At 33.1% G+C, this 54,895-nt stretch overlaps 2 protein-coding genes and 1 non-coding gene across 7 annotated transcripts; 1 reads left to right on the top strand and 2 right to left on the bottom strand.

The window, feature by feature from the left end:
• Positions 1-30,938: 30,938 nt before the first annotated feature.
• On the bottom strand, positions 30,939-31,044 carry LOC128035128 (small nucleolar RNA R71). Its single transcript, XR_008191530.1, has one exon. It is a non-coding gene; the product is annotated as a small nucleolar RNA R71 (small nucleolar RNA).
• Positions 31,045-33,210: 2,166 nt separating this feature from the next.
• LOC128034942 (uncharacterized) lies at positions 33,211-35,878 on the bottom strand. 5 transcript variants are annotated; one of them, XR_008191291.1, is made up of 4 exons: positions 35,820-35,878; positions 34,123-34,186; positions 33,947-33,990; positions 33,211-33,490 (listed from the first exon to the last, which is right to left on the bottom strand). XR_008191291.1 is itself a non-coding variant. In XM_052624465.1 (4 exons), exons 1-4 carry the CDS (start codon positions 34,778-34,780, stop codon positions 33,379-33,381), a joined length of 330 nt encoding a protein of 109 aa, XP_052480425.1. In that variant the 5' UTR covers positions 34,781-34,888; the 3' UTR covers positions 33,211-33,378. The 5 variants fall into 5 exon arrangements, 1 of the variants encoding a protein (XP_052480425.1); XR_008191292.1 differs by lacking the exon at positions 35,820-35,878 and adding an exon at positions 34,301-34,659 and having other exon boundaries at positions 34,123-34,179; XR_008191289.1 differs by lacking the exon at positions 35,820-35,878 and adding an exon at positions 34,301-34,655.
• A 775-nt stretch (positions 35,879-36,653) lies between these two features.
• Positions 36,654-38,070, top strand: LOC105804195 (uncharacterized). Its single transcript, XM_012636696.2, has 3 exons — positions 36,654-37,253; positions 37,371-37,433; positions 37,516-38,070. Exons 1-3 carry the CDS (start codon positions 37,063-37,065, stop codon positions 37,610-37,612), a joined length of 351 nt encoding a protein of 116 aa, XP_012492150.1. The 5' UTR covers positions 36,654-37,062; the 3' UTR covers positions 37,613-38,070.
• The last annotated feature ends 16,825 nt before the right edge of the window (positions 38,071-54,895 follow it).

The raw sequence follows: 54,895 nt of genomic DNA, 5'->3' as shown, positions 1-54,895 counted from the left end.
TGCAGCATTAAGATCAATATCGATCCCGTGTATAGTTGATTAACTATCAACATACGATACCGGAACCACCATACACGGCGCTTGAACTCCATCTTCTTCACCTGATGGAGTGGGATCTTCAGTTGCCTCCACACCGGCTAACTCAGCAAATAACTGAATCTGTATATTTTGGTTGCTCCAAGTCCCACAATAAAGAGCGATCATTGTCTCTACGTCTTCATCGTCTACAAGTTCCACTTCGGAAAATTTTATTGGATCTGTCGAAACTGGAAACTTGTAGAAAAGTTCTGATATCCTTCTCCCACAACGTCTATAAATTTTTTCACTAATTTTTTCCTTCATATCATCAAACGAGATATTTCCATTAAATCTCATTGCTACTTGTTTGCGACATTCAAATATACATCCCACGGTTGTTGTCAAAATTTCTCCATCGAAATAAACGCATACAAAAAACTGATTCTCCATCTTCAATACTAGATCTGTTAAAAAATTTCAAAATTCTTAAAACAGTTTCGAAATGCAAAAAAATTACATAAAATTTTTAATGCAAAATTTTTATTCGAAGCTAACAAAATTAATAACCTAACAAAATAACTTTCAAATAATAAAATTACTAACAAGACTCTACATTCTATTTAAAAAGAAATAAACCAAAATACCTTATCCTTCTTCTTGTTTTCCTTTCTTTTTTTGTTTTCCCTATCTTCTTATTTCCGTTCCTCTACTAAAATTTATGTCTGTCTTTCGGGGGTATATATAGGGAAAAAATAAGCAGCTGTGGGTCCTACCATTGGCGCCTCTCAACATGGCACAACTAGTGGCACCTCTCAGATAGGCTCCACCATTGGTGATTCTGGGATAGGCGTCACTACTCTCGTATCTATACCCGGGTCATATATTGACCCAGGAAAAAAATTAATGATATTTTATTTAAAAAAATTTAATATAAAAAATTTATTTGTGCCTATCAGATAGGCGCCATTAAAAAAATTAATATAAAATATTCATTGGCGTCTTTTAGGCTTAGGAAAAAAACCCAAAAACCACTCAATCTGTTCATTGTCTTAGCAAGTGTAGACAACACTTGAGGTGGACATTTTTGTACAAGATGATTGATATGATTAATGACAGGAAAGTTCACTTGAGGTTTCATAACAGGGAGATAAGAAAGTTCACTTGAGGTTTCATAAAAGGGAGACATTCATGTGTTCAAGACCTTAAGGCGTCAATATCAACGGAAAAGTTGACGTTATCGAGCATTATGATGTTGATAAAAAAAATTTATTGGATCGTATTGGAAATGGTTTACCTAGGGGTGAGCAAAATTCGATTCGACTCGAAAAAATCGAAAAAAAATTCGAATTTCGAGTTAAACGAATCGAGTTATTCGAATCAACTCGAATTTTTTTTTCGAATTTCGAGTTCGAATCGAGTTGAGTTTTCAATTGAATAACTCAATAATTCAATAATTCAATATCAAACTATAATATTTTACGCTTTTACCCTAAACTCCCAAACTTTTTACTTTTCCTCAAAACTTTTACTCCTTCCCACTTTTCCCCAAAACTTTTACTCCTCCTCCCAACCCCCAATCTACCCAAAATCCATTTCCCACCAAAATTTTACTCTTCCATTCATTTTTTTTCAAAATTTTACTCTCAAAACCCTCAAAACTTTTATTTTCCCCAAAATTTTTACTCCTCCCACTTTTCCCTAAAACTTTTATTCTCTTCCCATCCCACCTCCCATCTACCCCAAACCCTCCCCTCCAATTTTTTTTTATATTTTCCTCCAAAATTTTACTCCCCTATTTACTTTCCTCAAACTTTTATTCCCCAAAACTTTTTATTTTCCCCTAAACTTTTACTTCTCACCCTTTACTCTCAAATAAAAATCAAAATTATCCAAAAATCACTAAACATAAATAGTAATAATTTTATTTATATCTACTATTTATATTATTAAATTAAATTTCACATTTTATATTATTTATATTATTGAATTGTTTAGTCATATTGAATATTTATATTAAAATTGAATTCTTAATTATGCCATAAAATATTCGTGTTAAAATTTTATATTGGTATCAATTTCAAATTTTATTTTTAAAATAAATTTTTAAAAATCATATTTTTATATTTAATATATTTTTAATTCCAAAATACATAGTGACAAGAGTCCAAGATAATTGAAACAACTAAGCAAACAAATAAGCTAACCAAGATATAAAAATTAATAAATAAATTATGAGGTGATGAAAGTTAATAAAAATTTGATTAAGGTGGACAAATTTTATTACGATGGGTGACAATAGTTACAAGGACCCAAAATTATTTTTAAAATTTAACTCGAACAAATATATTCGATTCGATTCGATTCGAATTCCATCTCACTCGACTCGATTCGAGAAAACTTCAAATAAAGTTAGGATGATAAAATGAGATTCGAAAACTCGATTAACTCGAAAATTTTCGATTCGATTCGATTCGATTCGATCGAATGCTCACCCCTAGGTTTACCGATCAGATTGTAGATTGAATGAGGTCAAAAGTTTGTACTATGGTGGGTTACTTTCATAATTATATTACATATAAAATGCATTCAAAATTAAGTGAAAAAAAGTATCCCTACAATAAAATTAAATTATTTTGTAGCATTCAAAATTAAGTTAGAGAAGCCTGTGAACTAAGCTTAAGTTTGGTTCAGCTGAATGGGATTCCATTCGGCCTCTACTCAACAGTGCCACAATGCTTTAGAATTTTGGTTCACCAAATAAGTGATTCAATAGAAATAGAATTCAGCACCTATTACTTCCTGTAATAGAGATTCAGCGGTGGTGGTGGGTCTGAGTGGTCCTTCAAGACTAATGACAAAAAAACAACTATTTTAAATATTTTAAACTTCAAATAAATATATTAACAGAAATGACTGGAATGAAGCTTTGGGTGATTTTTACCCCAAAAAAAACACCCAACTAGAAATACAAATAGAAGAAACAGGGATGAAGCTTTTGGTGAAAAATTGGGATTTTCTGGGTTTTGCGATCTGCAACAGTAGCAGTAGATGCCAAACAGAAACTGGGTTTTGTGATTTTTTTTTATGTTAATGTAAAGGGGTGGAGTCAAGGGGTCAGGGTCTTAAAATGAATATTTTCACTTTTACATTTTAAAATTTCAAAAAAAAATAAATTAATATATAGTAAAATTACACTTTAGTCCCTTAAGAATAAGAAAAAAATTAATATTTTAAAAATTATAAAGATATAAACTATTAAAATGATAAAATTTTATAATTATAAAATATATAATTTTATTCCGCCCCTCAAACAATTTTCTGACTCTCTCTCGAGTATAGTAAGAGAGTAAAAGAGTAATAGAAAGAGAGAGAAACAAAAGTAGCATATATATAAAGGAAAAGTCTTATAATATTTATTTTAAAATATAAATTTATACTTTAAACTATTTGTTAAATAAATATTTATAATATTTAGTATAAAATATTACTTTAATCATTATATTTAATTATAATATGTATCAAATAAAATATTTTAAATTTATTAAAATTGTTATAAAATAAAGAGAGATGGGAAAAAAGAACAAATAAAATATTAAAGCAATAGATAATGTACTTTATTAATCAAATGGATGATTACAATGTTTCATTAGAGTTTCTATTTATAGGCATAAGAAATATAAAAAAAAAGTATAGATCTAATTCTAATAACTATTAGAATTTAAAGTACATCAAATCTTTATCTTGATCATGATGGACATCCACTTAATAAGATATTCATAACACTCCCCCTTGGATGTCCATTTGTAGGTAATGTGCCTCGTTAAACCTTATTAGAAAAAACCCTGTGGGATAAAAACCTAATGAAAAAAAAAGAGTACACAATCTTCTATTACAAGCTGCCTCATTAAAAACCTTTACTAGGAAAACCCAATGGGACAAAACATTGGTTAAAGGAAAAGAGTACAACTTATTTTAAACTCCCCCTAATGACAACATTACATTATATTTTTGAGTTGACGCATTCCAATTTTATATAGTAGTCTTTCAAATGTTGAAGTTGGCAATGCCTTAGTAAAAAGATCTGCAAAATTATCAATAGAACTAATTTGTTGAACATTTATATCACCTCTTTTCTCAAGATCATGGGTGAAGAACAATTTTGGTGAAATATGTTTCGTTCTATCACATTTGATGTAACCACCCTTCAATTAAGCTATACATGTTGCATTATCTTCATATAAGATAGTTGACATCTTTTCCTGTAAAGGCAAATTACATATCCTCTGGATATGTTGGGTCAATAACCTTAGCCAAACACACTCTCGACTTGCCTCATGCATTGCAATTATTTCTGCATGATTGAAGAAGCGACAAGTAATGTTTGCATTGTTGAACGCAATGATATGGCAGTACCCCCACATGTAAATAAATATTCTGTTTGAGATCGACCTTTATGTGGATCTAATAAGTATCCAACATCAGCATAGCCAACTAATAGGAATTTTGAATCATTTGAATAAAATAACCCCATAATCAATGGTTCATTTGAAATATCTAAATATATGTTTAATTCCATTCCAATGTCTACATGTTTGGAGAAGAACTAAATCTTACTAACAAGTTTACAGCAAAAGCTATATCAAGTCTTGTGTTGTTTGGAATATACATTAATGCCCCTATGGCACTTAGATTTGGTACTTCAGAACCAAGAAACTCTTCATCATTCTCGCAAGGACAAAATTTATCTTTATTTACACCTAACTATCATACAACCATCGGAGTACTTAATGGGTGTGCTTTATCCAAGAAATATCTTTTCCATATAAGTTGATTAATGAACATGAATTTCATCTTTTAAATGCTAGATTTGTAATTCAAGATAAAATTTTGTTTTTCCAAGATCTTTCATCTCAAATTCTTTCTTTAAAAAATTTATTGTATTTTGAAGCTTTTCAGGAGTTCCAATAATATTTAGATCATCGACATAAATAACAATTATTACAAAATCGACCCAAACCTTTTTATAAAGACACATGGACAAATTAGATCATTTTGTAACCTTCTTTTAACAAGTATTCACTAAGACGATTGTACCACATACGTCTAGATTGTTTTAATCCATATAAACTTTTCTTTAATCTAATTGAGTAATTTTCTCAAGAAACTCTATATCTTTTTGGGATTTTAAATCCTTCAGGGATTTTCATATAAAGTTCACTATCAAGTGGACCATATAAATAGGATGTAACACCATCCATTAGATGCATGTCAAGTTTTTCATGTACTGCTAGACTAATAAGATATCTAAACGTGATTGCATCAATATGTCCCTTCATAATCAATGTCGGGCCTTTGCAAAAATCCTTGTGCTACAAGGTGAGTTTTATATCTTACGACTTCATCAATTTCATTTCATTTTCGCACAAATACCCATTTATATCCTACCGACTTTACACCTTTAGGTGTTTGGACTACAAGTCCAGAAACTTCACGTTTAAAAAGTGAATTCAATTCTGCTTGAATTGCATCTTTCTTTTTTGGCAAATCTTTTCTATTTTTACATTCCTTAGTAGATTTAGGCTTAGAATCCTCATTTTCCTTTGTTATTCAATAGCAACATTATAACCAAAATTGTTGTTGACAACTACTTTTTTTTCGGTTCCATCTTTTTCTTGTCATAACTTATCGAGATTTATTTATTTTCATCATTTTCATTTTCACTTTTAGGTACCTAAATCTCTTCTTAAGTTTTATAATTAGTTATGTCATGGGTCTTTTCAGGAACCCCCGTCTCCACTATATGACAGTCTTGAATCTTTGCTCCTTTACTTTTACAAGGATTTTTATTTTTGGAATTGATCGGTCTTCCATGCTTCATGCATGGATTACTTTATTTTGCATTAACAATTTTCATTATTAGGACATCAATTTGTATTGGAGCATTTTTAGTTGGTATATGAGATTTAATGAATCTGGCAGTTGATTTGTAAAATGAATTATATGTTGAACTTCTGGTTCACATTACTTTGTACGAGAATCTTAGACATTGATAATTCATTTCAAGTACTTTATTAATCCAAATTTTTATTCTCTCCCACTAATGTTGGGAAAACTGACAACTCATGTCATAACTAAATTTCGAATTAATAGCTCAAAAATATTATAAGGAGACTCATATAAATATACATTTTACAATTTCTTATTATGACCTATCTTTGTACGTTGTTGTGGAGCAGTTGGAACTTATATTGCACATCCAAAAATTGTAAGATGGGAAATATTTGGCTCTTGACCAAAAATTAATTGTTATGGGGAGTATTTATAATTTATTGGCTTAATGCATACAGCATGTAAATCAATATAATGACATGCTGAAATAGAAAGTTTTGTTCTCATAAGTAATGATTTAGCTATTAGTTTGAGGCATTTGATAAACAATTCAGCTAAATCATTTTGTGTGTAAACATGAGCTACAGGATGTTCAACTTTTATCCCAATTGACATGCAATAATCATTGAAAACTTGAGATGTAAACTCACCAACATTAGCAAGATGAATTGTTTTAATTACATAATCTGAAATTAATCATTTAAACAAGCAATCTCGCAAACGACAAGTTGCGAGTTGATAACGCATATGATTATTTTGTAGATGCATCTACCAAAATCATATAATATCAAAACCATGCACATGGTGGGTGAATGACCCAATATTCATTTCAGAAATGCAAGACATTAAATCTTAGCTTTAGCTAGTGAGTTTCTAAGAATCAATTTTCATTGAGAACAAGCAACAAATGTGAATTTTTTAAATTAAGGAATCTTTTGGTTCTTTAATGAATGTCCATATGAATTCTCAATTAATTTCCGCATCATATATAATCCAGGATGGTCTAACTGGTCACACCAAGTAGTAAATGCATTTGTATTAGTAAACTTCTAGTTTACTTGAACATGTGTTTCAATTGTACTAAATTGTAACAAATTGATAATTTTATTATCATTCATTTTAATTTGTATCCACATATAAGTGCTATTATGACATTTACTACTGGAAATGTCTAAATCAATGTGAAGTCTATAATGTCACTAAGTCAATAAATATAATTTCCAAATAATTATATGCAGTATTCGCTTCAGGGAATATGTCAAAATTGTAACAGCTTGATTTTAGTTAAATCGGAATAGTTGTTTCAGAACCACAAATTCAATGTCAAAAAATTATTTTAATATTATTTTTTGTATATATAGAATGTGATTATATATGTGTGAAAGTTTCGTAAAAAAAATTTACTGTTTGAATGCTTAATTCGGTAAAAAGGACTGAATCGCGTAAAGCGTAAAAGTTGTGTTCTATAAGCTAAAGGTGTCTAATAGCTATAGAACATTAAAGTAAAGGTCCTTAAGTGGTAAATATACCATAAATGAGATAGCGGAAGATGTTGGCTTGACAATTGTGTAATTATTAAAGTTTATAAAGGTTAATTAAGTAAAATAGTAATTAATGTTAAAAAAAACAAAACAAAATTATCATCATCTTCCATTACCATCTTCCACCGATTTTTAGAAGGGAAAGAAGCAATTTTTGTGCTAAACATTTATCCAAGCTTGTAAGCTCAATTAGGTATGCGTTTTTGTCCAATTTTTATGATTTCTATGTTTTTGAGATCGATACTTCGTGTTCTAGCTAGCCCATGCCCTAATTTTTGAATTGGTGGATGAATTTGTGAGTTGCCATTGATGATAGCTTGATGTTTTTGAATGTTGATGATGGGAAATGAATGATTGTTGATAGATTAATATGTTTTGTAAAATGATTTTTGACAAAAATGTCAAATAGGGATTAAATTGTGAAATATGCAAATTGAGAGGTTGAAATGTGAAATAAATGAAAGTTTTGGGCTGATAGGGGCACTATAGTAATTTAGCTAAGCTTGGGTTAATTGAATTGTGTGAATTTTGTGCATTTGTGAAATAGGGACTAAATTGAATAAACGTGAAACTTTAGGGGCTAAAGTGCAAAATTTCAAAATAGGTATTTTTGGATGAAATTGAACGAATAGGTGATTAAATGAGTTAAATTTGAATTCATATAGATCAAGAAGGAAAAAAATCAGATTTAGATCGGGGGAAATCGAAAGTTGACGAGTAGTTAATCCAATCCGTTCGTTTACGTACGAGGTAAGTTCATAAGTAAATAAATGTTTTTGAATTAAAATGCATATGTTTTATATATTGTCGAATTCTGTACAATGAGATAATTGATTTTTAGTGAAGAGGGGTCAGAACTGTCGAACAGTGAAACATGGGAGACTTTAATGAATAAACTGTACTATTTGACTAAACCAAAAATTCTAGAAATTTTATAGTAAGAAGATATATGAGTCTAGTTTCAGGGAAAATTTACGGATCTAAATTTTGAGTTTCGTAACTCGAGTTATAATTAAATTAGTGACTGCTACGCGAGTGGACAGTTTTATTGTGAACAATAAAATAAATTATTTTGATTTGTTTAAGTATTCGGAAAATTTTTAATGTTCCCGGTTTGGACCCGAACCATTTTTGTTGCATGTTTTAGGGCCTCGAGGGTTCTTTTTAGGGACGTATTGAATGAACGTGAGTGAATTAATTTTAAAAGAAAATTTTTATGCTCCGAACTAGTAAGATAAGTCAGATAACACCTCGTGCTCGACTTCGGCAACGATCTCGGGTAAGGGGTGTTACACAACATGGCCCATTACGACCTAAGCCCATGAAAATGCTCATAGAGGCCTCAGTCTATCGCCCATGATTCATGGGTTTGGCTTACCACACGAGTGATCACACGCTCGTGTGGTCTCAAACGCCGTATTTCTGGCTTTTCGACTTTTGTCGTTCTACAGTTACAGTAGGTGTTTACACACCTGATGCGATTTGCAAATTCCCTTCGTTTCGAACATTCTTATTCCTAAAATCAATGATCATCGAACTCTTGGTTCCCAGGCAATGTGCCAATCAACCTCGACCACCTTTATATTAGACTCATACTTGACAAACCATCTCAATTGCACCCCACTTACCACTCAATATTGTTTCTCAAAAAGTAACAAATGACTCCTTATCATACCATAACCACTTACCAACAACAATAAAATAGATTGCAGATCAGAGATGTAGTATACAAAGAACCGAGAATCGAGATTAATCTATCAGTATTCGGCCAATGGAGAGCACTTGAGGAAGAGGAAGAGAAAAATCGTGCGCTCTTAATTGATCAACGAACCCTTGATAAAGCCGAAAGCTATTCGGCAGAGCTTAAAAAAAGAAGGGAGAATCGACTAGGAGAGAAAACCGAAAAGAAAAATCGTGAGGGAGGAGAGAAGCTGTATTTGGCCAAGGTTGAAAGAAAATGAATGAAATCCGAATTCTAACTCTCACCAAATCGGCAACAACCCCAAATCCCAAAAATCCCTCCTCCAATTCGGCTACACACTCTCCATCCACTTCCTATCCATTAATTTTTTACTATTACCTCTCCACAACAACAACCTCTCCCCAAATCTCTCCAAATATCCCTCCTCAATTCTCTCTATGACTAGTTCAAACTCCATTTAGTAGTATTTCAATCCAACTTTACCACCCACACAAATTAGGCAGCAAAATAAATACTCCCTTTTTGATGCACCACCATCGAACCTTAAACCCCATATACACTCCACATGTCCCTTGCCACTAGACCAACAACTCCTTTGTATCATATTTTGACCACAATAATTTAAGAACCTACTATCTAGATCTAAGGATTTTATTCATTTAAAATAAAAATGTTGCATAAGCCAAGGCTTGAACCCTTGACTTCTCAGACACTTCCAAACACTCCTAAATCACTTAACCACTGAAGCAGACATTCATTTATGTCACTTCCTTGCACAACTAAATATTTATGTGAAGTCTCCTAACTGTTCCCTTGTTCAAAACCTATTTCTTCTAGGCCCAAAATTCGAGGTGTTACATAAATATTTTCTATCTGTAATGATAAAATTCATTACTACATTTTCATATCCTTCCTCAAAGAATATTAACAGAAACAAAATATTTGGGCATACGCCATATTTGTGGCCAATGATCTTTCATATCATATTGATAACATAAGTTATCTTTACCCTTTGAAAAGTTATCTTGAGAACTCTCATTGTTCTCTTATTTATTACTATGTTCCAACTTTTAGTGGTCCGTGAGTATATCTTTTATTTTCTTTATGTTTACATTCACTTCGAGGAATGTAACAAATTTGGTAGGATAGACTTCTAAATGCTCTATTGATTTTTTTATTTCATAATTACCATCATAAACATGCGTGGATTTTAAATCGAATCTATCCATTCATGTTGTCATGCTTATTCTCCAATTATAATAAACATGATATAATAAATAAAATATAGAAAAATATACCTAAAGATCTTTAACATCATCATCATCACCATGACTATTATCACGAACACTATTACAAGTAGTAAAACAACTTTATTTTCGTAATAAAATTTATAATCTAATAGTAAAAATCATTTAATAAATAATCAAAATTTTCATGTACGATGCTTGAAAATTATCCGATACACATTGTACCAAATTTCAATACCACATATATATTATAAAATCTTATTTTGCTCTAATAAAATATTTATAAGTTCAATTTAAAAGATATTATACAATCATTCAACATTAGCAAGTTAATAAGACTCAATAGATCCTATCAAATTTCCTTTAATCAACAATGGTAGGTTAATAACACTTTCCACCATAATTTTAATAAAATTTCAAAAATATTTAATAACAAGAATTTAATAATCAAATTTTAAACATCTAAATATTATGCATAATATAGCTTAATTCAAAAACTTCAAAAGAATGATTTACCAAAAAATAGAGAAAACATACCATATCAATAGCAAACATATCTAATCAACAATTATGTCTTTTACATAAAAAAATTAACATAGAAAGGCAAAATCAAATACCATCGAATGTGAAATTTATGTCAAATAAAAATTAATAGTAGTCATACCTTAATTGAAAAAGAAAATATGGTCGACATATAAAAGTTTCTTACCAAATCTATTCTTTACCCATGCTTGTATAATTATAAATCAAAGATCGGGAATAAGAACCACAATTTATTCTGAGATTGAATCTTTTAACATCTAGAAGATGAAGTTGTAAGGGAGAAAGTTTACGGTGAAAATGAAATTGATTTGTGGGACAACTTCGAAAGATTTTGAAAAAATAGAGAATCATTGTGCTGATAACGTGTTATAAAAATAAAGAGAGATGGAGAGAATAAAGAACAAAGAAAATATGAAAGCAATAGAGAATGTACTTTATTAATCAAAGGGAAGATTACAATGCTTCATTAGAGTCTCTATTTATAGACGCAATAAGTATAAAAGAAGTAGAAATCTAATTCTAATAATTATTAGAATTTAAAGTATATCAATACTTTATCTTGATTATGATGGACATCAACTTAATAAGATATTCATAACAAAAATTATATTGTTACTTAATATTGATAAATGGTTTAAATTAGTATATTAGAATTTATTTTAAAATGTTTTAAATTATAATATATTGAATAATATATAATATATATTTTATGATATTTAATATTATCTTATAAAATAAAAATAATTTTAAATAAAATTATCATTTTAGATAATATTTTTAATATTATTAAAAAATCTTCTAATATTTTATTATAAATATTTTATAATTCGAGGTGAAATGGATTTTTTTTGTTTATTCTTACATATTCTTTAATATCATTTCAATTAACGAAAGGATAAACTACACCAATAGTCACTGAACTTTGGGGTAGCTGACAAAGCAATCACTCAGGTTTCAATTTAGTCACTCAACTTTCGAAAAATAACAAAACAGTCACCACTAACCATTTTCCGTTGCAGACGTAACGGATCTACCATTTTTTGTTACAGACTTAACAGAGCTACCATTTTCCATCCCCTATCACTGCTCTCCCATCCCTCTCCCTCTTCCCCACCATCCCTCCCCCTACTCCGATTCTCTCCCCCTCTTCCTCTCCATTGCTTTAATCAAACAAGCCTCTTTACTTTTTTGCAGACCTCCCCACCCTTGCCCTTTCCTCCTCTTCCCCTTATTCCTTCTTCACCATCATCCCCACCACCATTCCCACTGTCGGTGCTGTTACTGCTCTGTTCCTTACATCAACTTTTGAAGTCAGAGGGTTGGCATGGTCTTATAGGAACAGCGTGCTTATGTCACGGGGCTAGACCTTTCGTCTCGCAATCCGTGCGGCCTTAGGCGATCCGTTAGCTCCAAACTCGCCCAAGTCAGCCTTAACTCCCAAAAGAGAGGATTCTTTAGAACTCCTCCAAGGCACCAATTTGTATAAGCGAAGCGATTGTGCCAAAAGAAGCCACAAGAGAACAATAGAAAGCTAAAGAAAGAAAGCACACAAAGTGTTTGAGTAAATGCTCAAGAATTCTATTACTCTTAAGAATTCAAGCTACAATGGATGATTTACAAATGAGGGGGAGGCTCTCTATTTATAGTTGAGCTCCCCCAAAACCGACGGTCAAGATACATGTACATCGACGGACGAGATTCACTATATCCCTTGATTTTAGGGATTTACAAGATTTACCATATCAAATCTAATCTAATCTTACAAGATATGATTCTATTCTATCTTCTAAGATTAGTTACCAAAATTGCCTAAGCTGCCATGTCTTCATCATTGGGCCAACCAGGCTTCAATCTGATAGGCTTCTTTAGTAGCTCTCTGAATCGGGCCAGTTCTTGTGGGCTAAATGTCCCCCATCTAATCGATAGACCTCCATGGGGCACTTCTTGCGGCATGGTCACGGGCTTTGCACTTTGGCCCGTGACATTCTCCCCCACCCAATCTCGCAACGCCTCGCTATGCTTTTCGATGACACCGACTTGATTCATCGTGAAACATTCTCGTTGCCTCGGCTTCTTCCCGACTCGTCTTGCGATCAGGTTGTCCCTTCCTTCGGAACTTATGCCTCGACTTCCGTCGCCTCTTATCTTGAACCGTTCCACTCGTTGGTACATTTTGCTGGCAAGAAGTCTCCGCTATAACTTGCCCCAATTTTGACTTGTTTCTGTTGGAATCCCCTCGATTCTCATACCTCGGCCAGACGCCTACGCCTTGGCCTCCTTGCTTATGAACTTTGAAAGGGCCCCTACGACCTTGCCAAGCCAACAAGTCAGAATTCAAAACACTATCAGAGTGTTTACAATGTACCTTACTCGTAGCATTTACTCGTCTCGACTGTCCTTGCATTGCTCCTTTTCCCTTGGAGCCCGATGCACCACCCACCTTTCCCAAAGGTGTTGGCTCCACAGTCGGTCCCGCAGGCTTCATATCGGTCCCTTGCGCCACTAACACTTCCGAAGGGGCTTTCGTAGCATTCCATTTCGACGATTTAATGTTTCTCCCATACGAAACATCTTCGACTGGTTGGATTGACGATAACACCTTAGTCCCAACTTTCACATCCCGATGCACCGGCACAATATTCTTTGTTGATGAACCGGTGGCAATATGGATTTGATCGGCCCATGGTTGCAGAGTTGCCTGAATCCTGACAAGGAAGTTTAAGCCAAGCACAAAATCGTAATCATCTAATTGGATTACCTCGAATTCTTCCTTGCTCTTCCATTCGCCGATTTGTAGTTCCACATCACGAACTACTCCTACAGTTGGGGCTTTCTCAGAAGTTGCTACCTTGATCTTCTTATTCGATTTCCTAATCGACAGACCAAGCTTCTTCGCAGCCTTTTCCGACATGAACAAGTCCGATGCTCCTGTATCAATAAGAGCACTCCGCTTCTGACCCGCAATGTTGATGTCCACAAACATCAACCAATTTTCATTCCTCTTCCCAGGAATGAGCACCATCGAATTGACTTTCGATGTGTTTCCCTCGGTAGGCTTCGCCTCCTCCTTCGGCTCATCCTCCTTTGCCGAAATCATCACTTTATTTGGACATTTACGCGCCACGTGTGGTCCTTGACAAATGAAGCATTTCATCTTCTTCCTCTTGTCCCTTGGGTTGTCTAATCCCCGCTTCGCATCTCGTGGTTTCCCATTGCCACTTGTGCTATCAGTACTGTTGCCCCCATCGCTATGTCCCCTTTCATCTTCTTCATGGTTTCTCTCACCATTGCCCCTTCCATTGGGCTTAGATGCCTCAAGCTTGTCTCCCGCCGGATCAAGCTCAACAAAGGACTCTGCTTCGGCCATGGCTACAGTAAGTTCGGTGATTCCTTGCCTTCGCAACTCCTGCTTTGCCCACGGCTTTAACCCATCCTCGAACCAATAGAATGCTTCTTTCTCGCCAAGTCGAGATTTGAAGCATCAACTCGCTAAATGCCCGCACATACTCCCGAACAAAGGCATTGTTGCGTGAGACGACGCAACTTAGCTCGAGCCTCCTTCTCGGCATATTGAGGGTAAACGCTTCTTTAACTCTCCTTGAATTCCTCCCAAGTTCCAATAGCCGTTCCTCCACGCTTTCTCATCCGTGGACCTACGCCGCCACCACAAGAGAGCAACATCAGTAAAGTAAATTGAAGCAGTGTTTACCTTAATGCCATCATCCTCGATGCCCATCGCTCGGAAGTATTGCTCCATTTCCCACAAGAAGTTGTCCACATCCCTCGCGAATCGTGCACCCTTAAACTTCTCTGGTTTGGGAACATCCATTGCATGTTGCTTCGGCCTTGAAGACAACATCCCATTACTCAAAGCGGCTTTGTAAATCGTGAGCTCCCCTTTGAGCTCCTCCATTTCTTTCTTCATGGCTAGCACCATATCCTCGAGAGCTTCATCCCTCTCTGCCAGCTTTACCTCAGTGGACTCGAGTAATTCCGTTATCTTTTCCCTATTTGCACCGAGAGAATCCAACACAAAATCTCTGAGTTGCTCCTCCATGGAGTCAAACCCATCCGTGCGTCCCTCGACCAATTCAAGCGTCTCTTTCACGTTCCCAACGGATTCTTCAAGATTGACCACTCGATTTTCCAAAGCTGTCAGCATTTCCCTCGAGCGACTAGCTTTTCTGGCCCTACCACGGGTCTCCATTTGTTCACTCTGACCGACGACTTCTTTCGACATCCCAACAGTGCCTTCGAACCACTCAAATATAACTTGGTTCAAACTTGGCTCGGATACCACTTGTCACGGGGCTAGACCTTTCGTCTCGCAATCCGTGCGGCCTTAGGCAATCCGTTAGCTCCAAACTCGCCCAAGTCAGCCTTAACTCCCAAAAGAGAGGATTCTTTTAGAACTCCTCCAAGGCACCAATTTGTATAGCGGAAGCGATTGTGCCAAAAGAAGCCACAAGAGAACAACAGAAAGCTAAAGAAAGAAAGCACACAAAGTGTTTGAGTAAATGCTCAAGAATTCTATTACTCTTAAGAATTCAAGCTACAATGGATGATTTACAAATGAGGGGGAGGCTCTCTATTTATAGTTGAGCTCCCCCAAAACCGACGGTCAAGATACATGTACATCGACAGACAAGATTCACTATATCCCTTGATTTTAGGGATTTACAAGATTTACCATATCAAATCTAATCTAATCTTACAAGATATGATTCTATTCTATCTTCTAAGATTAGTTACCAAAATTGCCTAAGCTGCCATGTCTTCATCATTGGGCCAACCAGGCTTCAATCTGATAGGCTTCTTTAGTAGCTCTCTGAATCGGGCCAGTTCTTGTGGGCTAAATGTCCCCCATCTAATCGATAGACCTCCATGGGGCACTTCTTGCGGCATGGTCACGGGCTTTGCACTTTGGCCCGTGACACTTATAGGAACTTGTTGCTAAAGTCCAAACGATCCTGCAATTCATATCCCTTCCCCCAGAGGACAACACTAAATCGAAAAAACACTAATAGAGATCACTACTGACTTTCATTTCTTTCGAAACTGCAAATTTAGGTTTTTTATTGAATAAAGTGTCGGTTCATTTCAAGAGAAATTTTTGAAGTTTTATCATTTGACAAAGTGGTTTATATTGTTCTGCATGTAGAGAGGAACAATTTAAAATGGGTTTTGATGTTCATTCTGATAAATATACTGTATGATGAATTTATTATGTCTAGTCTTTTTTGAAAGGAAAAAAATAATGCAAGAGTTGGTGTTGTTACGAACCAGAGTTATTGTTTGATTTAAATGATCATGCAAAGTTGATAAATCAGTCACCATGGCAATAGAGGATTTGCAATAGCATTTCCATGAGGTTCAAACAAAAGGCAACTCTACATATTGATTTCACCACTAAACTTTATACTCTAAATCATATGAACTCAATGCCTATGAATGATGACAAAATTGAATGTAATAACAGGATACCTCCCTTCCTTCTATTTTTCCCTCTTATTTTAAGATGGCCTTTCAAAAATCCAGGGAAAAAGAATGAATTATGTAATAGATGAGAAGGAAAATAAAAATGGAAATCTGGGTTAGGTTGAAGTAAAAATGGACTCTAACCAATCTGATGTAAACTCATAAGCCAAAAGTGTTACAACACCAATTTGATGTAAGGAACAGAGCAGTAACAACGACGACAGTGGTAATGGTGGTGGGGATGATGGTGAAGAAGGAATAAGGGGAAGAGGGGGAAAGGGCAAGGGTGGGGATGTCTGCAAAAAGGGAAAGGGGCTTGTTTGATTAAAGCAATGGTGGGGAAAAGGGGGAGAGAATCAGAGTAGGGGGAGGGATGTGGGGAAGAGGGAGAGGGATGGGAGAGCAGTGATAGGGGATGGAAAATGGCAGTTTCGTTAAGTTTGTAATGGAAAATGGTAGCTCCGTTACGTCTGTAACGAAAAATTGTTAGTGATCATTGTCTTGTTATTTTTCGAAAGTTGAGTGACTGAATTGAAACCTGAGTGACTGTTGGTGTAATTTACCCTTAACGAAACAATATAATATTCTTCAACTTCTAAATTCCAACCAATTAAACTACATAATACCTATTATGTTTCTATTACATCCCTTTCGAATACTTATTTTATTCCAGCTAACCAAATTCATATATCAATCTCTCCATTCTTCTTCTTCTTTCTATTTTGTGTTCGTTAAGCATGATGAAGATACTCCTAGCTCGAATTGTGGAGTTGTCCAAAGCCCTTAGCAGTTTCATGAGATTAGGCTCACTAGGCCATGTGTGGCTATTTTGGGCCAGCCACTATCGCCGTATCCTTATTCTCATCGTTTTGGGTTCAAGGGTACTCACCGACCTCCACTGAAGGTAGCTCAAAAATATTAACCCTTGAGTTGTACTTGCTGAATTTTTGATGAAATTTGAAGCCAATTACACGACACTCATCCTATTAATCATTCATTACTTTGACCGTAATTTTACTTTATTCTAATAGACATGTAAGAGAAATCAAATGGTTTTTTTTCCTACCAAACACATATAGTAGATGTCTATGTTGATAGATCAAATCGGGTCATAGTTTAATAGGTTTTTCAAATGCCTTGTTAAAGCTTGAATCAAGCTGGACTCATTGATCCAATCCTTTAATACGTCTTTTTTGTGAATCTATGTCAACGAAGGAAATCTATACACTATGCAAACATTCCATCTCTTGACACCTGTCCAAAAATAAACAAAGGTTTTTTTTCTAGATTTTAAAACAATAATATAATTTTAATTTTAGTTCTTATAATATGCTCAAATTTTATATATCTATATATAAGTTGACACAATTACCACACCCACTGTGTTTCTTTTCATTTTATAAAAGTGGTTAATTTTAATTTTTGTCCTAATATGCATGAATTTGAGAATTAATCATTATACTTTAATTTCTAACATAATTTGATCTCTATATTTTTAAAATATTGTTAATTAGTTCAAATTATTAATATAATTAACTTTTCGATTAAAATGTTACGTGGTTATAAATAATTTGAAAGCGGATTTTAAATCCAAAAATTAAAGAAATTCAAATGGCTATTTTACCCAACTAACCTAAAAAAAATATTTATAAAAATGACCCTGTTTGAAAAACTATGACGAAAATAGCCTGAAATCTACATTGCTGAGCAGTGTCGGCCATCTCACTGTAGGCATCACCCTCCATCATTCCCTAATCATGCCTTAATGATTGCCCCTTCTAATAAAAAATGATATTTTTTGGTGCCGGCATTGTAATGGCCGACACCCATATGTATTTTTTTTGAAATACCTTCAAAAAATATGGGTATTCTACGATTTAAAAAGAAAAAAATATTTTAATAGGTGTCGGCGTTGAAGTGACTTGCACGGGTTCAAAACTTAAAAGAAAAAGATTTTTTTTTATTTTTTTGGTGTCGGTGTTGAAGTGGTCGGCATCGATTCAAAATAAAAAAAAATGAATTGAGGAGAAAAAGAGTTGCACTATAATTGTGTGAGTTGACCCGATAGACGTCGACGATGGCTAACTATATAATGGAGTGAAGGCGGTGACTAAAGCAAGTAGAGAAGGAAGAAGAGATGGAGAAAGAAGAAATAAAAGTAAAAAATGAAAAATAAAAATAAAACCATTATTGATGCTCAATAAAAGAGAAAACCCTTACAATTACCAAAGAAATAAAAAGTTTTGACATTAATGTTCCACCAAACAAAATTTGAAATAATAATAATTCAATGGCTGTTGGGGATTTTGCTTAAGTCAATCAATTGAATTATTAATTTTACCTCTTTTTTTCACAAGAATTGACCAGAATACTTTTCATTTACCGCTTAAAGAGATATAAAATTTTTATTTGAGTAAATTTATTTTATTTTATTTTTACTTATTAAAACTCATGATATTCTGTATTAAATAATTCATATTTAACATTCAATTAAATATTTCTAAAAATAAAAAGAATTCATTAAATACATTTTTAAACCCCTTAGCATTTAAAGTATTTAAACAAGATGTTAGCTCCGTCTAATTCCAAATTTCATTATTTTTAGTTAATATCTCATATTTTAAAAGGTTACATTGAATTTGAATACAATCAAATCAAGCAAGAGTTTTATTTTATTTTATTTTATTGTTTTAGTTCTTTCTTATTACTATAAAATCAAAATGATTCTTTTCAAAAGTTTTGATGCTTACAGGTATGATATTATTACTTTTTATTTTTAACTATTTTGGTTTTTTCTGATTATTTTCATAATAATAAAGTAAATAGGCCCCAATGTTATTTTATTGGTAACTGTAAGAGATTTTCTCTTTTATTGACCTTTCATCTCATCTCCTCTCTCTCCTCAATAATGGTTACAAATGGGTTTTGGTTTCATTTTTATTTTTTATTTTTCATTCTTTGCTTCTCTCATTCCTTCTCCATCTCTTTTTCCTTCTTCATTTGCCCTACCCGATTCCTTCACTCCATTATGCAGTCAGCCATCACTGACGTCCTTCGAGCCAACTGACATAATCGGAGTGCAACTCTCTTCCTCCTCAATCCATTTTTTTATTTTAAATCGGGGCCAGTCACTTCAACGCCGGCACCTATTAAATTTTTTTTTCTTTTTAAATCGTAGAATATCCATATTTTTTTGAAGGTATTTCAAAAAAAAAATGCATATGGGTGTCGGTCATTACAGTGCCGACAAAAAAATATCATTTTTATTAGACGGGGCAATCATTAAGGCATGATTAGGGAATGATGGAGGGTGGTGCTGGCGGTGAGATGGCCGACATCGCCCAGCACTGTAGATTTCAAGTTATTTCTATCATAGTTTTTCAAATAGGGTCATTTTTGTAAATATTTATTTTTTAGGTCAGTTGCGTAAAATAGCCAATTAAAATTTTAAAAGTAAAAGTAGGACTGATTCTAAATCTATGAAGTATAGAGATTTAGAGTCATGGTTGTTTGAACCAAACTAGCAAATCAGACTAGCAAATCTTTTCACCTATACCAAACAAATAACAAACAGATAAAAAATGATTTTAAGAGTGCTTCACACAATATAAATAACTTACAAAAAAAATTAAAAATCATAATATTATATTACATTATCATCAATTGAAATACTCTTCGTTCACTCGCCGATGCCATTGTTGTTCAAAGATGATTCGATATTGTCTCTTCGAAGAACCATTGCTTTAATGTTCTATTACTTTTTATATAATTCTAACTTATTAATGCTAACAATTCCTATTTTTTATCGATATTTTTTCTTAAATGGTACTTGATTGAATATACCTAACTACAATAAGTTATTTATAAAGCTAAACATAAATTTTAATTGATATATAACTCTAATATTAATTAAGTCATAGTTAAGATGCTTGGAGTTTTATTCAAGAAATAACTCATGTAACACCCCAAACTCGGCTTGAAAGTTTAAGCCGAACTTGGGTGAGTTACACCAACGCATTGAGAATCGATTTCTTTTCAAAATTTTAACTTTGAAAACCAAAAATTTATTTTTGTCGGTTTAGGTGATTCTATAGTTTCATGTTAGAAATTAACTGATACAGACGAGATTATCAAAAGGAAAGCAAGGCAAATCTAAAGACAATTTACAAACCCAAAAGATCAAATCACAGTTATTACGGTGCAAGACAATCCGAGCTCCCATACGCCGTCCGATCCCAAATTCGATGTTTTTCTAAACAGATGAAGGTAAGGCAAAGGGTGGGTTGCCAATCACCACGGATAACCAGACTCAATACAAATAATCAGAGCATACTACATAACTTGTAGTAACGCAATTAACTTAAGAGTAGTTGTATAACCCGTACGAACAAATCTAGAGTATCACAGGGATTTAATCAAAGGTAGTACAACAGAATAAAGAAAAAATAGAATAGAATAGAAAAAAATAAATTATACAATACATAATCGAATAGAGTAGAACAGAACTGAATGGTACAGAGCAGAGTAGAACTGAACTAAACAGAATAGAATGGAGTAGAGTAGAACGAAACAGAGCAAAGCATGTATGTTTATGCAGATGCAATGTTTTTTTTTCAAATAGGTCAGAATGCAGATTTATCAAAACAGTCTTCCCAAACTCCGTTACACACCAAATAGAGTTCCCCAGAACTCGTCCAACCAAAACATACCAAAAAAGTCATCCCGGTTTGCCCGACAACGATGACCCACCACCTTAGGTTGCCCGACAACGATGGCTTATCAATATGCAGTTAAATTGCCAATCAATTATATGTGGTCAAACCATAAATTTCGTAGATCATTAATTGCCAGTACAAAATCTTCCTCCTTTAACATCAACCTAAGTCCCATGTATTGTGTCATGGCATGCATATGCAGAATTAGAGTAATGAGCATGTAAGACATTCTATCTTCCAATAACAGAATTAGTAACAATGAGAATCATGTTTTGTAAAACAAACTTTTCGAACCATAACAGATCATATCAAGTTTGTCATGAAGTCACGTGCACAGTTATAAAACAAAATTAGTAACAATCAATCTAACATGTTCATATATCACATATTATTCATCAATAGAGCAACGCAGAGGCGTGCCAACAAACTTAATAGAATAAAGATTGTACCTGATAGTTCACATACATAAACAATAGCACATTACATTCTGATGGATCCTACTTACTTAGGTTCAAACATAACAGATATACGTACCGATCACAAGTTGTTCATCATCAGTATAACACGTTCAGATATCACATATATCATCCATATATAGGTCTTAGAGCATCAAATAATCCTCTTATGATTAAATTCAGATCATAAGTACATTGTGGAGGTCAGTGCTCATGTTGGGCAACACTCCCGGCCCCAAAAATAAGATTCAAAACCTATTCATATACCATAGGGCCCGGGCACACTCCCATGTCCTTCATCGTGTGGCTCACACGGGCTGGGCACACGCCCATGTTGTCTGCCCGTGTGGTTCTAAGTCATAAACAATGAGTTACACGGTCTAGACACAAGCCCATTTCCTTGCCCGTGTGGCTCACACGACCTGGGCACACGCCCATGTCCTTACCCGTGTGGCTCACACGGCCTAGGCACACACCCATGTCCCTAGTCGTGTGGCGTCGACAATCCCATTTTCTAACAACTAAAAACACAAAAAAAGAATGGTTTTGGCACCCACCTGATACAGAATCGATGCAGGAGAAACAAGGATGAATTCTCGTCCCTAAACAACAAGCAATTGCCTAACAAAACAATTAATTCGCACTCAAATCGCTAAAACCTAACATTCCCAAATCACAGTTATGTCAAAGAACTTTCGACACCAAAACTTTAAAACAAACTTACCGGCCAACGAATTGAACTAGAAAGATAAGTTAGATCTCTTATAGAATTAGCATAACGTAACAAAAGGAACAATCACTTTGAAAGGAAGAAGCCAAAATGAAGGACTAAGCATCGGGAATGAAGGACAGAAGAAATATGGCAGGAATAGAAAAGAGAAAAAAGATATAAAAACTTCACCGAAGGTTTCTAGAAGGTTTTAAATAACTAACTGACTAACTACCACTCGCCTAAATGCAAAAATTAAACATTCCCTAATGCACAGACCAGGATTCGAACACAGGACCAAACAAAATACAGAAGCTTAACTAGTGAACTAGCAGGCTCATTCTTGACATCAATTGATTGAGTTTAACTTATAAACCAACATTCAAAGGTAAGAGTTTAAGCAAAATGACAAAATTTCCAGAAACAGTATTCGAACCTGGAACCTCACACACATACCCAGAACACTTGACCACTGAACCAAACCAATTTAGTTGTCAAGAATTTCCAAAGTCTAAACTCAAATCGAGGGATGACCTTTTTTGGTTCCAAAACGCGATTTCTTCTAAGTCAGTTTTTAGGATGTTACAACTCTTTCCCCCTTACAAGAATTTTTTCACCGAAATTCCCACAATCCCATCAGTTCTTAAACCGTAGAATAGATATAGCTCCTATTCATACGGACCACCATGCTGTCGCTGCACAACTCAAACTTAATACCAAACAATCAATATTTCTAACGACTTTTTATTCATTCACGCAACTATCACAATAACACATCTCATAATTGCTAAGAATTCTTAGATTGTGAACTCTAGTCAACAGTACTCGTTCTCCTCTTATAGTCCAGAGTCATTCAAATGAAGACTCTTGACCGACCTATTCAAGTTGGGTCTCATTATCCCTTTGCTAATCACTAAACACAACCCAAGCACCGTAGCCCCTACATTTCCTAACTATCTCCCCCTAAATTTGAGCGTTTTTACAAATTCGTATATTCTCAGATTGGCTCAGTGCCCCAAGCAAAGAACTCGACTCGAGTCGCTCAATGATTGAGACTACCTATACTTAGTATAACAATCTACAATTTCAGAGATTTTATGAGTTAATTTAGGTTTATCAATAATCTTACGTTTAAAGTTTTAGCAGAGGTTTTCACGGAGTTTTCACAGTTTTAACTAGAACAAAGTAATCAAACACTACAACATATGTTAGCTCATTTATCATAGCTAAGGTAGAGATACTTATAGATCGACGTCGAAATCTCGGATGCTCTGTTTACAAACTTGAAAATAATCAAAATCTGAACACACACTTTTTTTTAAACCTCATATCTTGAAGTCAGTTAGAAGTTTCATTTACTTAAAACATTTTTCAAGAAGAGTTTTAAAACTGAAAAACACATATCGAGTTTTGTAAACCTGGCACTGATACCACTAAATGTAACACCCCAAACCCGACCTAAAAGTTTAAGCCGAACTTGGATGAGTTACACCAACATTGAAAATTGATTTCTTTTCGAAATGTTAACTTTGAAAACTAGAAATTTATTTTTTCAAATTAGGTGATTTTATAGTTTCTTGTTAGAAATTAATTACTACGTACCAGATTATCAAAAGGAAAGCGAGGCAAATCTAAAGACAATTTACAAACCCAAAAGATTAAATCACAGTTATTATAGTGCAAGACAATCCAAGCTCCCGTACGCCATCCGATCACAAATTCGATGTTTTCCTGAACAGATGAAGGTAAGACAAAAGGTGAGTTACCAATCACCGCGTATAACCAGACTCAATACAAATAAGCAGAGCATACTACATAAATCGTAGTAACGCAAAGAACTTAAGGGCAGTTGTATAACCAATACGGATAAATCTAGAGTATCATAGGGATTTAATCAAAGGTAGTACAACAGAACCAAGCAAAAATAGAATAGAATAGAACAAAATAAATCATACAGTATAGAATCAAATAGATCAGAATAGAACCGAATGGTACAGAGTAGAGCAGAACTAAGCTAAACAGAATAGAACGGAGCAGAGTAGAACGGAATAGAGCAGAGCATGTATGTTTATGCAGATGCATTGTTTTTTTTTCAAACAGGTCAGAATGCAGATTTATCAGAACAGTCTGCCCAAACTCCATTACACACCAAATAGACTTCCCTAGAACTCGTCCAAGTTCGGCTTAAACTTTTAGGCCGGGTTTGGGGTGTTACAACTCAATTTTACATCGATAAAATTAGTGCAAATTAAAAAAATTTAACACAACTTTTTTACCTCTATTTTAACTAATAATTGTAATTAATTATAATTATCACAAAATTTGCATATATTTTATGCTTAGAATTGTATTAAAGTAATAATTTAATTTTAAAAGTAGCACAACATTTTAACTATAATTTTATATTATTTTTAAAGTTAATTTAATAATATGATTGAAAATATATGATATTCTCATCGATTCAAAATTTTTCCAATATTATGTATATATTATAAATAGATTATGTAAATATAACTGATGTCTATGGATTTATCTTGATACTTGTTATACTAGGTAAATTACCCAAAAATATCAAAAATTTTGAAAAATTACCGGATTAGGCCGGTTTTTTTAGAAATTTACTGGATTAGGTCGATTTTGGAGAGAGAGAAGGAAAAGTGTCAAGTTGGAAATGTTTTCCCTAACAACTACCCCCAACGGTCGAATTATAATGGCTCCTCTCAATAGCTATTTTTTCCTTATCTAAACCCCAAATTTCCCACTTTTTTAATTCACTTTCAACTCTCTCAATTCTCTCTTAATTCTCACTCAACTCTCTCAATTCAGTCTCATTTTTTATTAAAATTTTAGTAAGGTTTTTTAAATTAATTTTGTCTTATGATTTTTTTTCGTATTTATTGAAATTAGTAATGATAAATTCTTTAATTCGTTTGGATGGCAAGCACATTCCGACTGTTCAATTGCAAATGGTAAGAATTTTTTTAATCTAGTTTAATTTAATTATTTTGTTGTTATATTTAAATTTAAGATTTTGTATGTTTTCTTATAATTAGCCGGAAGATCAGATTTTGGAGAAGTATATTCGCAACCTATTCGCTCCTTCATCTTTTTTAATCGAACCATATTTAAGAGATGCATGATTTTTGCATGTGGCCCGTATGGGTAGGGGGTGTAAGTTGAACCCCACACTTGTAAGCTCATTGGTGGAAATATGGGGACTTGAGACATACACATTCCATCTTTCATGCTGCAAGTGTACTATCACATTCAAAGGCGTGCGGTTATAGCTCGATTTACCAGTGGATGGGCCGGTAGTGACTGGGTCAGTTGTCGCTATCAATTGGAGAGATTTATGTAAGCAACTTATAGGGAGGGTTCTAGACACGATTTTTGGAGCCCAGATAGAGATGAATTGATTGAAAAGAAATTTTGTTGAGCTCGATGCAAAATTGAGTGAAGTTGAATGAGAACAATACACTCAGACGTACATCCTTAGGATCATCGGGGGTCTCCTAGTGCACGATAAATCGTGAAATCTTGTCCATTTAAGGTGGCTGCTAAAACTCATGGAATTTAGAGAAATGGGCCTACTTAATTGGGGGTTAGCCATGTTGGTGACGTTATACCGGAAGATGTGTCGGGCGATGTAACCATAGATAATTAAAATTGGTGGTTGCATGCTCCTACTGCAATCATGGGCGTGGTAATAACTATCATTTTTATAGCATTGAGTGGACTACCCTTATACATTCTCACTTGTAACAAGGTAAAATTTATTAGATAATTTATTTACCATAAGAAAATTATTTAAATTTAAAATTATTGTATTAATATATTATTTCAATAGGTGGAGCCATGAACCGAGTTATGTGGGACTACCGAAGGAGCTTCAAGATATACGGCTCCAATTAGATCAATTATCAAAAGCGGAGGTATATATTTTTAAATTTTAAATTATATAATATTAACATAATTGATTTTAAAATTAATAGTAAATATATAACTAAAATTATTATTGTACTATAGTTTGAATGGACGTCATATTCCAATCCGAGAATTCAAGCATGCATCTCGTTCGAATATTAGTGAATCCCAACATCTAGCACGTGAAAGTGCCATTGGTAGTGCATACTACAGTGGAGCTGCACGAATTTGATAGAGTTATGCGGCAGTTTGGTTTAAGAAACGATTCCACCGACACCCTAAGACATCGAATATCTGCACAATATCGACTTACGAGGGAGAATCGATGAAAATTGAGTTACATTCCACATACAATATATAAATATTTGGACACATAGGTATGGATTTATACCTAATTGTGAACCCATTATCGCTAGAGAATTAGCCTGCGATCCGGAGTACATGCCATGGTTTAAACACCATGGCAAGCCCTATCTACTATCGGAGGAGACAAGGGTAGGCAATGTCATATGAGGAGGCTACGACGAATGCCTAGGAATCCAAGGTTTGGTATAGTTGCCGAGGCGAGTCAATCATCTACACCAACATAAGAAAAGGCACCGATGGCCGCACCACCCCTTGGTTAGCATGACTCGACTTATTCTACTATTCTCACTAACCTCATCATTTTTACACAAGCACCACATATTGTATCATATTTTTCTATTTTTAAACTGTCTCCAAATATAATTTTTGGACCACCACATCCGTCCCTATTGTATTACATATCAATTCCATCCACATACCAGATGACGATAATTTTGACGATGACATATATGCCGACTATGTTTGCGGCACTGACGAAAAGTTCATATTTTCTGCCATCAGTGTATAAGACACAATATACTTATACGCCTACGCTAATAGTGTCAGAAACACCCCCGGGATCATTGTTCTACCAAGATGGATCATCTTCGCAACCACTTGTTCATAGAATAGAGAAGACATGATGGCAACCGAAGAGTAGATCACAATCAACCATGGATGGAAGCGAAGAAGAGGGTGGAGGTGATGATGAAGATGAAGAAGAGGGCAGCTGGAACCACAGCTTGAACGAAGAAGAAATTCATCTTGTAACCGACGACCACCCCATCTTGGCACGCATTCTGCTCGACGACACAAATGATTTTTTTGGTACTTGTCATATAAATCTTAATTGTTTAGCTAAGTTGTAGTCAACAACATTGTATGAATATTGGATATGAAATGTTTTTAAATAAATATTATTTTTGAATCAAAATTGGTTGTCATTGCCATTTTATATTGCTAAGCCAAGTTTTATTCGGTCATTTTATACGGATATTACAAATTTGTACAAGGATCTAGTTTCCACAAGAGAAATGGAATAAAGTTGTATATTGTATTGTTCTCTATAGTATAATAAAATAATATTTACAAACTATAAAAAAATTGAGAATGAATGAAAAAAATCAACAAATAGTGGTTAAAAAACTAATAAATCGATTAACGAGATCTTGTCCTCATAGTATCCTCCAAGATTGGATATGATGACTTTGTATGCCTTGAGTTCCTACCTTAACTGCATAACCTCGGTTGGTTTGTCCTCTCCTTAATATTTATGTTGTTGCATATCCAAGTAGAGTTCAGTTGACCTTTTGGTTTGCGACGCAATGAACTATTCAGCAACAACTTGAATGGAGTGCTCGATATAGGCGGCCACATACTTTCATCTGGGATTGGTGGGAATTCATATTTCCATACGTTATACATGTGTTGTAGTTCATCCATTTCGTCCACAAATCTCATGTGATCCAAATGTACCGAGGAACATGTTGCAATTGCATGATCGTATGGAAAACAAAGTGCATCAAATCTCCTACAGTCACAGGTCCATCGTCTTAGGTGTACATAGTACGCTCCCCTGACAATACCTTGGTCAGGTCTGTTGAACTCCGTAACCCGAAATGATAGGTTTTCACACGAGTGACATACTAAATGGATACTGTTCGCTCATGTTGTAGCCTCTCTAATTTCTTTCATAAAGCCTTCGCACCAAACGTGGCCACCTTTCATCTGTCCAACATATTTTTTCGCTCGCTTTAGAAATAGTCCTGCGAAGCGAAAATATGTTTCTTTCACAACCGAGGTTATTTTAAACTCTAATTATATGGGTTTTTCTAGTAGTTTTTATCGCCTTTTTACTTAAAAATGATACTAATCCCGAGTATTTTTTAATTAATTAAATGAATTTTGCTTATATTTTGACAATGGACATAAATTTATAGAATATACAAATTTGTGTTTTATTATATTAATTATGTGCATAAATTAAATTCTTTCATATTATTTATTAATGTGATATATTTAATTATGCAGTGGGACCATGATGTTGATTTAATAAAAAGCTTATTATAATTTTTGCATGGATATGAGCAATTCTACCCTACTTGGACGACAAACCGTGTAAATTGGGTCATGAAAATGTTGCTTTGACTCAATGAAAAATGGTGCCATATGGTGCACAAGTCTGACTATTAAATGGGTCACAAAACCATTCAAACAATGAGAACTATTAAATGGGTCACAAAACCATTCAAACAAGGAGAATAGAAGCCCAATTCAGTAAGGATATTTGGGTAGCCAAAAATAAGCTTTTGAGATAACTATTTGGAGGTCCCTACACTTGGAAAATCATTAAAAATCAACACACTACATTTTTTGAAGAAACCATCCACCCCTTGCATATTAAAGCATGGTTTTATGCTTGACAACCAACTCACACTCCTTTCCACATATTATGGCGGGCCAAAGGTGGGAGAAATCTAAGGGATCTCTGATGCCATATTTAGCAAACTCCTCCACCAACCTCAAGTATAAATACCCACTCCCATCTCACATTTCAATCATCCCTCATTCATCCTTCATTTAACATTTCTCTTCCATTCTCTCATTCCCTATTTTCATTCCCTCGCATAGCATCCCATATTTCCTTTCTTTCTTAGCCAGCAAAACCTTGATAAGATCATTTCTTGGTCGTCCACCTTGAGGAGCCATTAGCAAAGGAGCAACACGAGAATAGGAGGAAACTTCTTCAATTGGAGTTCGCAAGGCTGCTAATTCGAACAAAGTTTAATCTTCTTTTACTTGTTGCTTTGATTTTAATCATGTTTGCAATGTGCTTTGTTATCTTGTCATCAACAATGGTAGCTTAAATCTATTTAGCTAGGATGATTGCATTAATTCAATGAAGTTTGTATAAATCATGTTTATAGTGTTTGTGCCTCAATCATTCATGTTTTCAATTAAACTCAACCATGTATTTCATTCATACGTGATTGGAATGGAAACAATAGTTGAAAAGTGCATGCTTAATTTAGATCCTAACCCAACTACATTAAAGGTTCATAATAACTTTAACGAGCTCTATTATCTTGCATAGTTTTTAGGTTTATGTAATTAAATTGTTTCAAACCTAACCCGTCCTTGTTACTTCACATGAATTCTAAGAAACCATTAGTTTAATATGATCAGTAAAATACATGTTTTACTAAGTAAAAGATTCCAAAAGGACTTAATTTGATTTCAAACTTATGAAAGATCGAGTTGCCATGAAATATTTTCTGAACACTGTTAAACATTAGAAAAACGAAGTAAGTTGAATGATGTAATTATTCTAACCTATTCATGTTATTGATTGTTGAAGTTTGTGCTGTTGCTGCTAAATTCATCTCATACATTTTAGTTAATCATCATACTTAGATTAGAATTTCATTAGGGATCATCTTTCATATAGATAATTTAATTTAGTTTAGTCATCCATCGCTCGAAATATTGTGTTCTTATCACCAATTTGTAAAAATTTAAGTTTGCAATTAATTGTTTAACATATAGATCCCTGTAGAGACGATAACTCTTTTACTTACTTATTACTTGATAACGAATGTGTACAGTTGCACAAACCTACGCGTTACAAGTTTTTGGCGCCATTGCTGGGGACTGTTGCCTTAATCATTTTTGCGAAATTATTCTTTGCAATTTGGTTTTTATTTTATGTTTTATTTAATTTCTAACTTTACTAATTAATTCTTTATTTTTTATTCTTTTATTTATTTCTAACTTAATTAATTAATTACTCTTTTATTTTTTGTGATTTATTTTTCAGGTGTTTATGAGCATATATTGAATCATCGATTTATTACTAGTAGACCCTAAAATCGAGCGGACATTTAGAGAAAGAAGACGTGAACGTTTAGCCCAGAGACAAGTCGAAATGAGCCTTGGAAATCAAAATGATGGACAAGGAAATGAAGCCAATCATATGCGCAATCTCATCCTTATTGTTAATGATAGGGATCGAGCTATAAGACAGTATGCTATGCTCCTCTTTGATGAGTTAAATCCGAGAATTAGGAAGTTGGATATCGAGGCACCCTAATTTGAATTGAAACCAATGATGTTTCAAATGCTACAAATGGTAGACCGGTTCAATGGAATGTCCATGGAAGATCCACACCTTCACCTCCGATTATTCATAGAGGTGAGTGATTCATTTAAAATAGCTGCTGTGACTGAAGATGTACTGAGGTTGAAGCTGTTTCCATACTCGTGAGATCGAGCACGAGCATGACTAAATTCATTGCCACCTAGCTCAATTTCTACGTGGCTAGAATTAGCAGAAAGATTTTGGGTTAAGTATTTCCCACCTAGCAAAAACGCTAAGTTGAGAAATGAGATCATCACTTTCCAACAATTGGATAATGAGTCCTTGTACAAGGCGTGGGAGAGATTCAAAGAATTACTTCATAGTGTCCTTATCTTGGGATTTCATACTGCATCTAGTTAGAGATGATTTATAACGGTCTCAACGCACACACAAGATTGATGGTAGATGCTTCTACGAATGGTGCTCTCTTGTTGAAGTCTTATAATGAGGCTTACTAAATCATCAAGAAGATCGATAGTAACAAATATCAATGGCCAAAAAATCGAGCAGTGTTAGGAAGACGTGTAGCCAAAGTTCATGAAGTCGATGCCCTTACTTCACTTTCAGCTAAGGTATCGTCTATCTCTTCAATGTTGAAACAGTTTACCACTAACGATGTGAATAAACGAACAGTGGAGAGAGAAGGAAAACGCGTCCAGCTGAATGCGTTTTGCTAACCAAACAAGAAAGTGCGTCCAGCTGGACGCGTTTTCCTTCTCTCTCTAAAACCAGACTAATCTGGTAAATTTCGAAAAAACAGGCCTAATCCGATAAATTTTCAAAATTATCGATATTTTTGGATAATTCACCCCGTTATACTAATTATGTAAATATAAATTATTAAAGGTACAAATATTATATTTTTTAGTAAACAAATATAATACTTGAATCAATTAAATATTTCATGTTGTTATTTTTTTGGACCATATATTTGATGCTGATATATTTATTATTTTGAGATTATATTTTGTATTATATTTTAAATTGTAATATATATGGGAAATATTTATTTATATTGGTGTAAACTTTAAAATTAGTTTTATATTTTTTGTAACTTTTATATGGTTAATATTTTAATAATTTAATGTTGTATTTATTAAGATATTTTGTATTTTTCATGCATGTAATTTTTGGATTGATCTGATATCTCTATTATATTGATATAAAATATTGTCTATACTAATATACATTTAATGATTGAAAGTTTTTTTATATATAACGAATAGTTAGAAAATTTTAATTTATATCAAATTTAATATGCATGATCTATATGAATAAAACATGAAATATCATTATATCGAGTTACTTAAAAGGTAAAATACATATAAAAGAAACGACTAAATTTGCTGAAAATGCCAAAAAATAAAAGAGAGGGATTTAGGCAAGTTTTTGTGATATTTAGGAAATAAGCTGATTTTAAAAAAGAAAATAAAACGTATCCTTTGGTTAGATGATTAAATATTTGTGGTTTTTTCCTTGAGTCTTAGGTTTGATTTTTCTATTACTTACATTAATATTTTTTATTTCATATTGTTTCAAGCTTTATTTATTATTTTAATTAATTTTTTATTAAATTAGCTCGTTTGGTTAGATGGTTAAATAATAGTGATTTTATTTTTAAATCCTAAGTCCGATTTATCTTCTAAGCACATTTGTATTTTTATTTCATGTTATTTCAAGCTTTTTTTAATTAATAAATATATTGTTTTCAAGTTTTTAATTTTAATTAATAACTCTTTTATTTATAAAATCAAATAATTATTGTAAATGTAATTATTTTTAGTAAGTATAATTTTATATGTGTAATATTTATTTTTCAATCCATATCATGACGGTAGTAAATTTTAGTATTATATATTTTGTATGTGTATTTGAAATATTTCACATATAAACATAATGATATTTGAAATAATTAATTGAAATATTTCACATATAAAAATATTTGAAATATCATAACTATAATGTAGATGAAAAATAATGATATTTGAAATATTTTATGTAACAACCCACACCCGGCATAGACGTTATGGTCGAATCTTAAGGAATTATATAAACTCGTTTTAAACCCAAATTTTGAATTCAAAAAATATCTGCCTTGTCAATATTAATTTTTGGCAAATCTTTTACTAGTTTTTAGGAAAATGCTCGTTAAAATTATTTATTTTATAGAAATCTCCTAATTAATTACTTAATCTTTGCAGCAAAAATTACGAAGTTTGATTTTGAAACCAAGATTTTAATTTGGAATAAAAATCATTTGTTTTTGTAATTTAACGATAAAAATGCCCAAAATCTGTCGAAAATAAACCAAACCGTAAAGTAAAGTCCGAAAACAGATTTACGGTCCCAAAAGTCCAGATATTACGTTAATACATTAATAGTCTAGTTTTATTAACCAAAAAATCAATCCGAGCTCCCGTGCGCCGCTTGATCCTAAGTTTGTTGATTACTTGAGAAGTTAGAAAATTTGAGTGGGGTTATAAAGTTCAGTGTGTAACTCAGCCCATACAAACAAAACAAATAGCATTATCACACGGAAGTTTGGAAACGAACAAAATACACAGCATGACATACAATACAATGCAACATAGTTATCAAATCAGATACGGATGGCATGTCATATCATGCAATGCAACACTTATTACAGAACAAATATAGATCCTACCTCCATCTGTTACGCACTATCTCCATCCATCCCTACACACCAAATAGGGTAATAAATACTTATCCAACCCCACACACCAATAAGTGAGCTTATGTCACTATACAAAATAGTGTAGTCAAAGCTGCCAAAAAATAAAGCGATAGAATCAGATAAGTGTGGTCAAGCCACCACAACAGATATGTTGTTTAAAACCATTAGATAAAGTAGATCATTAAACTGCCAACACTTCCTCCATCACATTATTATCCCACCTCAATGCATAAGCAACCACTATCCAAATATCTAGATGCACACAAATCATACATGCTTTACACATCAGAACATGCTAACATGCTTTCAGAATACAAAAGTAGAATATCAAATTTCGTATATACAAGCTATACATATCACATAATAGACCCTACGAAGTAGCTAGCATCAAAACACACTTCAATCACGGCCCTAACTAAAACTTACGGATAATGGGCCTACACGCCCGTGTGGTCGACACAGCCTACTTGACCCAAATCGTGTGGCGCCAATAGAATGTTTTTCCGTATAGCGCTACTCGCTATTTTTCAGGACAGAAGGTACAAACCTGATTGTTTCACGAGGCCCACACAACATCGAGAATTCTAGAACCTAAAATGACATTCAGAACGAGCGAATAATCAGTGATATGCTAAATTTCCAAGTCACTAACTCGGTTGCAAGTGCTAAACGTTTGACCTAACAAAAGGAATCAGCCCTTAATCGAAAGCATTAATCACTTACCCAACAGAGCAGTAGCCCAACAAATCCTCTAATTCGCTGGATGTAAGTTGTGTGCTTCTTGCACCTCACCAAAACAGAACCAACAATTAATCCATCAAACCCACATCCGTAAAATCCGAATTAAAACTATCCAACCAGATTAAAACAACTTTCTTACAAAAACAAACAAATAGCTTACAGAAACTTATGACAACCCCACGAAACCTCTGAAACACCACCAACACACTAAGAAAAGGCAACCAACGACAATACTAGCAAGTCACTACGTCTAAACGGAAGCAACATTGAATAGAAAATTGGCTAAAGAGGGCTGTAAAGGATGTTATTGGCATTGTGAAAACAAGCAAAAGGAAAAGAGAAAATTAGAGGAAAGAAATGATAGAGAAAGAGTTGAAAGTAGCTTGAGAAAAAACAGGAAAATGGAAAAACATGTGAAGAATGGGACGACAGAATAGGGGAGTGGGAGAGAGAGAAAATCGTGAGTGTTTTGGGGAGAAAATTAGGAGAATATTTCTCAATCAATTTTTTTAAAAGAAAAGATTAACTACCTACTAAATCCTATCAGATTTTGAGTCTGACAGACATTCTGACAGCATGGGCGGCAACAAGTAACAGAGCAAAAATAATTTTTTTTGCACACAACATGATTCAAACACATATGCTAAAATTTTACCACTAAGCCAATAAATTTATTCTTATAATTAATTTTACAAAAATTAAAGATAACCCTTACAAATCAAGTCAGACATAGTTTCAAAATTAATGGAAAAATTTCAAAGAGAAAGAAATCGAACAAAAGACCTAAAACCACTAATACAAATTAAATCACTTAATATAATTTAACAACTTAAAATTTAGAAAACTGAGGCATTACATTTTACATATAAAAATAATAATTATATTTGAAATAATTATTTCATTTTATAACATTAGAAATCATCAGACCCACAATATAGGTAAAGAAAATAAATATTTAAATATAAATATTATATATAAAGAAAAATATATAAAAATTAGTTGATGTTTCAAAAATAAAATATATTTAACATAATAATAAATATATAAAAATATATAATTTTATTATATAATTATTAATTTCTTTATATAAATAAAGGAGTTATTAATTTCAAATATTTTAACATTATGATATATATATAAAATATATATTTATCATATAATTACATATTTATTATTTGATTTTATAAATAAAAGAGTTATTAATTAAAAATAAAAAATTGAAAACAATATATTTATTTATTAAAACATTTATTAAAAGCAACATGAAATAAAAAGAAATACAAATGTGCTTAAAAAGGAATCAAACATAGGGCTCAAGGATGAAATCATTATTATTTAATCATCTAACCGGAGAAACTAATGTGTTAAAAGCACTAGTTAAAAAAATAAAACAACATTGAATAAAAAGTACAAACGTGAGTAAGAGAGGAATCGATTTGAGACTCAAGAATAAAACTATTAACATTTAATTAATTGATCAAAAGAACTAATATATTAAAAAAAAGTCAGAAAACATGTCCTATAAAACGTGTTTTCAATTGAGGTGACTAAAAACACTTACTGAAATGCATTTCTCTCTCCAAAATTAACTTATTTTCCTAAATATTACTGAAATCAACTTAAATCTCTCAATTTTTTTTATGTCTTGCATTTTCAGCAAATTTACGGGGAAAGCATACCAAATAAGCTGTTGCTGACAACCTGGCTGATGATTTGAGAACTTATCCGCAAGAAAAGATTACAAGGGATAAATCATAAACGGATAGAAACGGTAATATATAGAACCTGTAGCTAGGAGTATTAGGATAACAAATTGTTTATAAATTATATAATTTCCATGGTATCTCCACCTTCGCTAAAAGGTATCTTTGATGATTATTTTATATTAACTTAAGGTTGAACCTCCCCCAGTGGCAAGGCAACTAAATCACAACTAGTCATTAGAATTGGGTGCATCACCTTTCTTTTTCTTTCTTTAATTTAAACTATTAAATCAATAGGTTATGGGCAATTTAAAATATATTTTAGTTCATTAGAATTGGGTGCATCACCTTTCTTTTTCTTTCTTTAATTTAAACTATTAAATCAAGAGGTTATCGGCAACTTAAAATATATTTTAGTTACTCTCATACCTTAAATATTTTGTATAATTGTATGGCAAGTGTCTGAACATTTCAAATTATTAGTTTCTAATAATATATTTTTATGTGTTTAATTTTAATTAGTTTTTAAATAATACTTTTTTAATAAAATTGACTGAATATTTATTATAATTAAATTATAAAAAAACATAAGTTGTTTCCCAAAAACTGGGCTTAGGCCTGCTAAAACAAGCCATTACAAAATCGAGCCTCACTATTTCGTTATCAGTGAACACCACCTAAAATCACCAAAGCAAAAGACAAACCAATAAATAAAAAAGGAAAAAAACAAAGAAAAGGAAACCTATTATCTACCCTAGTCAATCTCAACAGCTGGACACCATAACTCCATCGTCTCTTCACATTAGTTGTCCCGTCTGTTCTGACGATAGCCATTTCCAAAATATTTTCTTTACCTGCTATCTGTTCTGCTTTTATTTCTCCACGAAACTGCCTCAGTTTGGGTTCCTCAACCATCGTCCTTCCAGAGCTGATCGATTGTGATCCGAAACTACTCTTATCAGGTGCGAGTCCTCTCCATTTTCTAAGGCTTCTTGCGCAAGTTTATGGGCATAAACATTTTCTGATCTGTGAATAAACTGAAAATTAATTTCTTGAAAACGAGATTTTTTGCTTTAAATATCCCTAATAATAGCTCCAATAACTAATTTATCTGGTTTTTTTGTTTGGCATTTCTTGATGACTGCTCGTGAGTCCCCCATGATTGCCACTGAGAGTATACCCATTGAAATTCCTAACGTAATGGCCTGTAATCCTACATATGCTTCTGCTGCAAACGGAGATAAAACGTTATTATGAAGGACAATCTTCGATGCTAGAATCTCGCCTATCAGACCCCGAACCACCAGACCCAAAGTCGATTTGGAGTTTCTTTTGTCAAAAGCTGCATCAAACTGAATCGTCACCCTCGTGTTCTCTTCTCGTTGTCTATGGCTTCTATTCACATTTATGGTAATCTTCCTTTTTCCCAAACCATCTAACTCTGCCATATACCTTTGTATTCTCTATGATAATTCCCTTTCTGTCGTGTTCTTCCCCTCATGTACTAACTGATTCCTTGAACTCCAGGTTGACCATAAAGTACAGTAAAAAAGTCGGCACTGTTTACAAGTACCCCTCTCGAAAACCTAGGTAAGCCACTCTCAAAAGCTTTGAATCGTGTTATTTATGACCCAAGAGAGGTTTAAATTTTTCCATACCTCTATTATTGTAGGGCATTGTTGAAAGACATGATAACTATCTTCTTTCCAAGTGCAACAGAGAGGACATATAACATTTGTGGCCACTCGTTTATGTCTGAGATTTATTAGGGTAGGGATGTAGTTCCAGGAAATTCGCCATATTATGATTGTAATTTTTTATGGTAGCTGTAGATTCTATAGTTTATTGTAAAATCCTTAATTTTGGCCTGTATTAAGTAATTACTAGGACCCAAGTTAGCATCTTGTAATAGTTTATAGGCGCTTCGAACTGAGAATTCACCAGTGGGTTCTCCTTTCTACACTTGGAAGTCATCATGAACTGTTTTCGCTAGAGGAATCTGCAAAATTTTCTGAGCTATGTCCGCTTGAAAGGTATTGTTTATTAAATCCGCCTTCGAAGTATTATTTGTGATATCAATTAGATCCGAAACTAACTTGATTTCTTCATTGTCGGTTCTGTTTTTCTATCTATCTGTATCAATTCCCTAAATCCATCGGTTGTCCCAAACAGAAATCTCATTCCCTCTACAAACCCTCCAGCACAGGCCACTTTACAGGAGACCCTTTGCCGCCCAAACACTTTTCCAGGTAAACAAAGGTAGATTTCCTAACTGTGCATTAATAAAATTCGAGTGCGGATAGTATTTAGCTTTTAGAACTCTAGCTAACAAAGAATTTGGGTAATTAATAAGACGCCAGCCTTGCTTGGCTAATAACACAATATTAAACTGTCCGAGATTTTGAAAACCTAAACCACCATTCTCTTTTAAGATGCAAAGATTTCACCAAGCACACCAGTGTATTCCCTTCTTACCATGTCCCTTCTGCCACCAGAAATTCGCAATAATACTCTCTAGATCAGCACATAACGATTTGGGTAATAGGAAACAAGCATTGTGTAGGTCAGTATGGATTGGAGAATAGCCTTTATGAACACTTCTTTCCCACCTTGAGAGAGGTGTCTAACACTCCAATTATCGATGCGCTTCTTGAGCCGATCCTTTAAATTTTGAAAAGACTCCCTTTTCCTTCTTCCGACTATATTAGGCAAGCCTAGGTAGCGTTCTGGGTCACTTGAGCTGCGTACCCCCAATATATTGACAACGAAAAGTCTATCTTCCTCCAATGTGTTTCTACTAAAAAAGACAGTTGATTTATCAAAATTAACACACTGACCCAAACAAATTCTATACTCACGTAGGATTCCCTTGAGTAAAGTAGCTCCTCTATTTGTTGCCTCCCCAAATAAAATACAACCATCTGCAAATAATAGGTGCGATACTTGTGGATCGCTCCTACTAACCTTAACTCTTTCAATAACCCTTTCCTTGTTACAAGTCGCATGAGACAAGATAAACCCTATCCACATATTAAAAATAAAAACGGACTCAATGGGTCACCCTGTCAGAGTCCCCTAGTTGGACGAAAATTTTCTCCAGCATGACCATTAACGACTACTGAATATGAGACAGTGGTCACACATTTCATGAGAGTTTCAATCCAATTTGGAGCAAAACCCATTCGCACTACAATCTCCTTAACAAAACTCCACTCGACCTTATCATATGCCTTACTCATGTCTAATTTTATCGCTATAAACCACTTTTTCCCTAATTTCTTCTGTTTTAGCATATGTAATATTTCATGATCCAATAACACATTATCCGATATTAACCTACCTGGCACAAAAGCACTCTGTGCAACATCGAGGCATTTTTCAATAACTTCTCTAAGCAGATTCGCTATAGCCTTTTCCAATACTTTATATATTGCGTTGCATAAACTAATAGGTCGAAAATGTTTCATATTAGAAGGATTGGCAATTTTTGAGATAAGCACAATATGCGTGGAATTAATTGAGCTAACCTCCATACCTTCATTAAGAAGTTGTAGACAAAAAGAGGTGACATCTTTTCCGATAATATGCCAGCACTTCTGATAAAATAAAGCTGAGAATCCGTCTTCCTCTAGTGCTTTTATGGGCCCCATCTCAAGCACCGCCTCTAGAATCTCTTCCTTTGTCTATTGCACCGGAAGTCTTTGGTTATCTTCCTCAGAGACATAGCGTAAATGATCATAATTTCCCCTTTCTCCTGTAGAAAATTAATTCTGAAAATAAGATCTCGCAATACCCTCCATTTCTTATAGGACCTCCGTTTCCCTTCCGTCTTCATTTTGTAGTTTATGAATTAAATTTTTTCTCCAACGCTGTGTTGCTTGGCTATGAAAAAATGTTGTATTCCTATCTTTAAATTTCAACCAGTTCACTCGAGCTCTTTGTTTTTAGTAGCGTTCGTCCTTTTCAATCTCAAATTTCAGTTGGATATTCGCATCAATCATCTCAACCAAATTATTATCATCCCTTTCAGCTCCTATCAACTCTGATAATTTTGCTGTTAAAAACTCCTTTCTCCTCTTTCTATTTATTCGTATTCGACTAGCCCATCTTTCCAAACCCTTTTTTATGTTATCCAGCTTTTGCAACAAGTTCCCTAATGACATTTCCCAAATGTATTTTACTTCATCAGCGAACGAGTCCTCTATAACCCACCAAGCTTCAAACTTAAATATCTTTCCATTCAACCATTTGTCTTCCATTTTCGTATTAATTAGAAGAGGACAATGATTAGAGAAAGAATGTACTAGATGTTGAATTGTTACCTTAGGAAACATGGTCATCCATTCCTCGTTTGCCACACCTCTATCCAATCGTTCTTGGATTTTTGTTTCTAGAAAATTACCTCTCTCCCATGTAAACCAATTACCAGAATACCCCACATCCATCAAGTGACAATCTTCCAACACATTTCAAAAAATTTCCATTCTTCTTTCATCTCTAGGCAACCCTCCTTTTTTTCAAAGCCATACATGATTTCATTAAAATCTTCACATGCAAACCAAGGAATCCCTTCATCGTTATATAATTTTTTTAAAACAACCCATTAGTCATCTCTATCCTGTGCATAAGGGGTTCCATAAAAACCTATGCATCTCTATTTATTCCTTACTTCATTATCTTCAATTATCACATCAGTATGCCTTTTAGAAAAATTCTGAAATGTGATACTAAAATCATTTCTCCATGCCAAACACACCCTCTTCTAGTACCATCTAAACCAACTTCAATACCATTCGCATAACCACAACTTCGGCAAACTCTTTCCATCTGACTTCTACAAAGCTTTGTCTCCATAAAGAATACCATCTGGGGGCTATAGACCTTCAGCGAATGTTGAAGTCTTCGAACTATCCATGGGCTCCCCAAACCACGGACATTCTAACTTAAAATTTTTTTGCACCTAGTCGGCTTGCCTCTTGGCAGCCGCCGATGATAAATGGTTAATTTCCGACATTCTCCTATTCCTTACCGCCAAAGTTTTGATCTCTTCCTTGGCTGTTAATTCTTTAATCTCCCACTAGCTCTCTTTTTCCCCTCATCTCCATTTAAAACACCATATTCTAGATCATGATCCATAGCAGTTTGAACTTGATCTACCAAGGAATTTTCCCTCCATTGACCTGAAAAGGACGGTCCTCTTCCAAATTAAATCCTAAAACTGGATCAATAGCCTTTCCACACCCTATTTTTTTCCTACGTCCCATAGACTGTTTCCTAGTACTTGACTATCCTCACGATTTCCACCCAGTTTTCCCTTACCTTCCTCACGTAACCAGACACTGTTCATTGCTAAAGCTCTTCAAGATTTTGTTCGCAAAGATAAATCCCAACCCATTTCAGCAATTTCCACTCCTAACGCCATTTTTACTTCACAAAAAGAATCATTATGGCCTAATCGACCACAGTAGAAATAGAAGAGTGACAATCTTTCATACTTAAATCTGACATATGAGCATTTTCCACAAAAGATAACCTACTTCTTTCTTTTCAAAGGATGCCGTATATCGATTTGGACTTTTATTCTCATAAAGTTTTGATTTTATTTCCCTAGATTTGACCCATCATACTCCATAAATTTCCTTATGAAATTACCCAATTGCATTGCCAAATTCTCAAAGAAAAAACTAGTAGGAACATCATGAATCTGTACCTAGAAAGTTGTCAAAATTAAGGGAACTTTTAATGGATCCTCCGCCCGTTGCAGCTTGTATAATACCAAGAAGTGGTTGTTAAAAGTCCATGGAGACCCTTTCAAAACCCTTTCCATATCCATGACATGAAAAAATTGAAACAAAAACCTTTTCTCCCCCAGATCTTAGATTTGAACACCCCGAACAGGATGGCATAGATTCGCCATAATACTTTTCATTCTTGGGAAGTGAATAATGCTAGTTGTAAGGAAACACCCCATCAGCCGAAAAGCCCCTACCTCCCTTTCCGTATTCGGCTCTAGTTATATTTGTAGGACTACTTCTTCTTCTTCATTGAGAGTTAATCCAGCTAATTCAGTTTCCATGAATTCAGGTAGAAATCCCAAACGTGAGTATCACTTTTCTAAAGGAATAGAGAGGATTTGATAGAACGCCACCGTCAAACAAACAGGAGACGAAAACAAGAAAACCTAAAAAACATGCCAGAGAGGGCAAAAGTTGCATGCTAGGGTAGTAGACTTTTCTAAATTATTAAAACCACCAAATCTTTGTAAATAATACTTTTAAAATATTGTTAACTATAGTAAACTATAATTAATAAAACAAAAAATTAGAGAAAGTAACATACAAAATTATAATAATATTTCATTATAAATACAAAAAATATTTACACTAAATGACTAAATGCATTTAATAATAGTGATTAAAAATAATTGATAAAATTTGACCTTCTTTCAAAACAAATCCACAAAACATTTTTCTCTTTTATGCTATTGTTGTTCGAATATGTTTCGATATTACCTCTTTGAAAAATTATTGCTTCAATGCTTCATTATTTTTATACAATTCTAACTTTAATAATCTTCAATTTTTTACGTATAATTTTTCTTAAATGCTACTTGATTGAATATTTTAACTACTAGAAGTTATTTATAAACCTAAACTTAAAATTTAATTGGTATATAACTCTAATATTAATTAAGTGATAATTAAGATGTTTAGAATTATATTAAAATAATAGATCTATTTTACATCAATAAAATTAGCATGATTTAAAAAAATAAAATTTTCCCAACAACTTTTTACCTCAATTTTTAACTAATAATTGTAAATTATAATTACAATTTTTTCATAGAGTTGTCTTCAAATGATAACTATATTTTAAAATTTGCACAAGTGTCTTAACTAATCATTCTAAAATATTTTTAAATTTAATTTAGTAATATGATGAAAAATAAAGGTATTCCAATCAGTTAAATTTTTTCCAAACTTGTGCTTTTATATATGTATATGTATATATATATTATAGATTGGTTTAAAGAATTCAATTTTGAAATTTTGGAGTGAACATTTATTTTTCTAGTGGTTTAAGAGAATGATATATATTATATTTAAATGTACATAAAAATTTAAAATTTCAGCAAATTAACACAAGTACCGGAAGTTATACTAATTAACTAGTTTTATTGTTATAAATAAAAAATTAAATTTTTTGAACAATCTCTTTATAGATTCTGATCATATTTGCAATAAAGAACTAAAATTTAATACACTTATATATATATAAACTATCATGGCGAATAATAATAAAACAAGAAAACAACTTTTTACAAAAAGAATTATCATTTGTTAAAATTGTAATGTTCGATGACCAATTGAGAATATGACAAATTAGTTAATAGAACAGATCCATTTGAATGAATATATTATTTTGATTGATAATAGTCATACTTCAATCATAAACTCCTTTTAATGATATTGCCTTGGAGAATATGAAAAAGAGGATTTTAAGGAAAATCCAAGCTTGAATTGATATCAAATTTGAAGTTTAGATTTTTTTTAATGTCAACTAGAAGGGGGTGTTAGGATTATGTAGTGGATCTCAATGATGAAAAAGAGACTGAGATGATGATGTTTGGGTATTGTAAAAGTGGTGACGTTGAATGGAATTGTTTGTGGAGGTCGAACATATTCTTGATATTGGTTACGAGATTTTGAATTATGCAAGTGCATTAATTGTTCTGGTGTCAACATATCTTTTGGAGGTTCTCTTAATGTTAGATATTCTCGGTACCTTTCCTGAGTATTGTACTTAGAAGTCCACAATGCCACGAGTTCCCTTAATGCTAGATATGTTTGGCATCTATCTTAAGTACTATCCTTAGAAGTTCACGATGGCAGATGTTCATGGTTTGTGTAAAAAAATGTTGGTTGTTTCATTGTTGGGAAGAATTGAACTGATTGAAGTGCTAGAGTATGCTCAAAGACCGATCATATAATGATTGAAATAACATACCTTTTACCTACTTTATTAATAAATGCATTGCCATTATTGTTTTCAATATTTATTTTTGTGTTAAATACGTTGCATAATGATAGAGTCCTAAAAATGATATGATCATTCTTATATGTCCTTAGTTAAGAATTATTGTTGGCTTAGACAACAATAATGCATTGAGACTAATATGTACTTGATTGATGGTAAGTGTTGTTATGAATATGTGATATCAAGTCAACATATAAGTATATGTTAGGGAGCAATATGTTGGACTAACCCACATTGAGAATATTTCTTGGATTAGTATGTAATAGTCACAACATTTCTCATAATGATAATTGTGTTTATGATCCTTAGACTTGAGATCACCATTATTCCAACATCGTGAGTCATATGATTTGACATGGTCAGACGTCCTCCGTAAATGATTGCACTATAAAGACTGATGTTAGGTATGCCACAATTTATATAATGGGATGTGAGTGACCAAGATAGAATTTGTCCCTTCTACATAATGGGTGTAATATCTTAGACCTATTGATCGTGAAACTAGAAAAACATGGTCATGCTCAAATGAGTTGATATGAGTAACCACACTCATTTGTTTATCTTAGTCTACTCGAAAAATCAAGAAACAAGAGATTGGACTATACAAGTGTGATTATTCCATGACTTGTGTTCAATCTATATATCAAAGGACAAAGAGATATACTACATGATGACATTATCACAGAAAGATTATGTTGAACCATGAATTCTTGTAACTTGGGTAGCAGTTATGCACTACTTGATGTCACCCACTGTTTATAACATTATAAATGTTCAAATATTACCACCATCATTTTAGGATCCTATAGGGTCACACCTTATGGTTGTAGAGCTTAGAATCGAAAGAAGTTGGAATTATATTTAACTGTTACACAAATCAAAATTAATTATAGAAATGTTATTATTAATTTAATTTGACAAAGTTAAATATTAAACACGAGATGAGTACATACTTGATGTACACGCATAGATGATACATTTAAAATATATATGAATTGGACTTCATATTAATTTTAACTTGGAATAATTTTACCGGAAATATTTAATAATGATATAATATTTTTTGTCAAAGACATGTTTTGAGGGATTATGGTAACTGATAACCTAATTGTAAAGATATCGTGTTTTATGAAGGTTCCTCAAATCCCTCTATGGAAAGATTTTATTCAAAGATAAGATTTTGATTAAAAAGAATGTGTTAACATAATTTTATTTTTACTCGAAATACTACATTTACTAGCAACAAACTTTTTTGGGGGTTTTCTCTCTGAAAAGTTCTGAGGTTGTTCTAATTGTCTAGCATTCGGGTGGATCATGCAGAGGTCAGGACATTTTGTTGGGGCTAAGGTTTGGCATCTCAAAAGCAACTTCAAAATCGTAGTAGTGTTGCATCTTTTCAAATCGTTCAAGGTATATTTTCAATTTTTCTCAACCCAGATTCGTTCTTGGTACATGGATCCATGGGTTGAGATCGCCAAAATTATTTTTTTTCGTTGCGCCATGGGACATATCGGTGATCCAATGGTGGTATCAAAGTCACTTGTGCAATACAGATTTGGGTTTTCCAGTTGATTGTCATTTTTTATGAGATGCAATTTGATGATCTATTTTTGCCTGATTTGTATGATATGTATATCACATGTTTTATCATTTAATTTGGATCTAGATAGTAATACTTGGATACTTTGTGAATAGTTTATTGTTTCAGATTTTTAGGTAGATTTGTAGATTCATAGATTCAAATTCAATTAATTTAGAAAATGTAGATATCCAACCCATTTTTGTTCCTATTAATAGATGATAACTTAAGATATTAAATTCAAGATCTAACTAGTTGAGAGTTATTAGTTGGAAACAAAATTTAACAAAATACTTTAGTAAACAAACTAACACTAATAGATGATAACTTAAGATATTATCATTCAAGATCTAACTAGTTGACAATTATTAGTTGGAAACAAAAATTTTAGCAAAATACTTCAATAGACAAACCGTAACACCCCAAAAAATCGTTATAGTAAGAAAGTAGTGAAAATTGAGATTTTTCCTCGATAAAATGAAATAAGGAAATAATAGTGAAAAAAGAGAAAGATGAGTAATTTCAAAGAAAATTTAAGAGGTATGTTGTGATATATTAATTTAAAACAATGATTAAATCATAAATATGAGAAAATTTTGTGGCCCAAGTGTAAATACTCAGAATTTGAGGGGTTAAAGTATAAATATGGAAAAGTTAAAGGGATATTACAAAGGGCAAAATGGTCAATTAGCATGAGAGAGAATTCGAGAGTGTAATGATGACATGTGAGATGTTTTAATGATATTTTAAATTAAATAATTAGATAAATGTTGTAATATTAATATTTTAATTATATTTTTATAAATATTATATTATGAAAATGTTAGTGTAAAAAGAGAGGGAAGATGAAGATAGCTCATCATCCTTCCATGCTCCAACATGAGAGAGCTAGAAAAGAGAAATTTTTTTTTTACATTTGGTCCTTTTCTATGAAAACCCACATTTTAATCGAAAATTCTTGAAAATTTCCTTAGACACTAGATATGATACATTGGTTAAGGTACGAGCATTCGTAGTTCTCATTGATTTTGTAGTTCTCGATTGTAAGGAAGATCGGGAAACCCCTATTCTGTTGGGTAGACCATTTCTGGCCACTTCTAAATCAACGATTGATCTCAAACAAAATGAATTAATTATAAAGATCAATGATGAGTTAAAAGTGTCCAAATGTGACCGCAATTCCTAAAGTGAGGGATTAGTTATGGAGGAATGTCATGTTTTACTTAATATAATCCCTAGCGACTTTGATCAAAGGCATTTCTTGAGTTATGCATGTGTAAGCACTCATAAGAGGTGAGAACGAGAAAAATGATGAGACTCTGGTGGACAAAGGGCCAATTGGAAGAGTCGAGATGGTCGTGAACTACGGTTGAAGTCAATGGTGAAGTTTAAAGAATTGTTCGACACGTCCAGTCGCACGACATAACATCAACTATTGGATTTTAACAAAATTGTAAAATATTGTAAAATAGTTTAAATTCCTAGTTTGTAGTTAGATTTTAAGATAATTATAGTGTAATTACATGTTAGAATTAGGAGAATTCAAATTTTTGGATGTAAAGGGACGAAAGGAAGCTAAGCAGGGACGAAAACAGACGACCAAAGGATGTCGACAGACCCCAAAGGGTTGGAGACAACATTGTGTTTCGCCACGCATAAGCTGTGGTACAACATAATCTCGTCGAAGCAAAAGCACCTGATGTTTGGGGGTTGTGTCGCACCACATAAAAGTTGTGGTACGACATGAGCACTTCGATTGTAAAATGGGACACGCATGTGTTTATAGCAAAAAATTGAGCTGTTTCAGGCAAGGAGCCCGTTAAAATTCTATTTATAATCATCGATTTTAGGTATAAGAACGCACATCTAAAACACCCAAAAGAGAGAAAACACCCAATTTTAGTTGTCGCAAGCCTTCCTCGCCATCAAGCTTCTATTCTTCGCACTCCTAACCTCCGATTCACATAGGTAAGTGTTCTCCATTTATTTTCATTTTAGTTTTCATCTTTTAATTTATCATATTCCACATCAGTTGAGAGCTGAGGTTTGTCGACAACTACCCGAGGTATCGTGTTCTAAACTCGATCTTTATCATTTTTATCATTTGGGTTTGTTGTTATTTTAATTTAATTTGAAAATGGAAACATGAAAACAACGATGATCCACTAAAGCACCGAGTAATTTCAATGCCAACCGCTTCTATAAAACGAATGTCAAATGGTTTTTTCTTCAAATGAGTGAACAATCATTTATACAAGAACATGGGTTTGATCCCACCATGTCTACTTGCGATGAAATATGGGAGTTGGTACAATTCCATCGTTGGAACAAATTTTACGCAACCTTGACCGAACTGGCGGTTGATGCGATAGTTACGAATTCTGTGCCTCCCTAAAAGATAGAAAGGATCGCAAGTAGTGGGGCAAGATGATCACTCACGTTGTTGTTCAGGGAAAAGAGGTGCCGATTACACCTTATGCGATTTACCAATATTACGGTGCCTCATATCATACCTATGACCATTTGGACCAGTTAGCTTTAGTCAGATTTGAAGAATCTAATGTACAAGTTATAATTAATTACTTAATGGAAGGGTGTGGCAAGTGGACTTGCCAAGCCAACTCTAAGTGGCCCTAAAATTTAACATGGCCATTATGTTCCTGATGGCCAAGATGTGAATGCAATTTATTTGCACCCGCCTGCGCCTACCCATAATGCCTATGATGTCACCGCCTATTGAACAGTTATGCTTTATTCCATATTGTAGAGAGAGCAAATTTGCATCGGCCTCTGGACTAAAAAGGAGATGCTCAAGTGCATACGAGACCGGAAGAGAAGTATGTACTTCCCACATTTGATTACTGCATTATGTTGCTAAGTCGATGTACTCATGTCCCCAATCGAGCCATTCACGAGACCCGTGAGAAGCGTGGTTGGGGACAACTTGTACGACCAGTTCCTCGAGCTCTAACGTAAGCAAAATCAAGAAAAAGAGAAAAGGACAAAACATAGGAGCGACACCCAGAGGCCAATGAAGAGAAGGGTCAAACACACACATCGAAGAAGATGGGACTCATGAATACGCTGATATCAGAGTGGCAAACCTGTTGGATGCAAGACTTGGGAGACATTTTAATCCACATTGCGGAATAGAATGGGTGACCCACACCAGTACCATTCCCTGACATGTATGAGAGGTTCGCACCACCAGTCGAGGAAGGTACTGAGGATGATGATGTGACGATGATGATGAGGAAGAGACCCTTATCGTACCATTGAACTATGAGTGTGTATTTAGACCAAACCACTCATCGACAAAGAGCGTGGTGATCCGTGACCTAAGCCAGCACAATTCGACCTGGACTTTGGGAAGGCGGACTATGAAAGCGTCAACGAGGCATGATAGGGGCAAAGCCTAGATGATGGAGGAGTCAGAATCTAAGTCCAACTGATTTTGAACATTTTTGTATATTTGAATTGTGTAATCTATTTTTATTTTTGAGATGATTTTTATTGTTTTTCTTTAAGTTTAATTAGTTAGGATTTAGTAGTTTTTATATATATTTGTGTGTTTTTAATTTTTCTTTATAGGAACCCCACAATTTTTTATGGCACAACCATTACAAGCCAAAATTGAAAGGAGTAGTCCCAACAATTGAGATTGCATGTATCACGCAAATCGGGTAACCTCTTTCCTTTATATTTTTAGTTGCGCATTAAGGACAATGTGTCGATTAAAGTGTGGTGGTGATTTAGGAAAAAAATTTAAAAAATTTCTTTTTAGTTATTTTAATTGTTTTAGTAGTTTTTTTTATTGCATGCTTGTGCTTCAACTTGCGGAAATACAAGTGATTGGTTACGAGCATATACCTAGGTTGTTTGTTTAAATTGTAAATTTAGCGAGAAATTAAATAGTTCAGGTTGTTTACATCTAAACTAATTAGTCCAGTTTATTGGAATGTAAATAAGTAAAAGAAATTAAATATACCAAATGATAAAGGTAGACACAAATAGGTAATTATATTTGTAGAAGTATAAGATGTTCGAATTAAAAAGAAAATATTCGGTACAATCCATGGTTATTGAAATGGTGCAATATGACTAGTATAATCCTTATAAAAAGTGCCTGAGAAAAATCTCGATAGTATTGGCACAGACAAAAAAATCATAAGGGATTATCGTGGAAATATTACTGCAATAGAGTTCAAAACATAAATAAAAATAAACCGAGTAGGAAAAAATATTTGAACTGACTATACTTTGCCAAAATGAATACTATGTTCGTATATACATTTTGATAGAGTTATATATTTAATTTTCTTTAATTTATTTACTTTGTAATTTATTGAACTAATCTGTTTAGGTGTAAATAATTTTGAATTGTTTAAATTTCTAGCTATAGTTTTATATTTAGGCAAATCTTCCTAGTGTCAATGCCCTAATCCAATCTCGTGTACGAAGCTATATCAAGTACATTTTATTGCATGTTTATTTCTTTTTTTTGTTTTAGTTTATTTTCGGCTTTTATTTTGTTTTTGGTTAGTTTGCTTGAGGAAAACCAAAGACTTAAGTGTAGGTGTATTTGACTTGCCATCAAATGTAGTAGTCAATTTGGGTCAATTCTGAACTTAAGGAGCTTATTTTCTATGCAATTTAGGATTTTATATTTCATTTTCAGTATTTAGGCCATAGGATTAAAAGTTAATAAAATAACTATTTTTAACACATTGTATTGGTGTTGTGACCCAATAGGTCGACACTAGCCTTAGATTGTGTTAATATGTTTAATTGAGTGTGCATGATGAAGATATAAAGGCCCAATTGATATGGAAGCAAGGGTCGAGTGATGCACAAGCTTCCCAGGACGTCAAGGCACAAAATAAACAACCAAGGAAGAGTTTGCATGGCGCGACACACGTTGATGTCCTGCCCAAGTAATTAGTGGTAATTTTCGTCCACACAATCAAAATTATACGAAGACCTAGGACGTGTCGAAGACCTAATTTAGGCTTCCAACACCTCTATAAATAAGACATTAGGGGTTGAATGTAACTAATTCACCCTAAACACCTTCAAAACCCCTAGTTGTTTAGGAGTAGATTTAGATTATTTTCTTTTCAGTTTTTCTTAACTATTGTTTTTCCTCTTGAAATCAGATTTGATCAAGAGTTTTTTTATTTAATTAAAGTATTTCAGTTTATGTTCTTTTGCATTGGTTTTATTTCTTTATTCCAATCAAGAGATTTGCTACTCCATTCCCCATTCGATATTTAATTCACGATTATTCAAATCTATTTTCTCTTCTAAATCGATTATGTTCTTTACATGGTTTATTCAATAGAGAGAGATTATGAATAACTTGAGTGGCTAAATCCTTTAGAAGAGATTAAAGAGTGGATGGGGATGTGATTAACGAAGGATTTAGGGTTTCCTGAGAGGGATTAATTAGTATGAAGTACGTGTGCTTAAACCACTAGGCTTGACAACCCTAGGAAGTTATCATAGGCTAGACGAGGTCGGGAGATAAGTCAAACTGAGTAAATCATAATTTGTTTTGGTTGAGAAAGTGAGGTCAAGGGATAAGCGAGTATCAACTAATCGATTAGCTAATTAGAGGCCAAGAGGTGATAATTGGCTAGTCACTAGCTAATCCACCCTAAATCCCTAATTCGAAGTTAGTTACAAACCCTGAAGCGAGTTAATCTTCTTGATTGGTTTATTGAATTATTTCATTTGTTTATTTTTTTCTTTTTGTTCTTTATTTATTTTTACCTCTTCAACTTATTTTATGGTTTATCGTAATATAGAGATTAATTACTACTACTTAGACTTATTATTGTAAAAAGGTTTTCATGGTTTTTTCCATCCTCCCTTGCGTACGATCCTCGGAATACTTTCAAGGTATTTCATTGTACTGAGCTATATTTGTAACAACTTGATTTCTAGTGCTGTCAAAAACTTCAGTTCCGAAATGTCATTTTCGTAAACTGTGTTCATAAATTTAATATTTATGAGGCTAGAATAAAAATATATTAAAGTTTGATCTAATAATTTTGTGTAATTGATAGTTAAGTAAAGTACTAGTGTAATAAAAAACAAAAAAGAAAGTAGTAGTGTAACAATCATAAAGTCAATGGTATCGGAAAATGCGGTTTTTGGGACCCCATTTTCGTAAATTGAGACAATAAGTATTTTATTAAATATTTATGGAGTTATGTTATAGGTGAATTGAAATTTGGATAGATAATTTCATCGAATTAGAAATTAATTAAGGTACAGGACTAATTTGTAAAATGGTAAAAGTAAAATTACTACGAATTTTTTATTGGAAACTTAGATTAAGGACGAGGTTTAATGGACAGAAAAGAACATATATATTTCTTATATTATAAAATGATAAGGAGAAAAAAAATGAAATAATAAAGTATAATAATAAAAAGAAAACAGATAGCGGAAGAAAAGAGGAGGATGAAAAAAGAATAATATAAACAAAAACAAAAAAGGGAGGAGAGAATTTTTCAGCTGGAATTTCTTTGTTCATTCGAAGGGTGAGGTGAGGGGATAGCTTATTGCGTGTTTGCTTTAGGGGCTGATTTGCTCAAGAAACTTGCTAAGGGAAAGGGAAGGAGCTTGCACAAGGCTAGGCTCGGAATGGGATTCGACTGGTACGTTGCTATTCTTTTGGCTGGTAAGTGAAATGAAATAAAATTTGATGATTTTGGATTATTGAGTAAGTTGTTATAGCATGCAAACCCCATGCATGATTATCGGTTTTCGGCTTGAGTTTATGAGATGAATAGTTGGGTTGTTGCTGCCCAAATATTACATGAAAAAAAACTGTCCATTTGATTTTGTATTAAAATAGTTTGAATATGATGAAATTGAAGAGAGTAAATGCTGGAAATTAATTTCTCAAACCTGTTAAATGAAGAGTGTCATTGCTATTATTTATGAAGCTTGTGAAAGTTAGTGAAGGCTAATTTAAATGCTGGAAATAATTGCCTGGCTATCAATTAATGTGCCTAGTTAAATGTGACCAATTAGTTGTAGATTTATGATGTCTCAACCTATAAATTGAGGAATGTTTCATAATTGTTGCCGTAAGGTCCTTAAACATTTACACTTTCGGTTTTATCTTTAAATTTACTAACAAACATGATAAATTTTTTGCATGAAGGTAATAAATTGAGCTTAACTCCATTGATTATTCATATTCTTATTTCCGGCTGCTACTTAACTTTTTGTACAAGTTAAATGCATGTCATTCGATTGGATTAAAATCATGTTTTTATTTGAAGTTAGTTGCTGTGCAAAGCTGGATAATTCCATCTCATTTGGTTGAATTTAATTCTTGTTTTAATTGAAGTTTAATATTGTCCATTTTAAAACATTATGATGTCATTTCGGTGGTATAAATTACATGTTTCAATCGAGGTTGCAATACAATCCAAATCAAGACACATTCATGACATTCGATTTAGTTTCAATGCATGTTTCATTTAAGGTTTAATTGTTGCTATCATTTGTTATTTATTACTGGAATTAAGCTATTAAAAAAGGGTGTATAAATTGTTGATGTTCAATGACGATTTATTATTGAATTTAAGTTGTTCAAATGGTAAATAATGATTGTTAACATATTATTTGATATCAAATAAATCACAAAGAAGTGAATAATTATTGTTGTTTAAATGGTGTTAAGGCTTATTTAAGTTGTTCGAACGGGTGAAATTGGTGATATCTGAATGGTGGTTAATTATTTTATTTATTATAATTAATTGTTTATAGGAATGGATGTTTAAGTAGCTCAGTTTGTACATGATGAAACCGTGGAAATTAGTACAATTCACTGTGTGCATCATAATGTTGTTCGAAAATGATGTCCATCTAAATGTCGGCTGATGATGTTTAAATGAATGTAAGTTTATGATGTCAGTAAATTCCTATAGTTATCTTTGGTTATAATTCATCATTGAATGTTGTTAATGATATTTATATATTTTTAAAACCGATGAAACAAAATTGGTATATGTGAAACACACTGAAATTCTAAAATGATTTTGATGGATTGAGTAAAAGTTTCATACATGAGATTTCTGACTAAATTTCTATTCTGGACCGAGCTCTTGCATGTGTTACGGACTCGGATAGACATGTGACTTGGATTTAACCTAGATTGGTAATTTGTTATCGTTTTAAAGGTTTAGCATGGACTGGTAACCTTACATGTATACATAGCCCTGGCCAGACTATTTTTTTTCTTTTTTGTCATTAGTTTAGCCCGGACGGGTAACCTAACACATTTATTATGTATTGAAAGAATAAAGGGTAATTGATATGGAACTGTTTCAATGAAATAAATGAATTCTAAATTATGAATATTCGTATGACTAATTGTTATTGACTTGGAATCATTGAATTATGTTGTAATAAGGTTGATGTTCAATTTACTACGTGCAAATAGCAATTAAATGAGTTTGACAAGTTAATGTACTGATTTGTGGAAGCTTACTAAGTATTTCACATACTTATTTTTGTTATTATTTCTCTGTAGATTTTGAACTTTTGGATCGTGTTGGTCGAATCGTCGGAGATCACACCTATTATCGTCTCAAATCAGTAGAATTTGAAGTCTTGAATTATGGTTAATTGTGGCATGTAAATAGGATGTTCATTTTGTAAATGTGTGGGTATGTTTTAGCACTTTGATTGTAAATAAACTTTTATGCAAGGTTAGTACTTATACATGTATTTAAGTTTGGTCCTTTTAGCAATGTGTGATAAAGGTCATGTTGAATTAGTACTTAAGTTGTATGTTGTGACATGTTTTAAACTTGTTTGAAAGTGTTTTTAAGGTATTTAAGGGTTGGTTTTAGGTTTGGCTTGGTACACAAGTGATGTGTGAAATTTTGTCTTGTTTTAGAAGCAATTTTAGATGCACACAGCCTAGGACACAGGCTGTCACATGATCGTGTTCCACCCATTGCCTCCTCAAACGATCATGTGTCATTTTAATTTTAAGTACAAGATTCTTCACTTGGTCTCAGAGAGTTACACGGCCTAGTGACACGACCATGTGACTCTTGTTTTCAAAATTTTCAATTTTTTAAATATTTTTCTATTTTGATTCAAATTAGTCCCAAATTGTTCCCAAACCATTTTTAGGGCATCATAAGCTCAATTTAAGGCCGTAAATATGTTTTTGATATAAATGGAATGTAATTCAAGTCTAGTTATTAAATTTATTAAATGAATGGTTTAATGATGTAAATTGCTTTAATATGACCTGTAACACTCCATAACCCTAATCTGACGACGGAGACGGGTTAGGGGTGTTACAATATTACAATTTGACCCATGCATTTGCGTACACCATTGTTCTTATCTATTATATTTTTGGTGTTATATTTAACTATAAACAATAACACGTTTATAA

This window comes from Gossypium raimondii, chromosome 11 (genome assembly GCF_025698545.1).
Source record: "Gossypium raimondii isolate GPD5lz chromosome 11, ASM2569854v1, whole genome shotgun sequence".
In the NCBI taxonomy this organism is placed as follows: domain Eukaryota; kingdom Viridiplantae; phylum Streptophyta; class Magnoliopsida; order Malvales; family Malvaceae; genus Gossypium; species Gossypium raimondii.
This window is presented reverse-complemented; position numbering and strand designations above follow the sequence as displayed.

Coding starts and splice junctions, on each gene's coding strand:
- LOC128034942 (XM_052624465.1), bottom strand. CDS start 34,780: ATGTGTTTGAATCATGTTGTGTGCAAAAAAAATTATTTTTGCTCTGTT. Junction 34,187..34,670: donor AATCTGATAGGATTTAGTAG/GTAGTTAATCTT, acceptor TGTTTTGGTGAG/GTGCAAGAAGCACACAACTT. Junction 33,491..33,946: donor GGGCCTCGTGAAACAATCAG/GTTTGTACCTTC, acceptor ATTTTTTGGCAG/CTTTGACTACACTATTTTGT.
- LOC105804195 (XM_012636696.2), top strand. CDS start 37,063: ATGCTTCTGCTGCAAACGGAGATAAAACGTTATTATGAAGGACAATCT. Junction 37,254..37,370: donor GGCTTCTATTCACATTTATG/GTAATCTTCCTT, acceptor CTTGAACTCCAG/GTTGACCATAAAGTACAGTA. Junction 37,434..37,515: donor TACCCCTCTCGAAAACCTAG/GTAAGCCACTCT, acceptor CTATTATTGTAG/GGCATTGTTGAAAGACATGA.